Source organism: Coptis chinensis, chromosome 8, assembly GCF_015680905.1.
Source record: "Coptis chinensis isolate HL-2020 chromosome 8, ASM1568090v1, whole genome shotgun sequence".
NCBI lineage: Eukaryota > Viridiplantae > Streptophyta > Magnoliopsida > Ranunculales > Ranunculaceae > Coptis > Coptis chinensis.
The window spans coordinates 18,179,873-18,251,961 of NC_141463.1; the positions used below are offsets into that span (position 1 = coordinate 18,179,873).

General features: G+C 36.2%; 2 protein-coding genes and 1 long non-coding RNA gene across 4 annotated transcripts; 1 reads left to right on the forward strand and 2 right to left on the reverse strand.

The window, feature by feature from the left end:
• Window positions 1-9,386: 9,386 nt before the first annotated feature.
• LOC147480319 (uncharacterized) lies at window positions 9,387-15,003 on the forward strand. Its single transcript, XM_086577612.1, has 6 exons — window positions 9,387-10,147; window positions 10,249-10,542; window positions 10,629-10,733; window positions 10,829-10,903; window positions 10,984-11,234; window positions 14,597-15,003. The coding sequence occupies exons 1-5, from the start codon at window positions 10,085-10,087 to the stop codon at window positions 11,119-11,121; spliced, it is 675 nt and encodes a 224-aa protein (XP_086433738.1). The 5' UTR covers window positions 9,387-10,084; the 3' UTR covers window positions 11,122-11,234; window positions 14,597-15,003.
• On the reverse strand, window positions 12,929-22,654 carry LOC147480320 (calcium-dependent protein kinase 19-like). Its single transcript, XM_086577613.1, has 3 exons — window positions 21,983-22,654; window positions 13,862-13,999; window positions 12,929-13,327 (listed from the first exon to the last, which is right to left on the reverse strand). Exons 1-3 carry the CDS (start codon window positions 22,018-22,020, stop codon window positions 13,153-13,155), a joined length of 351 nt encoding a protein of 116 aa, XP_086433739.1. The 5' UTR covers window positions 22,021-22,654; the 3' UTR covers window positions 12,929-13,152.
• A 3,622-nt stretch (window positions 22,655-26,276) lies between these two features.
• On the reverse strand, window positions 26,277-29,982 carry LOC147480321 (uncharacterized). Of its 2 annotated transcripts, XR_015204850.1 has the most exons (3): window positions 29,820-29,982; window positions 28,822-29,706; window positions 26,277-28,693 (listed from the first exon to the last, which is right to left on the reverse strand). It is a non-coding gene; the product is annotated as an uncharacterized LOC147480321 (long non-coding RNA). The 2 variants fall into 2 exon arrangements; XR_015204849.1 differs by having other exon boundaries at window positions 26,277-29,706.
• Window positions 29,983-72,089: the final 42,107 nt, after the last annotated feature.

Below are 72,089 nucleotides of genomic sequence, written 5' to 3' on the forward strand. Positions count from 1 at the left end.
GAGATGATTAGTAGGAGGTGGAAAGGGTTGTGGTATTCGGTGAATGATTTTTATTACACTGATTTGGTGTTGAGTTTTTATAAGAAGAGGGAGATTGAAGGTCGGAAGATTTTTGTGAGAGTGAATGGGAAGAGAAAGGAATTGTGTACAAGTGTGTTGGCTAATATTCTTGGCTTTGATGCAAGACGCCTCACACTGACAGTGCAAGAATCCCAGTTCGGAGGAATCGATGCTTTGATGAGAGAGACAATATTGGAAGGGTAGTACAATACGAAGTCGTATTGCGTTCGACAATCGTCTCTAAGAACCAACCAGCTGGCTGTAGCTCAGTGGATTAGGTCGAATGTCATTTGCACTACGAAAGTCAGTGACATAAATTCGAATTGTTTGCATGTTCTCTGGGTTATACAGGAGAAGAGGTAAAATTTTTGCATCCTCGACTTTTTGTTAGCTGAGATTCGATGCGTTGGTGTTAATAATGCACCCTTCCCTACTTTAATTACAAAGATTATGATGCATTGGGGCTATGTTCCGAAGACTGATAGGATTATGTTGAAGTTGCATGCAAATCCACGGATTTCTAAAGACTGTATTTAGAGGAAGTGGAAATTGCCTGAGGATAGGGGTGTTGAGAAGGAGTCGAGTGAGGAAGATGAGGATGAGACGTCGTGTTTTGATGCCAAAGTTTGGGAAAAAGGCTACTACGGATGAAGCCCGTGCCTCCCTATTGCATCGTGGCATGCGTTCTCTGAATACCATCTGTGAGGATCTTTGGACTAGGCAAGTTACAATTCATGAGAACTTTGAGAAGATCAGCAATAGTCAATGAGATATCTGGGCTAACATGGAGACTCTCGTCCAGCGTGAGGATGATGTTGGGGAACCATGAATGCATTTATGGACCAACAACGCCGATTCCAAGTAGAAGTTCTTCGATGCTTGCCACCTGATGGGGGTTCTTCTTCTAATACCTCTGTGAGGCATGAGCGTCGTCGACGCAGGATGGATGACTCTGGCCCATCATCGTTGCATGGCTAGTTTATTTTGTATTCTTGTTGTGTTAAGACTTGTTTTCTTGAATTTCGTAGATTTTGTTTCTGAATTGTTAGTTAAGTAGTTAATATTTGAATTCTATAATTGTTATTTTATTTTAATTTAATTTGAAGTTATTTAGTTTTCGGCATATACTATGTGTTGTATCGTGAATTCCACCCTTTCAACTTGTTTAGGGGTGGAATTATCTATTTAAAATGCCTCTAATCATATCCACGTATTTTTGGTGAATTATTAGGGTCTGCTTGATAATGATTGAATTATGTGAGAATGTTGCTAAATTGGTGTCGCTAGAATTAGCAAGTGTTGTTTGGTGCAACCTCAAGGAGTCATAACTAGATGATTGCTATTTTAATTCTAGCCAAAAAGCTATTGGTTTGGTTTTGGAGCATGTCTCTTGTTTAGTTCTATTTTGGTTTTAGAAATATCTTTTTCCATCATGTTGCCTTAACTAGTTGGGAAGCTTGTGGAACTTAGAAACTACACTACGTCAAAACAGAGGATTTAGGACACGCATGACGCCTTAGAATAGGACGACTTCTAACTGTATAAAACTAAACCACTGCTAATTCCTGGCATTAGACAGCTTATATTAGTCTATTCATATTCGTCGGTCTTCCGCTGTCTGCTTCCATATTCAGCATGTTGTTGAGTTACTCCCCTCTCCTTTGAGCACCTAGAAACCATTCCCCCCCCCCCCCCCCGAAAAAAAATTGATTTCCCTCTTAAAATTTCAGGTTCCCAACAAATACCAATCTCTCACTCCGTCTTTCTCTCACTACGTCGTTTTTGCGAAAAGAAGGTAACCACTTCTTTCTTTCTTTTTTTTCCACTGAAATTGGTTTCGCACTTAAATCCCCAAATTCAACATCACAACATTCACGAAATTAAGCTACACTCTCGATATCCAGCAAACAAAAAAGAAAGGGAGAATCCATTCTTTTCTTTTCCCAGCCGTACTACGACTTGCCAACAAAGAGATCCTCATATAGGTAATTCCTTCACTTGGTAGCCACTGGCATCATGCTATGCAAAAAGGCCCAACATCGATCCTTTCGAAAAGGAGGAGGAAAAAGTCTTGAGTGAGAAAACATACCCGGGGGATTAGTGTATTTCTTCTGTTTTGCCGCTTTTCGATGGGGTTTGCGTGTTATTCACTTTTTGCTTGTTCTTCACTAACAAGTTTGGGATGTTTTGATTTAATAGGTTCTTCTCCCGTTGGAATTTTTCTTCAAGTAAAGGCTGAATTTTTTCACTACTTCTTGAAGGCAAGGTATAAAATGGTTTAACTTTATTTATTCGTTGTTTCTAAGATTTAACTTTAGAACTAGGAAGTGTTGGACTTGTCGAAAATGGCTCTGACATCCATGTTAAGTCTGGAACAATCATTGTGAAGCTTTTAAGTGGAAATGTAGGAAGTGCAACGTTGTGAAGATTTGAAACAATCTTGTCAAGCTTATGTCAGAGCTGTTTTTACTGACAAGCTTTTAAGTGGCTCTGACTTAACATTTTGGAACAATCCTGTTTCAAAAGATTTAACAAATGATTGTTCTCTACCTCTTCCCCATACGTTGTGAAGATGGGCATACCAGAATTTTAAGTGGAATAGGGAAAGGAGTTGAAACCCATGTTAAGAAACTTGAAATTGAGATTAGGGACTTTCAAAAACTGATTGTTACTCGTACACTTGGGCTTAAGAAGCTTGGCATTCCTTGCAAAAACATAGAAAATTAATATTGAAGTACATCCACAATTAATATTAAGATGATTGCATGCTTGCAATGCTAGCGTCGGGCTGTTGTTGTTTCATACATGCTCAAGTAGTATTTGGGGCTTGATGATAGCGAAATTGTGTATCTCGTAGCTTTTGCACAAAGTGAATTTGGCTTGAAAATTGTAGCTTATTGAGCATCATGAAGACGCTTACAATATTCTAGCTTTAATTAGGCTGTTCTTTCTATCACATTTTTTTGTGTGATAAGTAGTGTTTGATTGTGAAGAGGTAAATTTAGCTAACGTACTTGCGTGGTTCGTATAATTTTTGGGTTAACTAGTATTACCCCCCCACTAGATGAGCCAATTAGGATTTCCCCCCCACTAGATGGGAAATTAGGGTCTCCCCCCTAAATACACAAAAAAAAAAGTCAAAGTGGGTTGACCAAATTTTTTTTGTGTGTATTTAGGGGGGAGACCCTAATTTCCCATCTAGGGGGAATCTAATTGGCTCATCTAGTAGGGGGGTAACACTAGTTCACCCTAATTTTAATCATCTTCCTGCAATCCATATTTATCTAGTTTCTGTTCTAACTTGCAAGATTAGTTTTTATGCATGATTGACATTATTATAGTGATCATGTGTTACTATTCTGGTTTTATTTAATACAACCACAACTGAATGTCATGTACCTTGTAGGGAAAACAAAACAAAAAACGGAAAAAATAAAAGATTGGATGCTAACTCTTAATATTCTGTACGAAAAATGAACTATACATTCTAGTTTCCGTAGAAACAAATATATTTGTTCCTAAAGAAATTTGTTCTCCTACTCCGCAATAGACATGTTATCCATGATGGGAAATATTTAAGAAAAGTGTATGTCCAATGATTCGTGAAGTTGTAAACCTGCTTCTATTCTCTGTTTCTGTTTATGTTATATGTATATATGGGGTTTTGCTTGTTTTTCTTATTTGAAATTTCAAAGCTTGAAACTTTTATTTTTGTTATGGGGTTTGCTTGTTTTTCTTATTTAAGTTTTCAAAGCTTGAAACTTTTATTTTTAGTTTTCAGTTTAACAAGTTTGTGTTGTTTTGATTTAATAGGTTCTTCTTCAATTGGAATTTTCTTCAAGGAAAGGTTGAATTTTTCTCATTGCTTCTCCAAGACAGGGTATAAAATGGTTTAACTTTCTTTATCATTTGTTTGTCATTTGTTGTGTTTCTCTTGTTATTTTATGTTATTATGTCGTTGGTATTATTGTTTTTATCCGATGGTATAAGTATAAGTATAGTTATGAGTTGTATTTTTTTTTAATACCATTTTTTTTTGTCGGTCTTTAAGAACATCAAGTGCATGGTCGATTGAGTTAGCTATTTTTCATTGTTTGGATATTCAGCCTCTACTGATTTACAATATATATCTACAGATTTCAGTTTGAGTTGGACTAATTTATTTCAAACTTTATATTTTCAAATAACCTGATTTCTTGTTTGTAAATGATATGACTTCTTTGGCATTAATTGGTCTTGGCCATAGAGAATAAGGAAGTTGCTATTAATATGAAATCACCAAGTATCCTATATATATATATTGTTTGTGTTGTTACTGTAATTGTTCCAATCTTGAGCAAACCATTTAGACTTGGTAGGTGGGTTGTTGTGGTGCTAAGTGTGTTAGGAGGCAGAAAGGAATTTGAGTACCACTTTCTATGATATATACCTTTCCTAGGTTTCAAGTTGAATACTCTTTTTGAAATCATACTAATATTATATATGTTGATGTATTTATCTAGAAAATGTCTTCAATGCTTCCAAGCAAGAACTGGATGAAAGCACCGACTTCGTCTACTGAATACCTTCGAGGTGTTAAATCATTCATCCAGTTCACACAAGAGAAATTAGGAAATGAACTTGACTGGTATTGTTGTCTTTGTGCTAATTGTCGTAATTTAGGGGGGAAGTCAACAACAAAAGATATTGCTAAGCATCTTATCTGTGATGGTATAGACGAGACATATACATCATGGAGAGTCATCTTCCAGAAGTAGTAACTATGTTGAAGTTCCCACTAGTTCTTCTACTAGGGGTCCTGAAAATATGTTGCCAAGGATGAAAGAGATGGTCAATGACACATTTGGACGAAGTCATCCTATTGACTTAGATGCATGTCTTAACGAAGTTGATTATGGAGATGATGATGGAGATTCACCCAATGCCATACCGCAGGATGTTCAATACGACAAGTTGATGGAGGATGCTTTTAAAACCAATATATCCATCATGTCGGGGTGAAGATTTGAAATTATCGACGACGATTGAGTTGTTGAACATGAAGGCTAGACACAAGTGGTCTAATAGTAGCTTCACAGAGTTGTTGCAATTCCTTAAAAAGACTTTACCAGAAGAGAATACACTACCTGAGAAGACCTATGCTGCTAAAAACTTGATCAAACCTCTTCGCATGAAGTGCGAAATTATTGATGTATGCCCAAATGATTGTATTATATACTGGGGTGACAAATATAAGGATTTGATTAGTTGTCCCACTTGTGGTGAAAACAGATGGCAACCGGTGAACTCGTTAAAACCGAAGGCTAAGATTAAACCATGGAAGAAGCTAAGGTATTTTCCTTTGGCTGAGAGATTGCAAAAGATGTATAGCATACCATGGATTGCAGAGAATATGAAATGGCATGCAAATGCAGTTTCTGACCAACACTATATGCGTCATCCTGTTGATTCTTCCATGTGAAACTCAATTAATCTTAAATAGCCTGAGTTTGCTACGGAGCCACGTAATGTTAGATTAGGGATTGCAACAAATGGATTTAATCCATTTGGGAACAAAAACAACATTTATAGTTGCTGGCCTGTTATGATTACTCCATACAATCTGCCTCCATCATTGTGCATGCGGAAATAGTTTACTATGTTAACACTTCTAATTCCAGGTCCAAGTAGCCCAGGGGATAACATCGACGTCTTCTTGCAGCCTTTAATTGAAGAGCTAAAATAGTTATGGGGTGCTGGAGTTGAATCATATGACTCCCATGCTAAAGAGACATTCACTATGAAGGCAATTTGCTTGTGGGCGATACACGATTTTCCTGCGTTTCACCATCTTTCTGGACGTAAAACGGCGGGAAGGTATGCATGTCCTATTTGTAGTGAAGATACAAATTCTACTTGGCTGAAGCATGGAAAAAAGTTTTCTTATATGGGTCATCGAAAGTTCCTAGCAGACCCGAATCATCACTTTAGAGTCCAGAGGGCACAATTTAATGGAAAAGAAGAACATGGTAAGCATCCTATTCGTTTAAAGGGTTCTCAAGTAAAAATTAAAATGAGCCAAATTCAGAACAAGTTTGGCAAGGTGCCGGATATACCGGAAGGAAGGAAAAAGAAGAGAAAAAGGACTAAAGAACTAAAAAATTCAACATTTTCAAAGGATTCTATCTTCTTTATATTGCCGTATTGGGAGGTATTTTTAACATTTGTGTAGTAGTATATCATGTAACTTTATGTATACATATCCATATATTCACTTATATATTTAATTCCTACAACATCTGCCTATTTGCCACAATCTAGATGTGATGCACGTGGGAAAAAATGTTGTGGAGAATTTGTTTTCAACAATCATGGGTACAGGTAAGAGTAAGGATGGACTCGAAGCCCATCTGGACCTTAAAGCTAGGAAGATAAAGAAACACTTGTGGCGGTAATGAAGAATGACAAGTGGTCTTATCCAATAGGTGCTTTTTCTCTTTCACGTGCAGAGAGAGTTTTGCTTTTTAGAACTTTGCACCAATTGAAGGTTCCTGTTGGATATAGTGGAAATTGGAAACATAATGTGGACTTGGAGGATTTTCAGCTCAAGAACCTAAAATCCCATGACTATCACATCCTTTTACAACATTTATTACCCGTGTTATTGATGCATCTATTTAAAAAACACAAGCCATTACGTGAAGCTATTCGCCAGTTGTCTTTATTCTTTAACGTCCTATGCTCCAAAGTCATTTGTCGTGCGAACCTTTCGAACATGAGAAAACGCATTGTGGAAACTTTGTGTGTCTTGAAAAATACTTCTCGCCTTCATTTTTTGTTTCAATGATACAAATTTGCGGATGAGGCACCTTGTTGTGCACTTAGCGGAAGAGGCACAAATTTGCGGACCTGTTAGATATAGGTGGATGTATCCTTTTGAGAGGTGAGTAAAGTTCTTTATATATATCTTTCTTGTGATTAGTATGTAGTCATTTTGTATTAATTAATGGCACATGCACATGATGATGAAAACTTATAAAAGGTATGTGACCAATCAGACTTTTGTCGAGGGTTGCATCCAAGAGCAATACCTCGTGGAAGAGGCGATGATGTACTTTATGGAGTACATTCATGATGGCAACTTGGGAAGCCATAAGAATGGGAGAAGGGTGATCATGAATGAGGATATTGAAAGTGCACACCCTATGGATAAAAAGGGAAAGCAATATGTTCTTCCAAATATAGAGTATCAACAAGTTTGCAAATGGGTTTTGACGCATTCTTCGGAAAATGCCGAGTGGGAAGAGTAAGTCGTGCATTTACCATTGTTTTGGTAGTCAATACTTGAGTTATGCGTGTCAACTGTGCTGAATTTTTATTATTTTCACAGGAAGTACCAAGTATACCTCCAAAGTCAGAAATCAAGGGGTAAAAATCGTAGGGAGTCAAGCAAAAGAGTTGGAATACATTCCTTGGTTAAGACTACAACTACAAAATGAAAAAGTATCTCCTTTCAAGAGGATTGTTGATGGTCCATCTTTTACAGCGGTGTCATATATAATATATCGCTGAATGGGTATGTTTTTTATATGTCAGATTCCGAATCAACGACTACAACACAGAATAGTGGGGTTTCCATGAATGCTGTGACTAGTTTTAGGGCAAGCGCCAAGGATAGGAACCTTGTTGATGACGAAGTCACTTACTATGAAGTTGCTAAAAGAATTCTTGAACTTGATTATGTAGAATTTAAACAAACCGTGTTCTACTATGATTGGGTGCACATTGAGTATAAAACAAATGGTTGCACAGTTGATCCTGATACGAACTTGGTATTTGTAAATCTTGGGAGGTTCATGAGGAATACAAGTGAGGTTGACGAGCCCTTTATTCTCGCTGAAGCTAAACAAGTCTTTTATTGCCGGGATTTGAGTAGAGATAATTGGCATGTTATCTTGGATGCTCCAAAGAGGTTGAGTCAAGAGATAGATGCTTATGAAAACCCATTGGTCTTCGAGGCCAGAACAAGTGCTAATGATTCTTCATCAACAACTCTAATTGAGGATGTTCTAGAAGTTGTAGAAGACTGGATTTAATCTTAATGAATAATCTTTTTTTTTTTATGTTGATGAATAATCTTAATTGAGGATGTTCTTAGGAAACTTATCAATGATTTTTTTTTTTTTTTTTTTATTTTTTATTTTTATTTTTTATTTTTTATGGTTGATATTTATGGGAAAGCTTTTTTGAATTGGATATCTTTTGTTTCTGTTCATCTTTATTTCCAATTCTCAACATGGTACAGGCGAGTTAAACAGTATGGCTTGAACATCTTGGGTGTTCTCTGTCTAGTAGGTTTTTCTGTTTTTAGTTTTTTCTTTGAGTGGTGCAACATATGATACATGCTACATCTATTCCATGTTTTGTTTAATTTCGTGGCCTTAGATTTTAACCATTTTGTTAAACTTTATATTTAGGTAAAAAGAAGTCATGTCAGAAGCATATGAAGCAAGTGGATTTGAAGCAAATGAATCTGAAGCAAGTGAGACAACGACAAAACCAAAAGGTAAAGTAACATTTTTTATTTGATTATTAATTTTTTATTTAATAACATAAGTTTGGCAGCATGCGAAAAATGAATAGATCCGTGTGTCAGATACATCTCGCAAAATGTTTTGAAGTATGGAGTGTCAATGCTACATAGTTCCCAGTCCAAAGGGTGTATATATATGCCGCCAACAAGACCCACCACTGTAAAATGAATTGATTATTGTGGTGACCCTCCTTACACAAATTGTTCAGCTAAATCTAACTTCACACTTGATAGTATATATCAGAATAATCTATATAATCTTCTCGACTCCCTAGTCCATAATGCTTCTCTGTCAAACTTCAATGAGATTTCTATCGGCAATGACGATGATAAAGTCTATGGCAACTTTCTTTGTTACAGTAATGCATCTAATGGAACCTGCCAGAATTGCGTGAGCACTGCTGCTTACGATGTAAAATCACTATGTTTGATGAATGAGGAAGCAATTGTTTGGGAGGAAAACTGCCAGTTTACATCCTGACACTGACATGTTTTAGAACAGAAAATATCACACTTACATGTTTTAAAAAAGAAAATATCATAACATCACTTTCTATCAGGAAATCAACCTGTAATAAACCATTTTATGTTATCCTCCGGAACCAATCAGACTGGTCGAAGATTGGTAGTTTTGGCTGCCTGGTTGATTTCTTTGAAGCGTATTGATATCGCTAATCTCTGGTAAATGCGAAAGAAGTGGTCATTATATTTTCTTCTTGAATTCTTTTTTACTTTAGCAGTCCCAGCTTATGGTTATAATATATATATTGAGCATGTACTATGGTTTCATGCCTTCTATTTTCTTACACCCTGTGCTAAAAGTTGGTCCCAGCTTATGGTTATAGCAGTAATTTGTTCTTTGACTTGCTGCTAATCAAAATTGAAAAGCCAAATCAGAAGTATGTGTTGCTGCAGTAAGTGTAGTCCTCATGAAGCGACTCGAGTTCTTTTTCTAACAGACATCCTATGCATGCCGATACAAGATGACCCAGACATTCCATCTGCCTTGTGCTCTTTACGTTTAGATTCTGAAAGTTCATCCGTTCTTTGCTTCCTAAGATATGAACCAGAATGTTCAAGACCTTCCTTATCATGCGCGATATCTGGAACATCATTCTGCCTCTCAAGAAAATAATTTGGATCTGCAACTATTTTTTGGTCAATATTAAAATGCCTGATCAGAACATCTTTATTACAATGCCCCAATTGTAGTAATCAGATAGCTTCGTTAGACATTTTGGACTACAAGTAGCTAGAGTTTATAGCTATCTATTGTCATTTTTCTAGTAGTGAAGCTTTTCTGCGTCCTATTTGTACTTAATCGGTTGCTAATTAATCCACTTAAGTCCAAGATTCCAAGTGGAGTTTACTGATGATGGACTAGCTACTGGACAATATCGAGCAAAGTATGCCACTATAGTCAGGCAGGTGGCTAGGACACACTGCCCACCTATGTACAAGGACTGGGCAGAGGTTCCAGAGTTAACAAAAGATGCTTTGTGGAAGAATGTATTGGTAAGTGCAAGTCACTCCACCTGATTTTATTTCAGTAAACATTTTAATTTGTATTGTATCCAAATTTTTTTACTAATGATTTTGACATGTCCAATTTATAGGAAGAAATTGATCTTCCACTCATCCGAAAAGAATGCACTCTTCGTAAGCTTAATACAGCTTGGAAGCAGAAAAAATATGAACTTCGTCAGGTGTATGATAAATTTCCGACAGATGCAAAGCGAAAAAGAAATGTTCCTGTCAAGGTGAAAAAGGAAGAATGGGAGGCATTCGTTGACATGTGCTCAATAGAAGAGGATAAAACCAAGCAATTCAATGGAAAGTTAGCAAGGGAACAAATGAAGAACCCACATACAACTGGTAGAATGGGAGCAGTTCCAGTTATTGAGCAGTTGGTAAACATCTATTTAATGCCATAAAATTATCGTATGCACTCAACTATTATTAGTCTTTATCTACATATTTGTTTAATATGTTACAGAAAAAAAATAGCCCAACTGGTGAGGTTTCAAAGACAGAAGGATATGTGACCATCCATACGAGGAGAGATGAGAGTTGCATAAATTTTGAAACGAAGCAATCTCTTGTAAGAGACAACGAGACATTTATATAGTAATTGCTTATGTTTGTATGACCAAGTATTATGTACTTAAGAAATGGTGACTTTGATTTCTTTTGTAGGAGGAAATTAACAGACTTGTTAGCAATGAGCCTGACATAGTGGAAAGGGATCTAGACAATGACCCCGTTGCAATGGTGTGATGCTTCTCATCTTGTTTTGGTTTTTCAAATGGGTTTTGTTCAAAGTTCTACCTAAACTTTTGTTTGCTTAATAGGTTATTGGTCATGATGGAAGGGGACGTGCTCGTGGTCTAGGGCCGGTAGTGGTGTCACTAAGACTGTTTACCATGCTTCAGCTCCTTATAAGGAGATTGCTCAAAGAGAGAAGAGAGCGCGTGAAAACAGTGAGTTAGGTTATGAGGCGATCATGGCGAGACTTGATGAAGCAGACAAGGCTCGAAAGATACTTGAGGATGAAGTTGCAGACCTTAAACGACAATCTTCAGGGCTTGAAAATGCATCTCAGGTAATAATTTAGATAAAAGGTCTATTAATTTCTTAATGTAAGTCTTAGCAATATCTTTGAATTTATGAGAAAATCTAGGTAGACAACTTAAACTTTGAGTTGTGCCACGTGGCGGATAGTGGTGGTTGGGTTGGGTTGGTGTTGGTGTTGCTGTTAGTGTTAGGAGGGGTAGAGCGTAAGCTTGTGTCAGCTGGGCTACCACTATTAGGCATAAAACAGTAGGAGTAATGGTATACTTAGAGAGTCAATATCGATGTGTTAAGCAAATGCATATTTCAGAAGGACTACTTATTCTTAGCTTTGCTCGGGATCAGCTGCTGGACCTATATCAGTTTGAGAGAGTAGTTCTGTCAGGCGGGTTTCATTCCGTGTAGGCAGTCTTGTTTATGGCCAACGAATCCCTTGCTTGTTTGGTGGTTGCAATTGTCTTAGGTGTCAATGGTAAGTAGGAAGAGTAGTGTATGGGTGGGCTCACCAGACCTGGATAGATATCATTTTTCTAGTGTAGTTCCGACCTGCTAGCGTAGGCGGATAAGCAGCCGTAGCGCTCCAGTTCAAGTCGAGGCAGATAGGGAAAGTGAACGAGAAGGGGAGAGCTCAAAGGCGGGATCTGATCTTCGAAATGGAAATGTCAAATAGCCTTAGGCGACTTTAGGCTAAGATGGCCATTTTCCACTGTCTGATGAGGCCTTAAGGTTTAGAATCTCGTTATGCCTGCTGCTCTTTTTTAAGAGACAACGCCCTAGGACTCTCGGAGTAGTGATCCGGTTAAAGAAAAGAGGTTGGTGAACCATCCCGCATTTCTGTTCCTGACCGGGTGTAGGATGGCTTCTTGACGTTGCCTCGTACCTTCTTTGAGAATCAAGATTGTTGAGTGGCATCTGTTTCTAAATTAGCAGGGTGTAAAAGCTCTTTTGCCCCGAACTCCGTTCAGTGATTAAGGAAGGAGCACAAACCCTCAACGTCCGTAGGGGAGTCAAGAATGGAAGGGGTAACCATTGCAAGTAAGGCAAGCCTGCCTAGTGTAGTACGACTTGAACTGTAACCCCCGATTGCTGGTGGTTAGCGGACTCGTAATTGATAGTTTCTTATGAATGGAGATGGCTATGGGGCCTACCTATGACTGATTTCCCAGCCTTACAGGTCCGAAAGGCATCAGATGCCTGTGCACATATCTGCCTCTGGTGATCGGACAGATGGATTGAATGCAGCATAGGGGTCAATGGCAGCCGGTGGGGATTAATATGGAGATGGCTTCGAGCCTTCACTGAACAACGGGAATACCAATTGAGACTAGGGGAGGTGGCCTCATATCCCGTCCCTGTGAAGTACTGAAAATGGCTTTGGCAGTGCCTATGAATGTATTTCATAATGAGCTATTAGTTCAAGTGCCTATGAAGTACTATTAGTTCCATAATGAGCTCCACAGATTTTTACATATCCTACCGATTTCTAGCAGTGCAGGATAGGCCCATTCCTCAAAGGTACTAAGTGCTTCCAAGACTATTATCACCATGAGTGTGTGTGTGTGTGGGTGGGGGTGGTGTCCTGTTAAAGTTAGTCTTAGTGAAAACCAGAAGCAAAAGTAGAAATGGAAATAAAAATTACAGTAACTTGAAAAATAAACAAACTCAATGTACATATGCACAAATAATACATTTTTGCCCCAAATAATTTAAGTAAACCATTACATAGTTAAATTTGCCCTTCCATTTTTCAGATGAAAATTGTGCAAAAATGTCAAGTGAAAGTACAAACAGAAAACTGCTATACCTCATGAGTTGGGAGAACTTTTTGTACTTCCTCATAGTGAGCTCATGAAACTAATAATCCTAACAAACAAACTTGTGGTTTCAACACAAAAATGGCCACCACAGGAATTAAAAAAGCTTTCCAGGCTGCTGCATTCCACTTCTCATCATTGCACAGAAATTGGTGAGTGGACATGGTATACTGGAGAGAAATTTCTGAACTTTTGAGACAGAATACTTACATTGTCACTATCCACCTCTGCTATTATATCCATAATAGTTGCCTCGTCACCCATTCCATGATCTTTCATGGCTGTTTCTAGTTCATCTCTAGTGATAAACCTGTAAAAAAAATAACAACTCATAATGAAATGTACACTGTAAAACAAAAAAAAGTTCATCAAACTAGGAGAGCTGGAACAGTGAGTAAAAATGCTATTTATAGATAATATTCATGACTCGTCCAAGTTGCTTTTGAACAATGGTAACATACTATCTATTCTCTAACTCACTTGCGACCACAACCTGTCTCAAAGATTACCAAGTTCTACTATTCTTTTGTTTTCTGTTGGTGTTTAGAAGGGGAGGTGGGATAAATAATTTTGGCAGAAATTTCATCATGATTCCATGTATAATTTTTAACATCTTTCATGACGAAAGTAGAGAGCTGACAGAACTAAGTAGCAACAGCAATCTGTGAATCATTAAGGGCCTATGTGTGCATGTCTTTATGCATTTTATCACTGAAAAAAGGGATGTCAAAGATTGGTTCATAGATATGACGAGCATATCCAGCTACTGAAGTGACAGGCCCATGATTTGCAAATGACGGATGAGCAAGCAAGCAGTACATAAATAAACAAGTAGCACACTTACCCACTGTTATCTTTATCAAAATACTGGAATGCCGTATACAGATGCTCATCTCTTTCTAGCTGGTGTCCTAGGACGTCATAAGCAGATAGCACGGTGGCTGATGACGATGTAGTTAGTAACAGAGTTACGCAAAGAGAACTGAGAATAAACAAAATCAGTGGAGACATGGTTGTACTATTTCTATTACCACTGTATACAAGATACAACAATTACAGTTCTCTGTTAAATACGGTTAAATAGAGGATTGGGTACAAGAAGAACACATCTTCTGTATGATTCAAACCATACAGCAGAAAAACTGAATACTATACAAGTATGTGATGATAGTAAGTATGTCACACAGTCTATCACGTATTAGTATTGGTGCTGCGAGCGAGCGCAGATTAGTATTGGTGCTGTGATTTTTAATGAAATGTTGGAAGTTTGAGTACTTTGTGATCTTGGGAATTTTGATTCTCTTGGGATTGTTTTATGATTTGGTCATGTGGGTATGTTGAATTTTTTAGGATATGTGATTTTAAGGTTTGGTTTCAATTTGCAATGGTATGAATTTTTTTTGTATGCCTATTTCCTATATGTTTTGGTCATTGTGATGTTTCTAGTCAGTGAAGATTAGTTGTTGAGTTTGTATCATGTCTTAGATTGAATAAATGATATAGTAAGTAATCATCTCTATATTCATTATTCTTTGTGAATAACCTATATTAACTTCATTGTTTTTTCTTATTTACTTAGGAAATACAATAATCACCAGTTCGTGATGATTCCCGCAATATCCGGCCTCAATCTACAACTTGTCACTTGAAGAGTTTCATAACAAAGACTGTGGTTGCACTTGGAGAAGTCTGCACCTATTTAACGACACCTCCAAGTTCGTATAATGTCCGTATCGATGAGATACTTGATGATTTTGCACCGTTGTATGAAGGAGATGGAAGACTTGGAGATATCGTGCTTGGTGACGTGATTACTTGGCCAAAAAATTACGTGGTTTTTCATTGATCGATGAAGCTTTTAAATCGACAAAAACTTATCTTCTTTTGGCGTGCCTTGTAAATCCAAGTACATAGTTGTTTTTTGGTCTTTGGATAGTGTTTCTAGCTAGCTATTGAATACTTGAGCAACAAGATCGAGTTCAAATATTTTGGTATTTTGTCAGACTTCAAGTTTTATAGTATATGGTATTGCAATGTAAACATTTTGGATGGAATGATAAATATAAAGATGTTTTGGTACTTAAGTTTGATTATGGTTTCTTAATTATAGTGCAATTTGAATTTAAATTATTTGGGTAGCCAATCATATTGAAACAGCAGGTGGATCCGATAAATTAGATTTTCAAATACTCTTCTGTCATTAGCCGTCTGCAATAAGGAATTGAAACTATTCAGTTTCGTGTTTTGATCGAGCAGGACGCAGCTCTAGATAGTGCGAATCTGTTGTTTATAACCCTAAACCATGACCATTAGCCATCCACAAAACTCATTTCTCGACGGCTACTAGCTATCTTTGTATTTTAAATAATGGACAGCCACTAACCGTCGATAATCAATACCACACCATTTTTAACAACGGCTTATGAGACAGTCAGTAGCCGTCGAGATTGACTAATCTCGACAGATATAAGCCGTCCTAAATCAGCTGTTTTGACATAGTGCTAGTTCTTTATAAATCCTTAGTGCACTCTCAACTTCACATCACAAGTCTCACTTTGCATCTCTCACTTTGCCTTTGAATTTTCACTTCATAGCACTCATCATACTCGGAGCGTGCACGCCCTTTGTTTTGCCTATACTTAGAGCGTGCGCCCCCCAAAATCACTGGACTTCGAGCAAGGCAAGAGCGCGCCCGCGCCCTCCCACAGACAAAGTTGAGCGCGCCCGCGCCCTTTACCTCCGCAGCCACTTCCAGTTCTGATTTTTTGTAGGTTCTTCCTAGGTTGCTTCCAGCAGTTCTAGAGTGTGTTGTGTGGTATAAAGTCTCCTCAGATCATACCGGAGATGTCATTCGAAGATTTATTCGCGAGTGACACGTATGGATCTTGGTTACGCAATGTGATTATACAAGCAAGATGGCAGCCTCTAATGGTAAGCCTTGATGAACTATATTCTCCTACACTTACAACTTATTTTTATGAGCATTATACGTTCTTTGAAAGACCGGATAGAGAGCATGTGTTCTCCGTCACCATTGAGGATGAAACAATGGATACAACCAAGTTCTTATTGGCGTTTGCTCTTGGACTGTCCATGCCTGCTGAAATTCAAGACCCATGGGGCTATTGGGTAGATAATATGTATGTCTACACCTATGATTTTTTGCATGAGGCTTATGGGGCAGGAATTTTCCGTATTGAGGACCAAGGGCAATATAACATAGCCCTTGGTAGCTTTTCCCTTAACGTGGGCACGGTGATGTTTTTTTTATCATGCAAAATATATTAGGGGAATGACGTTTTTCTTCTGTGAATGACGCCACTTATGACGTTTTCCTTGCTTTAGCCACGGGACGTATGCTCTATGACCTTCCCCGGACCTTAGTTTATAGTTTAGCCCGAGCTCACATTATGAGGCATAAGTATCTTCTTATGCCTGTCTTAGTTTTTCGTATAATGCTATGTTTCTTTCTAGATATTTGTGCCCGTTTCACGGATTGGGTTGGGGTTGACATTGTGCGATCCACCAACTGCATTATACGCTTATTCCGTGCAATGACTTGGCTGAGGTAGAGGCTACAACCTAATTGGGTTGCCCCTTACACCTCATCCAACCAAGTGGCGCTTGACCGGTTAGCAATGGTAGATGATAAATGGCGTGAGGCCTGGCAAATTATCATGGCATGGTAGGACGCTAAGGAACCTCAATTCTTTATTGAGGAGGAGGACGAAGTGTAAATGCGGAATATGAGGTAAGTTTTTATTTTTGTTAGTGTCTGCTTATGTCCTAAGCAATTTACTTCTTGTTAACCCTATAATGGGTGGAACTCATATAGAGTTGCTTATGTTTTTATTTATCTATATTAGCATGTTTTAACTTTGTTTTGCAAGTGTTCTTTAATTTTCACGCGTTTCCATGGTATTTCCTATCCTTCTTATTTTAATACTTTGAGGACAAAGCATGTTCTTATTTGGGGGTGGCATAGAAACACGCGTAATTTAAGGCACCTATTAGGATAATACATGTATAATATGCACTTGTTTTACAGTAAAAAGGAAAAAAAATCATAAATATAAATAAAAAGTTTATGTTATACACTTAGGAATATTGGTATTGTTTCTTTCTCTATGATGATAATAGTCTAGATATTTCACATTAGCTCTTATATTAGAATAGTTTTTCGAAATTTAGGTTAATATATAGGTAATAATCATTGCATCTTTCTATAAATATATTGTATGAGTATCTATGATTGTTTGGTAGGAAGTTTCTGAAATCTAGGCTAGAGTACTTATTCTACAAATCCTGTGAGAATATAGCCTAAAGCCTTATATGAGTGAAATATTTGAGAAATGACACAAGGGAGAAGCAAATTCCGAATAGAGAAACACACGTCCACTTGCTTGATCACTATACCATATCCTAAGCGAGAATTTAGGCCCCTTTTGGATCGATATAGTCAGAAATTCAAATCTATATGAAATTATTTTAGCTAGTCGCCCCTCTGAGCATTTCTTTAGCCTTTCATAAATCGCAAATCTTTTACCCTTTTACAAAACAAAATAAAATAAAAATCAGCCTAAATCTTTGAATGAGTCTAAGAATAGAGATGAAATGAAAAATAAAGAGAAAGACATTTGAAACCAAGAATTTGTTAGTTGCTTCAAATAAGAAAAGAAAGCTTCCATCCAAAGAAAAGAAAAAAAGAAAAGAAAAAGTTAGAACTCCAAAAACAGAATCAAATAAAAAAAAAAAAAAAAAAAAAAAACTAAGGATGGAAACAAAGTGTAGAAGCAAAGTAAAGAACAATGATTTCTCTAGTTACATAATACGAAGACTCTATCATCTCAGACTTGTCCTTTTTGAATATCCATTTCCTTCATTCTTAAACCATCACCTAATCCTTGCAATACCTAATAAAGATCTATAGCTTAATTAGAAATAGGTTAGTGTGATAGTAAGTGGCAGATGTGTTTGATCGATTTCGGCTTCCTTGTGTGTCATTGACATTATAAGGTAAGTGTGCCCACTGCGCACTGAAGTGAGTGAAACTTGAGTGGAAAAATCAGAGTGGTTTTTGTCTTGACATATATATGAGGACCCACTTAAGGATGCTATTCCAAAGTTTCAGAAACGGATCTGTTATTGCATTTCATAGTATAGTTTATTATATATATGTTTATTCGTAGGCACGTATTAGCTTAGATTTCGACTTGATTATTCTGTATTCATTACTAGTGAAATGTATAGATATCTGAGAATAAAGTAGGAAACAATAATTCTATTTTTTAGTCGTTGTAGTATAAATGAAGTTTGTGAGTACTTTCTCTAGAAAACTCTTACGAGGCTATAACTCGTCCACTAGGGAATTCCTAGTGGTTTAAGGCCTTATTGCAATGGTCAATGCAATAGCACTCAGCGAAAAGAGATTAGTTAGAACTCTATTTTTGGTCACTTATATTAATTTTTCATATTTGCTTCAGGACAAACAAAATACTGTTTGGGGGTAGTTTGATAAGAGCCCAAAACTGTAGTTTTAACCCTTAATATCATTACATTTAGACCAATTTTGTGTATAATAAATATGAGTTAGTACTGTTTACGTGTGTTTATATATTTCATGGATTGGAGTCAAATATGTAAAGAAACATGTCACTTTTGCGAGATAAAGTCTATGATTAAAGGCTAAGATTCAAGGAGAAAAAGTCTTTTTAAAACCTGGTCAAAGTTGAAAAGTCAAAGTCAATGCGAGCAGAAATAGAACAGAAAAGTCAATAGAACTTCCGCAGGCCATATCTTTGGACTTAGACCTCGGAATTGGGCTTATTATATGTCAAAACGACCGGCTTGGAAAGAGATTTCTAACGGTTTAGGCTTTGACCAAATTAGAGAAGCATAAATAGACGAAAAGGCTGTTGCAGTAATTTTCAGTAGAAAACCTTTTTGGACTTATGTAATTAGGTTTTGGGCTTGATTTATGGGCCCAAAACATGGCTCAAAAGCCCATGCATGAAATTGTAAACCTAGTCTCTCTTATATAAAGAGGACTAAGGCATAACTCTCTATATATAGACTTAGATAGATATAATTAATTAGAGATAGATAGTTAGGACTTAGACTTAGTTATTAGTTTAAATTTAAGTTAAGTTATTATTCTTCAGTATTCACTTGATTAATAAAAGAAAGTTTGTTCTTTATTATGTTTCATTCTTATTTATATGTTCATGATAGTCTAATGACTTCTAGCTAAACCTCCATTAGAGGGGTTTGATGAAGCTTGATGAAGACTTGATGTGTTAGTTAGGATTATTACTTTTAAGAGTTTCACTCTGGTAGGATAGTTGATTGGCTATGAGAATGGATTGGACTTCCTCATATGCTAATTATTAGTTGGCAGAGATTGCTATGAGTAATTAGGGATCAAACACTTAATCTTATTTGATTAGGATTGCAATAACCTACACTAGCATATTAGGAGTACATCAAGTGGATTCAAATCCCCCTAATCCTTTCTCCATATTCACATTTCAATATTCTATTATCATAGTATAAGTTAATACATCTTATTTAAGTTAAATTGCCATATTAGTATAATTCAATTCATTACTCTCATTCGTTTTGTTAGTATCGATTAAACTAGCGGAAACTTACGTTTAAAGGACTAGGAGTGGAACGAATTCTCTACTCCATTTATTGCATGATTCACGAGAGTAGATAACTTTGATAGTTTAGAGTAAATTCGAATGTTTACTTCTGTTTAAGTTTAATTAGTTAAGTAGGAGTAAACCATATTTTTTACATTTATCAGGATGATATGTTGATAGTTAGATGAAGGATTTGGGTTAAGCGTCAACAAGATATCTAAAAGAAGAAATTCAACATTTGAGTAAGTCCTTTGAGATGAAAAGGATTTCCAAAAAGGTTAAGCAAAGAAATAGATACTTGGGATCACGGATCACTCGTGATAGAAAGAGTGGGAAGTTATGGCTTTCTCAAAAAGCTACATTGAGATATGCTATGGATGAAGAAGTTTTTATTTTGGTGGAAGATGAACTAGGGTTTAAGCGATCAAGACACTAAAAGTTTGTAGTCCTGTGTTTGCAAAGAACTGGATGGTTCTTGATCGAAAGCACCTAACAGCAGAGAACATCCTGAGATATACATAAGTGTTTTGCGCACTGCAAACATGGCATCCATTTGATCAATAATCCGAGTTTTCATTCTATATCCAAGCACATACATGTGCATTGTCATTAGATTAGAGAAGTTCTCGAAGGCAAGCAATTATGTATTGAGAAGATCCATACCGAAGACAAGAACGGGTCGGATATGATGACCAAAGTTTTACTGAAAGGTAAGTTTGATGCTTGTTGTGCTATAGCCGGAATGGTAGAACATTCCTCCTATTGATTTGGAAATGCATGGAGGCATCACCCCTCATGGCTCGGGAGGGGGAGATTGTTGGAGTTATCCCTCACATGAGGAAGAGGAGAAAAATAGGTACTGTTCGTGTGAAGAGGTCAGAGCGTGCGCGCCCACGCCCTTGCCATAAAAAAGAAGATAGGTTTTTTTTCCAGCCTCTCATGAAACATGTCTACTGGAGTTTTGTGTGCAAAAAAGTAATAGGGCGCGTGCACGCTCAGATTGGCCTTGCCAAGAGCGTGCCCGCGCTTATGCCTAAAATTGTCGGGTTCTGATTTTTCTACAGTAAGCACGAAATTTCACAGATGCGCTGAAATTTCAGATTACTATAAAAACAAAAGTAAGGTTTTGGAAAACCGAGTTTTGAATAGAAACCCAATTTTGAGAGCAATCAAAATTGAGTGAAAACCTTTGCAAAGAGAAAAACTTATAAGGAGAGAGGAGTGATCTAGTAAGGTGGAGAGACTTGAGAGGAGTGATTGTAATCTTCCTTCCCATACTTATAAAAGGATTTACTATTGTGGACGTATGCATCATTAACCGAACCACATTATATCTTGTGTTTTTATTATGGTAAGTTACTCTAAATTTCTATTGCTTGTTTGTGATAGTTATATTTATAGCTTAGGTTTGTAGTTATTGATTGTAGTAGAAGATTAGATTTTTATTGGAGTAGTAGATTGTCCAAGTGCAAGCTATCTTAGTGGGGATCGATTGGTATCGTTTTCTCCAACACTTGTAAATGTCAAATTTTATCCCTAGGGATTAGGGATTAGATCTAACATCACACTAAATTATGGTTAAACTCAGAAGAGGGGAAGGTGTTGGTTGATTGGGAATGGCTGCTCTTCTTAAGGGAAGAAGATGCCTACGTATCCAGTGCCTTGGGTGGAACTAGAATCAAGCCAACATAGTTTTGGGGTTGGCTTTTATAGGTGTTGGAAACATACAGTTAGTAAGACACATGTGATGGTATGGACAGGTGTGCTATTAAGATGAGCGACACGTCCTCATAAGCTGCATGTGTATAGTGGTTCCTGATGTTGCGATGTTGCTTGAGTTGGTATAGAAAGTGTGGTTAAAGAAGTAATAATAGCAATGATTTGAGTGTTGCAGTGGACAAAGATATGGTGCCAATCATAGTAATGATGAGTTTGGCAGGTGAATTGATTGTCTAGAGTCGAGTTGGACTCGAGTCGAGTCACTGGGTGTTCGTGGGGTTGTCACCTCGAGTCGTGTGTTGGCTGTAGAGTTCGTTGAATACGAGGTCTGCCATGGTTTCGTGTGCGTACCACGTGAATATTACATAGGATGTCCCTACACTTATATTCTCATCAATGGATCACCAACAGACGGGTAGCATTGTATTACAAATTACCTAATGAAACAAGTCATAATAACCAACCATTATGTATTACATGATTAGAAGTTTTATCAGATAACCAAACATGTTCAAACTTCAAAACGAAAGGACGAGGACCAAATGAGTTACTAGGATTTAAAGTTAATTAATTAACAATAAAATACGACCTGACTGTGTTACCTGAGCTTGATGAGGAAACATTTTCGTTCAATTTTCATTTACTAAGACACGATCGAGCATATCCTTCATATCGTTGGGTTGAAGTAGTAGAGCTAGTTGCATAATCAGCAGCAAAGATGCCAATTGTGGATTATGTTTCTTCTGTAGCAATTTCTCATTGACGGGGAAAAAAGGCTTCATTCATCAAACTTTGTAGTTCAAATGGTTGAGAGTTTGTTGGTTGTAATACCACTTGCTTATCTTCTTTAGATAATATAGTATTGAAATCTCCAACTGTTGCCCACGTAACGTTTAATGAATTTTCTTTGAGATCATTGCATAACGGAGCTTTTTTAGAACATGTAGGAGCATACAGAGAGTACATAGGCCGGCCATAAATTTTCAAAATGTTTTCTGGTTATATATTACTGCACGCAATGCCACAATAGAATCCCTGATAAACCGTGCAAAATCCTCCAGCGACTCTAATACTTCAATCATAATCTAAAGAGTGTAGGATTTCTTCAGCTTCAGCAACATCCTGTTTGTATGTTATCTGGGACTATTCTTATTTTTGGGTGAGAATACTCCTTTGTAGCTTTAAATTGAGTCCAAATTACTCATTCCCGTATGTTAGCTTGAATAGCTCCCAATCTTTCCGAAGTAGTTTGCTCACTGTGTCGAGGTGTTCGACATAATTTTGGCCAATTCTTCAGCCTTCATCTGTTTGTCATGTAAGGGATACATGTTAAATTTAATAACTAGATTTTTGGACCCGTTCAACGAACGGGACCAATTTTATGTTTTTTTTTTTTTACATAAAACTAGGTTCAAAACCCTGATTCCGGTCTTTATTAGCCTAAAACCCGTTGACTTTTTGAATTATGTCTAAAGCCCACCCGGTTGGTAAAAGTGCGAAATAAAAGTTTCGTTTTCGGTGAGTTTGTGAGAAAAAACCAACCGCACCTTTATTGTTTTTTCAAAATACCTTACATACCCTTTTATATGAAAGTTGTTATTTAATTTCTTTCTTCCTCAATTGGCAATGGTGATTTCTCATATCGTGATTTTGGACTGAAATTGAGACCGTCTTTTCTCTTTTCTTCTTTGTTCTCACTTTTGCTGGACTTTCTGGAACTGTCACCACTAAGGTACATTTATTTACACCTACACTTCTATTATTATGTTATCTAGGGCAAGCAAAAGATGGAAATTGACTACTGATAATTTAACTTATTCTCATCTCTGTATTTGATCATTTTTTTCATTGAATAATATAACATGCACTCTTTTGAGAAAATGGAATTGTTGTAATTTTTAGTTTCATTTCAATTTTGTGTTGTAGGATGAATTTTACTGTTCTTGGAGTTATATCCTACAAAAATTTGACTCTCGCGAGTCGTATTGGTTCGTCTTCTTCAATTATCGATGTCAAAAATGAGATTTCGACGAATTTCCCTTGCATACATGTTATCGCCTGTATTGGTAGTAAGGGTGATTCTTTTTATGGCTACATTGATGAAGGATATATGGTGATCGCGTTCAGGCAATGCTACTCACATTCTATCAAGCCAGTTCCGAATGGTTTTATGCCAAGATGCATGCCTGATTCTCCTGCGGTTTATCCGTGTAGTCCGAAGATTGGTCCTGGTAGACCCAAGAAGAAAAGAATTGAAAGCACAGGTGTGATTCGTTAGTCTATGATCAGTTTTGATGTTCTCGGCAAACCATATGTTTTTAGTTGTTTTAATTGAGATTTTTAAGTTTGGTCTTTTGACATTTATTAATGAGAAATTGATATTCATTGTATACTTTTATGGAATGTTGATACTCATTTGAGATTATTCACTAGTCAGTTTGTTTTATTTTTCATTTGTTATAATGAAATTTATAGTCTGTAAAATTATTCATGTTGTAGGCGTAATTGACAGTGCAACATTCATGTTGCAGTCTGTTGCAGTCGTAATTGAGAGTGCAACATTCATGTTGCAGTTGTAATTGATAGTGCAACATTCATGTTGCAGTCGTAATTGAGAGTGCAACATTCTTGTTGTAGTTGTAATTGATAGTGCACCATTCATGTTGCAGTCTGTTGCAGTCATAATTGAGAGTGAAACATTCATGTTGCAGTTGTAATTGAGAGTGCAACATTCATGTTGCAGTCTGTTGTAGTGGTCATTGAGAGTGCAACATTCATGTTGCAGTTATAATTGAGAGTGAAACATTCACTATGATGCCCACCAACACAACAAAACATTGTAACCCCTATTGGACAAGGATACCATTCATAACAACAATCACAATTCACAAGAATGAACCTAAGCACAAATTCTCAAGAAATGATGAAACAGAAGCCTTAGTACCACAACCTTTCATCAATTTAGGCATAAAAAAGTAACCAAACTTTACAATTATGCTAACATTTTCTTAACTGCCATCATTCCAATTCAAGATCCATAACCATCATCAATTATAACTGGTTACAGAAATTTACGCCAATAACACCAGATTGGCATTGTAATCAAACCATCTCATATCTGAACTAGGTAAAACGAATGAAGAAATCAACCAAAATAGAGAACACCATAAGCCCTAATTTCATTCACAAAAGATCTAACTCTGATTCATAGGTTCCAAATCAACTATATATTACATCGACACCATTAACATTGAAACATTCTAATACTAAATACTAAAGACAGAAACATTGAAACATTGAAACAAACCCTAAACAAACATCTTCAAGAACTAGTAAATTTGGTAACCGCCTTGGTGCCTTCAGAAACGGCATGCTTAGCCAATTTAATAAGAAGAACAAGACGAACAGTAGTCTGAATCTCCCGAGAAGTGATGGTGGGCTTCTTGTTGTACCTTGCAAGCCTTGAAGATTCCTGGGCCAGCTTCTCAAAGATATCATTAATGAAACTGATGAGGTATCAAACTGATAGCACTAATAAGAAATTTTGTATGCCTTCAAAACTGACCAAACATCAATATTTTCTTTTATTGTGGTCTTAACATTCATCCTATTTTTAATAAAGACACTAAAAAGATTTGCAAACGGTGTATCCATCATTTTTTCCTTATGCACTTCCGTTATATCAGCTCTAATCAAATCCATAATATCAATCATTGACTTTAAACTGGACCTATAATTCAACAACTCGCTTTTCACCAAATTTTCTTTACCTTTCTCCTCTATCTTTTCTTTGCCTTTCGTTTTTGGGTTTTTGCTCGTTGAGGTAGTTGCATCTTTAGTTTGTTTCGGAAGGCTCAGTTTAGATTTAGTGGCCTTCCTTTGCTGCGTAACCTGAAAGAAAACTAATGAATTAGTAGCTTGTTGCAACCAATTACGACTGCAACATGAATGTTTCAGTGTGTTTTTTTACTACAACATGGATGTTTCAGTGAAAAACATGCCTCAAAACTCAAACAAACATCACCAATTTAAACCTCAAACAACACTCATGTTGCATTTGACCCAAAATACTCATGTTAAAGTGGGATTTGACACTGCAACATCTATGTTGCATTGGGATTTGATAGTGCAACATCCATATTGCAGTGGTAAGTGACAGTGCAAATGAAAATCTAAGTATATTCGATGCAACACTCATGTTGCAGTGAATACATTCAACACACTTTAACCAATTTTTCATAAAATGAAAATCCTAATATATCAAAATTGTGAAACTATCAATGATTTTGTTTACTAAAATGGAGTATTTGCTTGTGTTAATTATCAAAACTCTTCTTCATTAATTTGATCACAAGTTTTTTTTATAGCATATGAAAATATTTGCCGCGAGATAACAAAATTATAGCTCGATTGTATATTTTTTTTGTCATGGTTTTGGTGTTGTTCTTGGAGTGTATAAAGAAACTTTAAAGAAGAAAATGAAGTATCCATATGTCATGTGTGTTCAATATGCAAAATTTGAAGTAAAAAAAAAAACACAAAAAATATGCCATCGAGCTAACCACTTAATAAGCTCGCCATGGGATTGTGCGATCTCGCGGCAGTTGTTTGCCATGGGATATGAGATCTCGCGGCAACTGCCTGCCGTAGAACTATGGACATGTGGGGTGTAAAAGGATATATAAGAAATAACCATTATTGTTTTACTTTTTGTCAAAGGGGTGCTAGTCCCATTTATCGGGGTGCCAATACCGCGCCCCTTGTTTAATAGATAGACAGTTTCCTTAAATCAGCCCTATAGAATATGTAATAGCCATCTCACCAATAGTAACCACTTAATAAGCTCAGTGTGAACCAAGAAAGTGCTACCACTAACCTATCCATATTCACCCCGTCTTGAGATAAAATTACGTCAGACGCATTGTACATAATTATGCAGATTAGACACGTTGTACATATAAAATTGTATAGAGGTTACATAAGTTTCAATATTAGCTCCTCTCTAATCACAATTACATGATATTGGCTCAATTGTTTGTTTGTTGTTGAGTTACATTGCTATCTTGAATCTCATGCTCCATAGCACTACCATCCCTAGTACATCTGCATTCTCATAAGTCATATCATAGTTCTCAAAATCCTGTACAGTTTTCATATTGAAATAGTATTGTAATTTTAAAAATCTAAGAAAATTTGCATGTAGAAATTAATAGAAAAAAAATACTTTTAATGAAGTAAAGGAGAAACAACTTGTCGTTCTCTATTTGAAAAAAGTACAATACTATTGTTTGAAGTCCAACACAATTCGGCCATAACAATACTCTCAAATTTGGTCCGCCTTACATCAGCACAAAGGTCACCATGTTGACCATGGTACCTACCATAGCAACAATCGACAAATGCTTGATATTGGAGTTCTTCCTTTAACGAATTTGAAATTTTCAACTTCCAACTCTCAATCGACCGTCAGCCTTGTATCCTATTACTTTACCTTCATCTATGATGTTATGCAAGAAAGTAGATTATTTCAACTCTCTATTTAGCTATTCAACATTTTAAACGCACCACTCATAAGTGCTATTCAAACCATTAAACTATTCAAACATTAAAAAAAAATCTCTAAGAACATTAGTACTGACTTGTGACTTGTAGGAGTGAGAGAGTTGACATGTATGAAGTTGATCCATTGACCTCCGAATATCAGTATGCAACTAAATCCAGGTTTATAAGGCTAGAAACCTTCACGAAACTAAATTGACCTCATATTTTTGGCATATCAAACTTTTAAAAGGACTAGGAAGAAGAACGACCAAAAAAATGCCAACAAACCCATTTAGCTAGTCAACATTTTGAACGCACCACTCAACAGAAACCATTAAACTATTCAAACATTTATTAAAAAAAAAATCTCTAAGAACATTAGTACTGCTGACCTATAGGAGTGAGAGAGTTAACATGTATCAAGTTGATTAGTAACCATGTTTATAAGGCTAGCAACCTTTCATGAAACAAAATTAACTTCATATTCTTCGTAAATCAAACTTTAAAAAGACTACAAAGAGGACCGTTTAATAAAAATTCAATTTCACACATGAACGAAACAACCAAATTAAAACATTGGAAAAGTAAGGAGGATTACCTGCACGTGAAATTCCACTAATAAAAGCAACCCAAAGAGCACCACCCCAAACGGTGGAGAAACTTGATATGAGAGTGATGGGAACCTTTGGATAATACCCATTGTAACCATCTTAAAGGAACATATAATTAACAATAGAGTAAAGTTGTCAGTCGTGTAACTAATTTGACTTGGTCATCTATGTTCCAAAAGGTGCAATTAATGTTCTCAAAGTGTTCAGTTAAGCAAGAATATATGCATTTAAACTAAAGTTTATCTATGTCTATAATCTGGTCTACAATAAAATCAATGTATGTCAAGAGACCTGCTTTGAGCTTTCAGAGCGAATAAGGAAATCGTCTGAGATGAACAGTGAAAAAGGATGATCAACAACCACGTTTGCCATAATGCAAGCACAATTAGGTGAGTTCAGAATTTCATAATTGAGCACATATAAGCTAAAACTTGTATATAGGGCTTCAATGCTAGGTTATTGGTGAATATTAGGTCTTGAAGTTAGCCCATGACTAAAGAGCTTCAATGTGCTCCTTGTTACTACTTTCCAAAAACAATTATTGTATATTTTATACTATTCATTAATCATAAATTACCACTTTGCCCATAGCCAAAATCCTTAGGATGCATATGAGTTTAATTACTTGTGAAACAATTTGAACCAAATGAACCCGGAGGAGTTCTCAACAAAAAATTAAGAATGACAAAATAAAACATCAACAAAAATATTGCTTGAGAACATTACCAATGTAAGAGAATAAAACCATTGAAAGCGTGAGATTTAAACCATATCAAAGATTCATACGTTCATTTCAATAAAGACATTAGACAATCCAATACACAAAATGTTAAGCAAACAACCAAAATAAAGAGAATCAAATAAAACAATCTAGTAAAATGGTTCATACACAATTATTAAATTTGAATTATAAGTCAGACAATGACCTACTTAAATCGAAAGAGCAAAAATATATATATATATAAGAATAAAAAAAAAATGTGAAGACACCACAAATTATTCATATTTTCCAAAACAAATCGATCAACTAACCACCAACACAACAAATTGTAGACAAAATTGTAAAAAATTTAGTTCAACTTTACCACATATATCCTAGATCCCAAATTTTCCTATAGCCATGCTTTTGCAGTTCAATCTAGTGCAGTTGAAATAAATAAGCTGTGAAAGAAATGCATAAAATACTCGTAAGTACAAACACATAGCCTAAGAAAATTAGAAATGCACCCTTTTGACTATATAACACAATGCACACACACTGTATGTATGATCTACTTGTGAACTATTACCTGAATATTTTCGTACAGAATAAACAAAAGCCTCATGACCTTCAAAAGTATACTGCTTGTCCCAGTAGCTACACCCATCCAAAAGTTGGCACTACGGGCATCAACTCCAAGGAAAAGAAAATTGAAACTTTCCGTGTAACCCAAATTATCAAAACTTAGAACTTTATAGTTCTATGAAAGAAAAGACTTGGAGCAAACTTAATAGCAGTGATGTTATATCGACTGAAACGTGTGTTGCCATCAGTTAGTAAGATCCTCACATTAACCCTACAAAAAAAAAGGTTTTAATAATCCAAAACATAATCATTCAGCTACATATATTGATACCATGTACTGATGATTGAGTTTCAGTTGCCATTGATCTCCTCAAAGTCATGGCTCTCCTAACTTCCTTCTTCCCAGTCAATACTGCAACAAAACCATTATCGGTGCATGTGGCTGAGTTTTAGAATTTTCACCACTAAATACTAAGCTCTTGCGGTTCCTGTAGATTATTATCAAATAGACATATGTAGAACATATTCACAACAACCGTTATAGGAAGTCAACATGGTAACTAAACTTGATGTAGCCATACCTATATTTGAAAGGCTAGCAACTGCCACAGTTCACCCAAATAATGCGCGCACTGCCGCACTTTATGGGAACTGAAATTCACCTTGACTGATTATGTAGTAATACATTCTAGAAGAAAAACTTGAATTGACTGATATCTGAACATGAAACCCCAGATTGATAGGAAAACAATTAATTACATGTCATTAGGGTAAAGAGAACCTACAAAGAACTTAGCGTTGACACTTCATGAGCAACCTCAGTCATACTCTGAGTCATTTAAGTCGTATCATTGATCATTCGTAGACGATATATTTAGAATGATCACCCCTTCAAAAAAAAAGTAAATAAAAAATGAAAAATGAAAACAATACAATTTCTTATTAATCATGGTGCCACTGAAAGACATTAGTCAATTTTTAGTAAAATGAACATGTACATACCTAAGTTTGATCAAATACTATGGATCTATGACTTTCTCATTGGGTTGAGCTCCAATTTCTAGCTATAGGAAAGTGTTCTTCATGGAATCTCTGACTTTATTTCTTACTGTAAAGAATTTGTTCCTCACTGGTCCCTCAAAGCAGTCAATGGCCTTGTCTTTTAATTTTCACGTACATGATAAGTGTTGTCATTTTTAAAATGTAAAGAAGTCACAGTGACATTGTTAACCCCAGTAAACTGAGAACTATACAATATACTGACGAAGAAAATCCTGTATGGTACACTTATTATGATTGTGCCTTTGATGGCTTAGATGTTCCATAAGGAGTCCATGAAAAGAAAGAAAGAACAAATTAAAGTAGTTGAAAAAAGGTGTTGCCAATGGGATGAACCTAAGGGGTTAAAGTTTTTGTCAAGGTCCCTACTCTCTTTTATCCCCTAATATAGCATAATTAACCATTAATTTGTTCAAGCATGTGAATAGTTTGTGTATAGAATAAATCAAGATGTCTAAATATAATACACTAAATCGGATAAATCATCATCTCTCAATTTTTTCTTTGATCTACCTTGGCCAATCTTATAATAGAAAACTTAAAGAGATTGCAACGACCCAGAAATTATATAAGTAGTCAAAAACCAAATTACCTATTTGTTTTGGAACCATAGAAAATAACCAAATCTAAAGGAACCTTCATCGGAATTGCGTCACTTGCGCTATTCCAAGTTCGTGCATTCATTGTGTTAGCACACTATTAAAAAGGAAATGAAAAACGATTTGGAAAAAAAATTGGGAACAAATAATAAAGTAAGGATAAGTTGAAGGTGTAGAAACTGATAAGTACCCAAAACTGTAGTTTAAACCCCTTAATAGTATTACATTTAGACCAATTATGTTTATAATAAATAAGAGTTAGTATTATATATATATTTTTGTGTATTTCAGGTCTTGAAGCTGTTTATATGCTTAAAGACGACATTTTGCATGGAAAATGAGTCAAGATGATTGCTAGAAGAGTTATATGTTTAAAGCCTAAGAATCAAGAAGAAAAAGCCTTTTCAAGCCCAGTGAAAGCTGGGAAATCAAAGTTAATTCGGGTAGAAAAAGGACAAAAAGCCATCAGAACTTCAAAATGAACAGCTCGAAACGAGCTTTCCAATGGACCCAACTTTGCTCTAATTAGAGCTGTAAAAGTGGACAAAAAGGGCACTGAAGTATTTTCCAGTAGCATTGGCTTTTTTAGACTTAACCTAATGGACTTTGAACTCATATTAGAGGCCCAAAGTCCCCTTTCTAGGCCTATGCCCGAAAATATGACATAATCCTCTCCCATATAAAGAGGATTAAGGCTAACCTATCAAGATATAGATGTTAGATAGAAACCCTACTTTAGAAAAAGATAGTTAGGTCTAGTTAAGTAGTTTTGTAGTGTAGCCTCCATTAAACCTTCTTTAATAAAAGCTTTAATTATATTCAATTCTTCTCTTTACTTTAATGTCTTTAAACTATTTTAATATAGAACATCCAATGACACAAGGATAAACCCTCAAATAGAAGGGGTTTATGAAGCCACGTGAGAATGATTAGTAGTTAACGTAGTGGCCATTAGTTAAAGCGTTTCAAGTTCATCGTTGGGAGAGTTAATTTAGAGATAAATCTCACAACGGTGAACTAGAGATTAGAAATCAAAGAGATTTGTGGGGGTGCTCATCTCTCGTGCTAGTGAAGCCATGATTAGAGATAACTTGGTGTTCACTAGGGATTAAAACAAGCAATTTGACAACTAAATTAATGGTCAATCGAATTGTGTGGTGGATTGCCCCTCTCTATATCTTTCTCTCATCATTTAAATCATTGTTTTAACATCTTAGTTTACTTTTTTCATAGCATAATATTACTCTCATTAGTGAATAGCTTTATTTATTCTAGATTCGTTTTTAAGTATGTGCAAACAAGAGTGGATTGAACACGATTACTCCCTATATCATATGAAATTAGAGAGTAGTATAATATATTGATAAGCATGATTAGTACTGTTTAAAACACTGTTCACATGCATAATCAATTAATTTCTTATCAGAAACCAAACCACACACACACACACACACACATATATATATAACTACGAAGGGTTTCAATGTTTCATTTTTGATACATTATGTAGGCCGGATTTTGTTCTAGGCTTCAAACAATAAGGAAAATGATAAGCAATAAAGAATTATGCAAGACATTTATGCTTTAAGAGAGGAAGGTCTTGAGTCCACACTACAACAGTTGCTAATGTAGTGTGGACTTACATACATATGGTATTCATAATAGTCACCAAGATATTCAAGTCACAAAATGCATAGGTAATTAAAACCACCATTGTGGAAGCGAAAAGTAGCGTACCTTTAGTGTACAAATGTTGATGGCATTACAATTCAGATTGAAGATTATACATACCTGAAATAAATGGAAGTCAACTACAAACAATTAACAAATGAATTCAAAGCAGGCAGAGTTTGCGAAAAAACTTGTGTATAATAAAAACCTCGGCTAATAGTTCTTAGTCCAGCTCTAGTAATCCTAAAGATAGCCAGGAGTGTGACAAAGATAAATCATTCAAGTGGAGTCTAAATTGGGACCTCTACACTATGCATCCTATAAATAAATAACGCAAGGAAATATAAATAAATATAACAACTACATTTTTTGAACATATTAGTAAAGAAATGTGTACATATAATGAATAAAGATAAAAATGATCATAAAACAACAACGTACATCACCAAAGCAATCCAACGCCAAATGAAAATGAAAATAAGGATTTTAAGACCAAAATTCTTATTTTAAAGTTAACCAGCCACATGAACTCCTTCCAAATTAATATCTGAACTTCTTTCAACAGCACCATGCATCTCCCTCTTGTTTTGTTTGAGTAATCCAACAAACTCCAAAAAGAAAACATATAAGAACATCAGCACAATAGGAACTCCAAACACCCATTTCCATCCAAAACGATTTGGAATATAATCTATGACAATCATTGAAATTAAAATTGAAAGTCCAATTGATGCATAGTACCAACTTAAGTAACTTTGCAAGATTTATAGCTTAAATTAATTGCTAACCTTTGAAGCAAAAGTGCCTTGAGGCCATTTGAACAACCCATCCACCATTTGTCATGTTTGATAACATTCGTCTTCCATGGCCTGCATTAGAATTCATACATCAAAATACAACAAACCAACAATTTCAAACTTTACACACATAGCTTAAACCACCCTCATATCACTTCAAGCTTCAAAGTATTTGAAGCCTAAAATTAGAACTAACGACCCCTGATTACCTTATCAACATATTATTCGCACAAACCCAATCAATATCAAAGACTTGAATTTCTATAGGCACATACCAATCATGTGTTTCACTATTTCAAGGTCAAAAGAGCAATTACATACCAATGAAAATAAATCCTAAAATCAAAATCTACCCAACATTTAGGAGATTATAATTAGGGAGTTGCTTCTTATATTGCATTGCCAACATTTTCATTTCCTTAATCGCTTTGCGTTCTTCAACATATATTCTATCGAGTGTCTCCTCCAATCATATCCCTTCCTACCTTGGGAAAACTTAAATAGAGAACTAACTATGCAACAAATCAATGAATTACAATCTTTTACTTTTGATCCCATCCAATGAACATATGAGCTAATATGTTCAATACAAATTAGCCAATAGGAAAAATCCTAATGTGAGAACTAACCTAAGTACTGTGCTCAAGATGTATGTCAAGATAACTAATAATCTCGATCATTCAAACACAAACTCTAGCCAGTGAAAGATTCTATTGGAATTGGATCCACAACGTCCCTCAAATTGCTCATCTTCATTCCTGATACTGTGATACAGTTGGAATCCAAACTTTGCAAATTACAGACTCTAAGTGTCAACATGAATAGAATTTAGAAAGTTATCATAGTTCAAAGTTTTAGGGTAATGTGCATATCAATTCTAGAATACATTATTCATGGTGTAACATCCCAAAACAAAGAGAGCAATACATGGGATATGATGCGTTTAGAGCTATGTTCAACACACTTCAGCAATGCCACTTAAAAATCTCTTACATATATAAATCGTAGTACTGGCCTACTAGGACCGATGTGTTATAAAGTGAGATCAGATTTGGCTCAATAACAACCAAAATCTACAATGGACACAAACAACACTTAGCGCCACAAAATTCTAAATACCTATTCTAGTTAGCAACTAAATAAGATCTATAACTATATTGTATAATAAGACGTCTCTTTCTCACGTGAGGCTTCTTAGTCAATATAATTTTGCAAAGTTAACATTCAAAATCTGCTTGGTCTATGCTGATTACTATATCAAAAACATCATTTTGTGTTTTATTGACACCCTCAAAGCAAGAGCAGATTGATTATACAATAATGAATCTGAAATTTGACCAATATATATGGATTAATTATGGCAAAACAATAAAACTAACCTATGAAGCAGAAATAGATGCATGGCAATGGTCTCTCTCTATAAAGATATATACCCGAACAACAAATCTGCATAATGGAGAAAAAGAAAAAATTGACCAAACAATGATAACAAATGGAGCACCTTTCTGGTTGTATTATTTTGTAAAACCAAACTAACTTCAACTTTAGAATGCCTATGGAACTCGATCTCACATGCATTATTGGTGGTGTGCACTAAACATGATAGTATAATATAAGGTGTAATGTAATGTAACATTCTCAACAACTTCATAATCATATACAAAAAGAAGGAGAAAAAAATTTCATGCATTACTTCCATAAAACTAATGATGGAAGAACAAAGCAAAGAAAAAATTAGCTACCTTGAGATTATGTGTAGCGAAACATCAATTTCCTTAAATTAGTTTGCATTGTTGAATAGACATGCAGTTTCCTTAAATCAACCTTATAGGATATGTAAAAGTCATATAAGCAATAGCAATAACCACTAAATAAGCTCAGTGTAAACCAATAAAGTGCTTTCACTGATCTACCCATATTCGCCTCGTCTTGAACTCAGCCAAATGCTAGGGGTAACAAAACTCCACATCAATAGTCAATAGAGAAAATGCTGGAGAAGAAGTAACAAAAAAAAAAAAAAAAAAATCAAACCCGGGGTTTATTATTTTGAAAGTATACTGAACCAAATATATGTCTACAACTGCAAGTTATGCAACAAATTTAAGCACTCAAGTTCTAATCAAATCTAAGTCTCAAATTAAATACTAAATACAATGAAATGGAAATGGAAATTGCACCCACAGTACATGGGAGAAATCTATAAGTCAAACAAAAAAAAAAAATACAATGATCATACACTCTGCACAACCACTTGAAACGAAAAAAAAATCCAAAATAAAAATAATAAAAGGCACCACGTAGCACGATCATGCTTGAAATAGATTCAATAAAAGAATTCATATTCATATAAAAAGTAAAATGAAAACGGTCAATAAAGGATATATTTGATTTGATTTCTAATCTACCTTATAGTCTGGATGTAAACACAAAACATGGAACCTGACATTCAATTATAAAGGGACCAATAGACATAAATCTTAAGCATGAAGGAAATAACATAAGAGAATATAATCATATTATGAATTGAAGATCAATATATGTATCAGAAAACAAAAGGTACTTAAGTAATAACAATATCTAATTAGTTGTCTACTTAACTTTTCTTCACCTGTATAGGCCAAAGCAGAAAACTTTACGATCCTTGAGTAATATAATAATAACTCATACTAATACCATGTTTAAGGATGGAGATTTATGCTTTTGAAGGAGGGCCGGGGAGCAAGGTCGCAAGGGATACTCTGTTAAACAAATTAACTATGAAAACGATTTTGTACGGGTTAATATTAGTTTCTCCATTCAAGAGATCTATTATTATTAGTATTTACTTTTCTATTGCTTCCAACTAAGTGCCAAAAATCATCATAACTTCACACTATAAGGTACTCCTAGTAAGTCTTACTGGATAGAAGAACATACATTCTTACTCATTTGCAAGTAATTGCTTGCAAACTTAAGTTTGGACGGTCGAGGATATCATGGTTAAATTGTTCTTAAAAGTGCGAGCTATATGATTTGATAAACATATAGACTAAATTAGGGTAGTAAAATTCATACCCTGATATTGTTGTGCTCCCATAGCTTATGAACACCATAATCCACTGCCTGCACAAACCAACCAATGACCAAAATAAACAAATTATTTAATTAATTAATCACTTATAGTTCACACCATTATTTACATACCACACTCCAAATTATGTCACTGATTTTTTAAAAAAATATGGATATAATATATCAAGTGAAGAAATGAATCGAATAAAGAGCGTACTTGTTCACTGAAGAAAGCGCCAGCAAGGACGAAAGTGAACGGGAGTACGGCGCATGAGAAATATGTATAGTACTTCAAGCATTCCTATTCTTGCTCCTCAACCGCTTGTTCGTGCTGTTGATGCCATTTTCTCTCTTTCCCTCTCTTTAAATTGCATTGGTTCTCTTGTTTTTTCTCTTTTCTCTTTTTCTTCTATGAAGAAAGGCTGTTGTGGTTTCAAGGTGAGAAGAATTTGTTTAGGGCCAGCAAGATGTTTCGTGCGTTGGAGTTTCTTAACATTATATATTACATTTTGCAAAAGAGAGACAAATATTTACCAATACAAATCTCTCTCTTTCTCTCATGTGAAAATATTTTGACTGCGTAGTCTATATATTACCAATAATATTTACCTTCACCTTTGGCACTTCATTTAAATATATAATTTGTATTTTATCATCTAAGTTGACCCTTAATCAATACCAGCATACAAGTATGCTTTTTGATCCATTTTTTTATTTGTGCAGGTTAGATAACAGATAGCAGTGAATATTCTTAATGGAAGTTCTTAAAGATTTTGAACAAAAATATTCCATGTGAGCAATCAAAACTATTCTAGCATTACTGATACCTTGGCTTACGACATGATGTTGGTTCTATTTCTAGGCTTTCAAACTATTAAAACTATTAAATATTTGTACATTGTCAGCCTTTGATTTGAAGATTTTTTTTTTGATAGGCTACTTTGTTTTTGATCTTTATAGTATATATATCTACTTTTAGGATAATGTTTTTTCACAATATTTCTAGCTTTTGAAATTGTACTCACTATCCACAAGGAAACTAAGGCCATCAATAGATCTCCGAGACTTAACTAATAACTCATCTTTTTCTAGGTTTTATTGATATCATATTTCTTCGTTAAGAACAAATTCCAGGTCATTTAATACCAACATCACAAGGAGGGGGTTGTGAATATAAGCAAAGAAGTGCATACTACATCTGTACCACTACCCAACTGGCCAGTTAGAAGAGATTGTCCAATTTGTAGGTTCCAATTTGCATTTTGTTAAGTGATGTAGTATGACCCTCATCCCATTAGTATATATGTAAAGGATTTTTCATATGAATATTAGATTCATAAGCAATTTTTTTATTGTACTCTGGTATGTGGCTCCTGAACCTCCCAAGTACATGATTTATATATTGTAGCATGATATATGGGAGGATGTTATTCCATTGTAGATACTATCCTTTGGTGGATGGATGCTTCACTCCTTCAATCAGATAAATTTGTTCATCAAAAGATAGTCAAGGTTTTCATTGTATAATTCCAGATCCATCTTTCAATGTGCTCACTCACATATATAAAACAATTTCATTGGATACTATTTTTTTTTGCTTATAACAAAATATCCAATTGCTAATGGAACCATGCTATGAATAACTTATATACTTTTCTACAAGTTACCAGAGTCACCGATGACTTTAGATGAACTAAGTTGTAGATATAAAGTATTGTAGCACGTGATGGGATGATGAGTAAGATGGCGAGTGGGGCGCACCAACTATTGCTCACCTTAAATATTAGTAGTTTTCCATGTCTTTCTTTCTATGGTATGGTAAGCCTTAGGCTTTAGTAGTCATCGATCGCTTCCTATTTTGAAATTGTTTTCAGGCTCTTACTAAGGAAATTGTTACATCATGAAGAGTTGTGAACCATCTTCATGAGAATAAGGCACACATGAATTCCATCTCAATGCACTTAAGAGAAAGCATTGGTATGTTTCTTTAAGTAGTAATCTGACATTCATTTAAGCATGTGTCCATCTTAGCTAGGCCATGAACAAGTTTACAACATTATTACTGCTCATGATGTATAACTAATATGGTATCTGGATAGGAATCAAAGTTTTACCTAATGTGTGCATATGTTCATCGGTAATCTACTTTAGGATAAATAAAATGATACTCTTAGCTTTAGTTGTGCTGCTGCTTTATTAATTGATTTAAGGGCTATGAGCAGGTGCTTTGTTAGGTACAGAGTTGGACCTTTGTGTAAACTTAGTCGATAGTCATATCTCTCAAAAGAATTTTTGAAAAGGACTTAGTGCTAACAAACATATGTATAGTAAAAATTTATGACTAATCGATAAAAATGAAAATGTCATCTTTGATGAAGTCAGCCTGGGTTAATGTACAAACTAACCGGCATTTAGATTTTCATCAACTATCAAGATATTTGATGATTAATGTTGCAAGCTGGACAATTAACTTATGTCCTCTCTTTAGCTCTTCACATCTACAGGCAGGACAATTAACTTGACCCTTTTAATTTGTTTAGTTTGACATGAACTTATGTTTATTGTTCTTTAAGTACCAATGGCCTATAATGGCCATAAGGGTGTAAATTACAAATTTCACAAGTAGAATAACTAATTGATTTGCTTAATTATCAAAAACTATTAATTGCCACATATAGTCGTCACCTCCTTTACCTTTAAGGAGGCCTACACCCCACAGAAATTGTCTACCTGAGACTGTCCCTTGGACCCGTAGGTCCTAACACAAGGTTAATTAGAATTCTAGCTCTTCCCCTGCCAGCTGGAAGAGAGCCTTCTTCACCTTCCCACCTAAGCTGCTCATGAAAAGCCCAAAGTCAATCCCAGGGAAGATCCAAAGCTTCTGTTCCATCACTTTTGTGTCGTTCTGATGTTAAGTAAGTAGTAAGCAGTATAAAGACTCAATGACGATTCTATATCTTATTATTCTTATTGGTTTCAATTCGACGAAGTCACAGAAGAGATGAATAAGGATATAACAAAAATATGGATCTAGGTGTAGCACAGACAATCGTAAAAGAGTTTGGGATAACGTAAATAACTTCTTAGCTTTTATAAGACAGTCTTGATTTGGCTGTAATTGAAAGTAAAGGTTTGTTTTTGAAGTAGAGATGTAGATATTGAAGGTACTAGCAATGTCATATGTGACGAGTGGATGCCTAGAACTATTGTTACGTTGAGAACTTTAGGCATGTCAAGTGGAGTTCTAGAACTATTGCTTCGCCACGGTTTATGATCTACTTCTATTTTCTGCATGCTACAGTTCTACACAGATAGTGGTGAGACTTTAAATACCTTCAGGGGAAAACCTAATGACGTCCCATGGCTATTAACTTATTAAGGTACTTGGTACGTGCATATATTCAGACGATAGTAAGTGATCAATTGAGTTTGGTATAACCAAGAGTTTTGAACTCTAGTTTGAAATTCTATTATCTTATTCAACTGGATAATCTTAGTTCAAGTGTCTTGGTCACTATATTTATGTTGGTTCGTTTCTATTTTTTTTTTCATTAGAAGTATAATCTTTGCATCCTAAGCAAGGGTTGAAGCTTTATCTTACATTGCAGGTGGATGGGGTTATTTTGACAATGGCTATTCAAGAAGTTAATTAATTGGTTATGGATAGCAAGAACGACATCAGTTAGCAAAGAATGCACGCCATTCTAGTAAGTGAGTTTTTTGTTTTACTATATTGTATGTTATTCAAGGATTTTGTAGGATGAATTTGTTTGTTATTAAATATATATAGAATAAGGAGGAATTGTCTTAAACAGATCCAGACTTGAAACAGGTTGGTCTGAAAAATAAATCCTAATTACAATGTCTTACCTTATTGAATTTAAGTTTCTTATGTTATGTTTTTTCTTGCTGTTTATTTATTTAACTATAATGATATATCATAATAATATTGGCATAGTAGTTATTGAAGTGATTATCGCGATATAGGCGACAATGAGTGTTGTTTGTGCACCATTTTTTTTTGAAATATTAAAGTATTGAGATAAATAATAGTTATCTCAGTAGGAACTATTTCACTGGAATGAATCACCTGTTATCGGCTGCTCAGTAGATATTATTTCTATCCCGATTCACTTTTGAACACTCATCTTCCATACCAATGCCAGACAAACTGTTGTCTTTCGAAAATCACACAGTTTTGCCTAGGCATTCCACTTTTACCTAAGACTCTACTAGGGAAAAATGTAAACAAAATGTTTCAGGGTACAGGGTACAGTTGAGGCTTCTGACAATCCATTCAACTTACTAACTAACTGCTAGTCTTCTTTTTCAATAGTTGCTGAAATGCCTTAAAAGGTAAGCGTATATAGGGTTCTATTAGTGCAAGTAATGATTGTAAATGTAGTTATTTGAGTAATTGCTTGCTACATAGGATTGCTTTGTCCATTAGTTTAAAAGAGGATAAAAGGCATCAGATGAGTTACTTCACACTCTCATAAAGAGCTTATTTTATATGAGAATGAGCTTATTTTACATGTTTTGATTGATGTCTTAAAGCTAAAGCTGCTTATTATATCCCAAATATTTAACAATGTAGAGTTATGTTAATTGATTAGAACTTAGGTTTGCAAAAGGCCTAACTACCAAATTTGAGACTCAGTAGTGTTTTGATCTAAGATTTCAATTCTTCCATGTTTCGGCAGTATTATATTGTTCTATGGAGCTAAGGTCCCAAATATGGAAGAAACAAGTGTTTCCATGACTCTACTACCTGGTCAATTCTGTTCCACTTAATCCTTCTTTCATAGTCACATATCTTTCTTTTTTTTTAGGTTAAGCTAGGGTTTGGCAGGCCCTCACCTGTTGTTTTACTTATGAAATTCTTACATAAACTCTCCCTTGAGCGTCCTCTTCAACAATATTGTTGAGGGTCTCATCAAGGGGTGGTATAAAGGAAGAAAAATTTACATCAAAGGCCTGGCTAATAAAAGCTAAAAAGTCTGCTACCCGGTTAGTTTCTATGGCTGCATGACGAAAAGAGATGAACTCGAAAAGAGGACACAAATGTTGGATAGCCAAAACTATGTCCATGCAGTACCAAGGAGGCCTTTCTTGCTTGTTAATCGCGTTAACTGCTCTTAAAGAGTCTGAGTCAACTTCTACTTTCAAAAGCCCCTCATATAGACATCTTTTTAACCCAACTTCAATTGCCAAAAGTTCTTGGAAAAGAACCGATAGCATTCCTCCACTTCCTGTGTAAGTTGCAACAACCTGACCAAATCTATCTCTGATCGCTCCACCATGCCCAGTTCCACAACTGCTCAAGCTACCATCTGCATTAAGTTTAACTCGATTCTCTAAGGGAGGATCCCAAGAACATCTGTTAAGACCTTTGGGCTTGAACTGCATGTTAAGTCCAAGTTTGTCATTCAAGTCTCTTGACACAGGCGCGTCTTTTAGGGTAGGCTTAAGAACTACTAGATAGTTTTTGAGGTCCCTTACTAGTTTGTTAAAGAGGACAAAAGTAGTTTTGGAAGAACCTTGAAACCTACAACCATTTCTCTCTTTCCATAACGCATCTACTACAGCACATATGTAGACTTTATAGACTTCCCCAAGTTCATGTCCTTTACAAAGCCTGAAGATAGAGGACCATTCTCGATTAGCAGATCTCGAATCAGTCACGATGCCAAGAAGCTATTTGATTTTGGAAATGACCTGCTGGGAGTAAGGACACTCGAAGAACATATGCTTAGAGTGTTCTCTACTGTTATTGCAGAGACAACAAACTGAATAAGTTAACACTTTCTTCTGCACCAGACGATCTTGGGTAGGTATGTTGTTGGAGAAAAGTTGCCAACATGTGAAGGAATGCCTTGGAAATACCCACTTCCCCCACACAAAACTAGACCATCGCACTTCATTCCTTTCTGGACTAAGAGCAGTATAGGCACTACAAGAGGTGTAGATTCCACTCTGGTGGGGAGTCCACACAATTTTGTCCTGAGGGAGATGCCTTTGGATGCATGTGGAAAGTATTTCTTTCTTCAGAGCTGAGTTTGGAATTTGTAGCACTAGGTTGTTCCATTGCCTATCATCTAACAAGCAGCTAACCTTGGCATTCAGAGGGAGTTGCCATGCTAACACAGCTTCAGCATTAAACAAGAGAGGTGAAGAACCACACCAAATATCATGCCAAAGAAGGGTGTTGTCACTATCAGCAATTGTATACTTGATAAGCTTTATAGCATTCTTTCTAGCGTTTAGAATATTTCGCCAAGTCTAAGAGAAATCCTTCGGGGTATTCATAGTCCAGAAGAATTGTTGTTTTTTGTGTTGCCGCCAAGTCCAATCTACCCATACAATGTCTTCCTTGACAGCCACCTTGTAGACCAAACCACAGTAGGCTCCTCGATTCCATCTATGCAGACTTGAGAACCCAAGACCTCCCCCCTTTTTTTATTTACTCATAGTACACCAACTCTCATGATGAAAAGCTTTCTGTGAACCATTAGAAGACCATAAGAACCGAGCACAGATTTTCTCCACTTGTTCCATAACCGTTTTAGGCAAAACGAACGTTCTCGCCCAGAAAATGTGGAAAGATAAGAGTACTGCCTTGATCAACATAGCTTTACCGGCGTGAGAGAGTTGTTGGGCTTTCCAATTAGTGACCTTTTGAGTAACTCTTTCAATTAATGGTTGACATTCTCTTATACCCAACCTCCCTGAGATGAGAGGGAGTCCCAAGTACCTAACCGATGGTTTTACCAACTCGACTCCTAAAAGAGAAGCTAGAGATAAAGCATCATGATGATTTAGAGCGCCGGTAAGAATGGTAGTTTTATGACTACTAATACTAAGGTCTGTGGCCCTCCCAAATTCTGCTAGACATTCTTTAACTGCCAGGATAGAGTTACTATCCCCTTTACAAAAGATAAGAACATCGTCAGTGAAGGCCAAATGTGAGAGTCTCACTCTTCTGCACCTCTGATGAAATTGGATTCTCTTCTCATTGATGCTCCTTAGAAGAATACAACTGAGGATTTCCATGACCAAAACAAATAAATATGGAGACATAAAATCTCCTTGTCTCAAGCCTCGGGCACCAGGAAAGAAACCTTCTACAGAACCGTTGATCATAACTGAATAGGAAGGGGAGGATACACACATTTGGATCCAATTACATATAGCAGGGGGGAACTTGAAAGTATTCAGCATGATTCGAACAATGTCCTAGCTAACCATATAATAAGCTTTCCTTATATCCACTTTAATAGAACACCTTGGAGTACCATGTTTTCACTCATATCCTTGCAAAAGCTCATGAGATAGTAAGATGTTGCCCTGAATGGACCTGCCAGGGTTGAAAGCTGATTGATTAGAGTAAACCAAATCATTAATCACCAATTTCAATCTATTAGTGATAAATTTAGACATGCACTTGTATATGGTGTTGCATAAGGCAATAGGTATAAAATCTTCTACCCTAGTAGGATTATTAACTTTTGGCACAAGGCAGAGAAAGGTTGCATTGACCCCTCTAGGAGTTTACAACATCTAAAGGCATTTTTGAAAGCAAAAATAAAGTCTTGACCAACAATAGCCTAGCATTTCTTAAAGAAAATCGAAGTGTATCCATCTGGACTAAGAGGTTTATTATCCTCCATACCAAAGAGAGCTAGTTTGATTTCTTCATCCATCACTTCAGAGTCCAAAGAAATAGCATCGCTGACAGTGGTTTTGACAGATAAGTTTTAAAAGAAAGCAGAACAAGAGATCTCTGCCCCTTTTGTACCAAGAATCCCTTTGAAGAACTCAACAATCATATTGGAAACCTCTTGCCCTTTGAGTGTGTCACCTTGTGCATTTTGAAGACTCCAAATACCACTTCTAGCTCTATTTTCCTTTAACAGATTAAAGAAAAAGGCAGTGCATTTGTCGCTTTCCATCATCCATTCACTATCCTCTTTAGTCTGAATTTCAGAGGCTTCCGCTCTAGCAAGCATTTGGTACTTGTTTATAGCAGCTTTTTCATTTTGTCCCAGATGTGGATTGAAAAGGTTGTCCTGCAATTGCTTTTGGATGTCATATAGCTCCTCTCTAGCTTTTATAACTCTGCCATGAAGATCAAAGAAATTCTTCCTGGCCCAAGGCTTTAATCTTTCCTTCAAAAGCTTTAGTTTCTGCATGAGAATATACATGGGATTTTCTTCCACACCTCTTCAAGAATAATATGAAACTCTGGTTACTCCACCTAGTAGTTTTTGAATCTAAATGGTGACGTATTTATGCTCTGTACATTCCACTCAATAAGAATAGCCATGCGGCAGGAATTCCACTTTAGAGGAAGGAAATCATGCCAGCCATGAACTATTAACCAAGCACCTGTCAATCTTGGTCATAATCCTTCCATGCCCATCCACCTTATTGCTCCAGGTAAAGAAGAACTCATTAAAAGCTAATTCAGCAAGACCACATGCTACCAGACAATTAGTAAAATCACTAGCTTCTCTCGGGTGCATTGGTAGGCATGTAAGATAGTCACATATCTTTTCGGCTAAGGAATGAGAAATCTTTATCCTGTTAGTTTGTGGTAGGCATGTAAGATTGAGGTGAATTATAATCCCTTTGGTATATTTAATGCAAAGTGATTGCATTTTTGGATTTTAGGTATAATGAAGGCATTACATGAATCTGCAGAAGATTCTTGACATTCTTTACTAATGGTAAGTGAGTGTGTGTGCATAGTTTCTCAAAACAAAATAAGTAGAAAGAAGTTGACACTGAAAACACCATTGGGTGGTGATGGGTGAGTGAAACTGAACTCATGTGGATAGTGCTTTTTCCTATAGTCTATCCACAAGTAGGTTCACCTCCATTTATGAGGTTTAATATTTTTTCTTTCATTTATTTTGTTTCTCTTTTTTTTTAAATATATATATATTCTTAAACAAATTTCATTCCAAGTTTTGAGGCTTTACAAATGAATAAAGAATCCAAAGTATGCAGAAATACGTCATAGATAACGTCTTTGGGCACTAAAATGATTTTTGATTTCCATGTTATGCATCTATGATCTATGATCATTATCAATTTACCCTCATCTATCACCAAACTACTTTTATTGATGCAAGGTCGAACCTCTTTTGTCTATTTGCTTAATACTGTTGAATTTTTTTCTAAGCTTTACAGAAATTGAGTTTTTGTTCTTCTTTTTGGGATATACTCCATAAGTAGGATGGTTGTGCATCAAGCGATTATGGAAAATTGGGTAGTAGCAAGGAAATGGTACATTGTTAAGTATGGAAGTGCCTAACAATCAACATTAAATATCAGAGCATGAGTAAATTAAAAACAAGCCTGTCATGATTGTTGTGGTTTTTACTAAACTTTTGTGAATTTTTCCTACAGATTGATTGTCATAAGATGGAGAAGTGAATAGCGGAGACACTAATAAACAAGAATGAGGAGATATGGTATAGAACATTAGAACACAATGAAGGGTGAAGAATTACATTACTTATGGCTCTACTTTGCTCTAGGTTTTAATTTTAATTTTGTTGTGTTTTATTTTAATTTTTTCTCTGTGATTATAGATTCATAAAGAAGTAATTACCGTACGTGGAAATCAAACTTTACAACTATTTGCTTCTATAATATACATAAAGTTTTATCTGCTTATTGTTGATTGAGACACGATTACGACTGTCACCAGAAAAGAATCAATATAATTATTATTATTGATAGTTTGGAGAAAAGATATTTTTGATAGTTAAGTTTAGCTCAATTGGTTGTCTACCCCTCTCCTTATGGGAGAGATTGCAAGTTCGAATCCCACCAAGTGTTGGTTGGGATTTATTTCTTGTGTAATTATGTGATGGGCCTTTGGCCAAGTGAACCTTTGGGTTAGAGACAAGGTGTTGCTACGATGGGTGGACTGAAGAGCGAAAGCAAGTTTTCATGGACAAGGTGGAGGCGGTTGGGTCTACTCAAAATGGCACATCGGCGAGAGCCTTCGGGCTAGGTTCTCTTCGGGGTTGATGAGCCTTCGGGCTAGGGTCCTTCAATGTAACCGGTGTGGGTCTGCCTAACCCTCTAAATATATTTTAAAAAAAAAAGTTATATCTAACATTCACACTAAAAGAACTTAATTCTCTACAGTTATTTGACAAACCTTAGACTGCAATAGACTGCTTTATTGAATTGGTATGTTTTTTATTACTTTATTGTGTTGCAGGTTGTCAAAGCTACTTGAGCCATTCAATCTTAAGAATCACGCAAAGTTGTTGATAAAGTGAAATGAATTGCAAGGTGATGACAATAATACTGACTAAATTTGTAAAGAGCTTATAGTTGAGCTCATTTTGCAATTTCATATGATGTTTTCTTGCCAAATATATTGCAGAATGTTGTTCTCGCTTGATGGTTAGTATGTTTCTTTGTGTTTTCCACATGTTAATTTATATTTGGTGATCCATTGTGAATGAAAAATGTAATGTGTTGCTCAATGTTTGCTAAAAAGAGGTATAATTAATTGCTTTCTTTATCGAGTTTTCTTTCCATATCTTTGTTTAATTGATTTTGATGCATAAGCTCTACTAGCTACATGTAAGATTTCAATAAAATTTTGTTTAATTTTGTACTTAATTTTATTTGATGATATGAGTATTCTAAGGTTAAATACTAAAAAATGAGTATTCTAAAGTTGGTTCTCTTTTGTAGTTTTTTGGAATAAGAGGGGAAAAAAACTTAGATTGAACCCTTAGATTAAAACCAATTATGGCTTCTCATATATGAAAATCTCATTTTAATATGTCGTTTACAAGTATAAGTAGAAGTAAAGAGGTATAATTAATTGTTTTCTTTAGTAGGTCCAAATGTTGCAGTTATTGGGGTTAGAAGCAACAAGTGCTATAAGAAAATGCCAGTGGAACTCCTTCGTGCCAGTCTTCCCCACACTGATGACCAACAGCGCAAGTTTTTATTTTTTAATTTATTTTGCTCAGCGCTCTATGTTTGTAACTTTGTTTAATAGCCATACCAAACTATTGGCACATACTGGGAACTTTGATCAATTAATTTACTGTATGAGTTTCAATATAGTTTGGAAGTAAGATTTTTGATACATAATAATAAAATGAAAAAAATTATACAATAAAAATGGTCCCCATTCATTGAACGGGTCCAAAAATCTCGCACCCTTTAATTTATCGACTTCGTATAGCTTAATGTGAAAATGTTAAGATCATTCACTTCACTTAAAGATCAACATAATGCTTTTTGAAGGGTTTCTACATCTATTTTCTATTTACAATTCACGATCTATCTATATATATTACCTTGAACATATACTTTTATAAAAAAAAATTACAATAAGTTCATTCACTATGTAGTAGTACATTCCTTCACTTATTATTATTATTTTTTTTTTAAAAAACACTTATAGAAGATAAACTTGAGACCATCCAAAAGAAAAATGAGATATCCATTTGAAATCAAAGAAAGTTTCTTCAAAGAACCTGACCTGTAAGTGACCCTTCAATGAGCTATTGTTAGATCATTAGATCATTCACATTCATTAACTTAGAAACTGATTTTGTTGTTGCTCCTATCACAAAATAATTATGAGATTAAGCCAAATTAAATTTCACTTATTATAGTATAATCATATTGAAGAAAAACAAATCCGACGTTAGAGTAAAAATTGATATAATCCACATATTTTAGTGGAATCTATGATTAAAGTTGTTTCAATAATCAAAATATACACATTTAAAAAAAAAAAAAAAAAAAAAAAAGTAAGGCGCAATTCAAAAAAATAGGACGCGGACGCGACTTAGACGCTGAAAATTAAATAATACATTTAATTTATTTTTTTAATAATTAAACATTATAAACTAATATTTAATCAAACTTCAAAAGCATTTCATAAGTTTTAAATCTTAAGTCTTAACAAAAAAACAAACAATTCATCTTATTATTTTGTGCAATATTACATATTAACCAACTTTATTTGTTCCTTATCGCTTCTGTTGTTAATAACCTCTGTTTTTATTTATAAAATATATAAAATGAGGTACATCTTCTACTTTCTTCAAACCGTCTGAAATAATAATAAAAAAAAATTGCATCCACTTGACCCATTGACCGTAATATCCATTCAATCAAAACAAATCTCAAACTGCCGGTTTCTATACCAAGCTGTGTTCTTTCCCCACCACAATTATTTCAAAAAGGATAAGGGACCATATTAGGTCTCCCTCATCTTGTACCACTCAAGAACAATATCACCAGTATGAGTCTCCACCAGTATAGACTTATTATCATCTTGGTTGGGGACTTGGGTCGGCAATTCAACAAATTTCTTCAATCGATCAAATCCCGTCAATTCAATCGAACAAATTCCATCGATTGCCCAAATACTTCTAATCCGCTCCCCTCCCCCCCCCTAACTAATCAGGTTCCCTCTCTCTCTATACACTACTGATAATAGCCCAAAATTGTAGTTTTAACCCTTTAATAGTATTTTTATTTAGCCAATTATGTTATTAATAATATAGGATTATCACTAATTACGTGCTTTTGAGTATTTCAGGTTTCGGAGTTGAATAAATATAAATTCGTTACTAATTAGGCGCTAAAAGGAGCTAAAGTGATTGTTATGAAAGTGCTATGAAGAAAGCCCAAGTTTCATGGAGAAAAAGCTTTTAAAAAGCCCAAGTCTAAGCTGTTAAGTAAAAGTCAAACTGGATTAGAAAGCTGAAGAAAAGTCAACAAAATTTCAAAATGCCATATCTTTGGACTCAGGCCTCGGAATTAGGCCCATTTTATATCAAAATGATTGACTCAGAAAGCTTTTTCTAATGGTCCAGGCCTTGACTCAATCAGAGTAGTATAAGTTGGTCAAATCACGTGCTACAGTAACATGACCAGAATTGAGATGTCTTGGATTTACCCAACTGGGTTATGGACTTGATTTACCCTGGACTTGATTTAGGGTAAATCAAGTCCATAACCCAGACTAAAATCTCATGCACGAAATTGTAACTTAACCATCTCCTATATAAATAGGGTTAAGGCTAAAACAAAGATTGACTACTCCCTCATTAGTTTAGAATAAATTAGGGTTCTCTCTCTCTCTCTCTCTCTCTCTCTCTCTCTCTCTCTCTCTCTCTCTCTCTCTCTCTCTCTCTCTCTCTTTCCTTTTTAGTTTTAGTTTAAATTTAGTTTATAGCCTCTATTAAACCTTTGAATAAAAAACTTTAGTTATCATATCCAATTCTCCTCTTACTCCAAGTTTTTTTATTATGCTTTCCCTTTATTGTTTAAGTAATTTCAGTCCAATGAATCAAGGTTAAAACTCCTAGTAGAGGGAGTTTTAATGAAGCTTGTGTGAGGATTGTTTATGATTTTGTTGCTTATTTGTGTTTATGCGTTTAAAGTTTGAAGCTTTCATATTTTTAGAGATAGAAATTGTTAGTTTTGAACTAGAATTTAATAATTCTATACAAGAGATTGATAGAAGTACTATTCTCTCATGCTAATTAATTATTAACTAGAGAAAGTAATAGTTGATTAGGGATCTTACAAAGTAGGAATCTTTATTTCATTGCATTACAGAATTTGATAGAGATGATGACTTATTAATACATGGACTAAATAAATTATGAATAAACTTGCATATGTGGATTTATTACTTTCTCTATATTATTTTTTTCCATCAAAACCTTATTTATTTTAGTTTAGTTTATTTAGTTTATGTTTTAATTAATAACATAATCATAATTAGTTTATTATCAATATAATTATTACTCTCACCACTTTTCTCTTGATTTAATTAGTTGAATCCTATTGAGCCTTGGTAGTTTAAGAGTGGAACGAATCCATACTCTTATCTATATTGCTTCATTATTATTTGAGAGAGTAAGAAAATATAATTGATAACATAAAAATGGTAATATTACGTATTAGTGTTGTTAACATTAATATTAGTGTTTAACTGTTTTTATGTATTATCAACTACTTAGTTCACCTATCTATCTCTCCTTACTTTCTCAGTTCAGTTGGAGTTATCCCTCACATGAGGAGAGAAAATAAATTTGAATGACGATCGGATGAAAAGCGACTTCGCTCGAGTTCGATGAACTAGGGGCGACCAGCTTCATTGAAGAGGCGACCAGCTTCGATCTCCGATTACATTGAAGCCCACAAAAGAAAGGCGCTTCAGCGCTCGAGTCTAATTTTTCGTGGGCTTTGCTTCTGATTGCCTTGAAATTTGGTTTTGGAGATAAAACCAAAATCAAGGTTTTGGAAAACCTAACCTAACAAGTTAGAAGGATTGGAATCGGACTAAAACAAAGAGAGAACCTTTACGAGATACAACCACAGCAAAGAGATAAAGAATGATCTAGTAAGGTGAGGATTTGAAAGGAGAGATTGTAATCTTTCTTCCCACTTTATTAAGAACGGCTCTTGTGGAAGTAGGCATCATTGGCGAACCACGGTAAATCTTTGTGTTGTGGTTTTGCTTTTCTTTGCTTTACATTATTATCACATTGTTAATAGTTGTTTTTTAGCTGAGTTAGGCATGTTAGTATAGGTTGTAGTTGATATTTAGATTTTGTCCCGAGTTGAATTGTGTTCAAATACAAGTTATCGTGTAGTGGGGAATCGATTGGTATTGATATAATCCCCAACAAGTGGTATCGAGCCTTGGTTAGAATAGCCTAGGGTGTTATCGAATCTTAGTCGGGAAGGTGTTTGTGAAATTCACGAGAGAAGATTTGAGGTTAAATAACTTGTAGAGATGGACCATTCCGTGAACACTTTCGTATGATGAGTCACGAATAGGAAGAACTACACATCATCGGAAAGCGAGATGGAAGACTTGCTATCTTTGCAAGGACTTGGCACTTCCATTGAGAATGAGGGAGTAAAACCGAAAAAAATGAAATTTGAGTGGAAAAGCTTGACAGAAAAGACGATTGGATACATTCGGCGATTGGCGGCGGTTAATCTTTCACCATGTGGCCCCGAGACTACAGCCTTCATCTATGGAAAGAAACTTCGAAGACCTTTATGAGAGGAAGTTTAGTCGTTAAGAAGTTTGGAACCACGAAGTACCAAGAAGGTTCTTGAATGTCCGAGCATCTTAATGAAGTCTGAGAATATCATCAATCGGATGCATTTGATGAAGATCAATTTGGGAGGCGAAGTTGAGGCTTTGTTTCTATTAGGCTCTCTACCCGAAAAGTTGGGAGACATTAGCGGTTTCTCTACATGGAGCGACCAAGGATGGAATTGTTACCATGGAGATGGCTACCACGTCTTTGTTGAATGAGGGAGACTAGAAGGAGTGCAAGCGACTCTTCTCACTCGAGAGATCCTTTTCCGCGAGAAACGGGGAGAGGTCAAAACAGAAAACCATCTCGTCTAGAGGTGATGACAAAAGTAAATCTAGGGGTGAAGCTAGAACTCCTAAGGCGGAGAGGCAATGTTACTATTGTGCCACAAAAGGCCACTTCGAGATATGAGTCAGAGAACGAAGAGGGATGAGAAGAATAAGCGTGTACATGAAGACATGGTGCGGAGGAAAAAAACACAGAGAGATACTACCGCACTAGTCGGCGACCTGAGTGGGAATTGTGTCGGTTGTGGTGTGTCTTTGTCTTAGTACCTCATGTCGGGGATCTGAGTGGGTGATAGATCTGAGGAGCATCCTATCCGTCACACGCCGCCTGAGGGATTCTTCACTACCTACGGTATGGTGAATATGGTGAAATGAGGATGGAGTAACGATGGAGTCTCAAGATTATAGGCATTGGAGATGTTCATGTAGAAACCAATGTCGGCTACACCTTGACACTCCGGGATGTAAGACATGTCCACGACATTTAAGCTAATTTGGTGGGAAATTAGATGGCGATGGCTTTGTAAACTCGTTTGGTAGCGGGGTATGGAAACCGAAGCGAGAGGTTCCATTGTAGCGCCGAGGAGGAAAGAAAACTTGCTCTCTTTACAAAACCGCGAGGCTAGTTTGTGTAAAAGCGAAGCGAAATCTTGTGAAAAGAAAAATATCGAAGCTGTGGCACAAAGAGCGTATCACATGGGCATAAAAGGGATGGAAGTTCTTGTTAAGCAAAAGGCCATGCCGGACATTAAAGGTACACATTTAAATACATGTACTCACTGTTTGGTAGGAAAGCAACCGCGGGGTGTCTTTCCAAAGATTCCGTCTCCGCGAAAGGACAACGTCGCTTGAGCTAGTGCACCTGAGACTTATGTGGTCTATGAGAGTGAAGTCCCACCAGCCGTACTTCTTCTTGACATTCATTGATGATCGTCAAAGAAAGATATGGGCCTATAGTCTGAAGACCAGGATGAAGTACTTGGCGTGTTTGAAATTCCACAACATGGTGGAAAGAGGCTGGGAAGTTGTTGAAGTGTATTATTTCGGATAATGGGGGTGAGTACATTGGGCCATTTGAAGAGTATTGCCCGAGTCATGGGATTAAATCATGAAGCGGGACCGTTCCCAAGACACATATGACAGAATGGAATAGCGAGAGAGAATGAACCGTACCATTGTAGAGGATGAGATGCATGCTATCTCACTCTAAATTACCTAAAGCTCTTGGGTAGAAGCAATCGTCTCTGGCGTGCATGTGATCAACTGTCACCCGGCAAAACCTCGAATAGTGATTATCGGAGAGAGTATGGTCGGCGAGATGTTGATTATGGATACTTGAGGGTATTTGGGTCGCGGGGCATTTGTGCGTATTCGAAGGATGAGAGATCAAAGCTTGATGACAAAGCCAAGCGGTGCATTTTTAAGGTTATGGAGATGAAAAGTTTGGTTACAAACTCTGATCCGATTAACAAGAAGGTAATCGAAATCGAGATGTTGTGTTCTTAGAAGACCAAACCATAGCGGACTTTGAGGAGGGTGAAAGCTTCTGAGGGCTTTCACCAATGATCTTGTTGATTGAGAACGAAGTTCCTACGTGGAGCGTCGCGAGAAGGCATTGAGAATCTTTGAGAACCATGAGTTTGAAGCTCGTGATGAGAATCTATTGCTCATGATGGGATAGAACCTATTGGTATAGAAGATCACGGATGAGATGCATGAACCACCACGAGCAAGCAGCGAAGTGCATCCTCACGAGGCACCCGGCCGGATGGGGCAAGGAGGTCGTGAGAGGGAGACTAGCTTCAACCAGGTATCCACCACATGCGTGCGTGCTACTATCGGATGGTGGAGAACCTATGTACTATCAAGAGGCACTTGAAGGTGCAGGACAAAGAAAAGTGGTTGAAGGCCATGCATGGCGAAATGGATTCTTTGCATAAGAATCACACTTATGAGTTAGTTGAAAACCCAAGAAAAAGTTCTCAAGAATAAGTGGATATACAAAGTCAAGCATGAGGAGAACAATCCTCACCCAAGGCATAAAGCTTCGCCTTGTTGTGAAGGGATTGATCAAAGAAAAGGGATTGACTTTGATGAGATTTTCTCTCTGTAGTAAAGATGACTTCTATCCGGGTGGTATTGGGTATGGCGCAAGTATGAACCTAGAGGTTGAGCAGACTAGATGTTAAAGACAACTTTTCTTCATGGAGACCTTGAAGAAGATGTCTACATGGACCAACCCGAGGGGGTTTGAGGTCAAAGGCAAGGGAGCACCTAGTATGCAAGGCGATAAAGAGCTTGTATGGGTTGAAACAAGCACCGAGACGATTGGTACATAAAGTTTGACTCCTTTATGGCGAAACAAGGATACAAGAAGTCTACTTCCGATCATTGTGTGTTTGTTCGGAGATTTCGGATGGGGATTTCATAGTCTTTATTAGTTGTGGATGATATGTTGATAGTTGGCCCAAACATCAACAAGATATCAAAGCTTGAAAAAGACTTGAGTAAGTCCTTTGAGATGAAGGATTTGGGTCAAGCAAAGCAGATACTTGGGATCACGGATCACTTTCGTGACGAAAAGAGTGGGAAGTTGTGGCTTTCTCCGAAAAGCTACATTGAAAGGTGTTGAAGAGGTTCAACATGGATCAAAGCGAAAAGCGGTCGGTTAATCCGCTTGGTGGCGATTCCATATGACCAAAGAGATGTGTCCTAAGGGTGAGCATGAGCAGAGTTAGATGGAAAAAGATTCCTTATGCATCCGCATGGGCGGTTGATGTATGCCATGGTGTGTACTAGACCGGATATTGCTTTTCGCCGTTGGGGTTGTAAAGCGATTTACATCAAATCCGGGTAAAGAACATTGGGAAGGTGTTAAGTGGATATTGAGATATCTCAAGGCACTTCAAATCATGTTTGTGCTTTGGTGGAAGTAAGCCACTTACTTGAAGGCTACAGATCAAACATGGCGGTGATGTTGACTCGATGAAGTCCACCTCCGGTTATCACAGTTTACTTTTGCGGGGGCGGTTTCTTGGCAATCTAAGTTGCAAAAGTGTGTTGCCCTCTCCATTCTGAAGCCGAGTATATTGCAGCCACTTGAGTGTTGCAAAGAGTTGCTATGGATGAAGAGGTTCTTCGACGAACTAGGGCTAAAAGCGAAAAACAGTTTGTAGTTACATGTGGCGGTTAGAGCGCCATCCACTTGAGCAAGAATCCGAGTTTTCATTCTAGATCAAGCACATACACGTCGTTATCATTGGATTAGAAAGTACTTTCGAGGACAAGCATTTGTGTATCGAGAAGATCCATACCGACAAAAGAAACGGGTCGGATATGATGACCAAAGTCTTACCAAAGGTAAGTTTGATGTTTGTTGTCTTATTGCGGAATGGCGACCATTAATCCTCCTGTTGATTTGGAAATTGCATGGAGGAAGCCCCTCCACTTTGAGGGGAGATTGTTGGAGTTATCCCTCACATGAGGAGAGAAAATAAATTTGGAATGAAAGGCGAATTCGGCATTACCTGAATGTCGAGGTCGCCCAGCGCTTTCGAGATGAAGTAGCGACTTCGGCTAGAGTTCCGATAAACTAGGGCGACCAGCCATTGAAGGGCGACCAGCTTCGATCTCGGTACATTGGCCAGCTCAAAGAGGAAAGCGCCGCCGCGCTCGAGTCTAATTTTAAATGGGCTTTCTTCTGATACCCGAAAATTTGGTTTTGGAGATAAAACCAAAATCAAGGTTTTTGGAAAACCTAACCTAACAAGTCGGAAGGATTGGAATCGGACTAAAACAAAGAGAGAACCTTCTGAGAGATACAACCCTCAAAGAGATAAAGTGATCTAGTAAGGTGAGAACAAGGAGATTGTAATCTTTCTTCCCACTTTATTAAGAAGCTGGCTCTTGTGGAAGTAGGCATCATTGGCGAACCACGGTAAATCTTTGTGTTGTGGTTTGCTTTTACTTTTTTTACATTATTATCATTGTTAATAGTTGTTTTTAGCGAGTTGGGCATGTTAGTATAGGTTGTAGTTGATATTTAGATTTTGTCCGGAGTTGAATTGTGTTCAAATACAAGTTATCTGTGTAGTGGGGGAATCGATTGGTATTGATATAATCCCCAACAAGTTCATCTCTCCTTCTATGAAAAAATTGATCCGCGTCTTGACTTTTGGTTGGCTGCGTCCTTAGTGCGTCCTGACCTGCGTCCAATTCAATTGATCGCGTCTTGACCAAGTTGACCGCGTCCGACGCGTGTCCGACACAGACACAACTCTTAGACAAGTGCGTTCGTGCATTAGAGATTTTATTTGAAGGCTAAAGCTAGTATGCGAATACAAATTATTAATTGAAAAAAAAAATGGAATAAACAAAATGAGCTTTCATTTTGTGTAGAAGAGTGCTTCAATTTCTCTTTTCACATCTCTGTTACTCAATAAGTCAATATATTCTCAAGCTCAGTACTGTTAGTCGTTGAGTTAATTATTCTTTTTGTGTTTTTGTTTAAATTCCCCCACAAAGACGTGATGCCAAAAAGTTTTCTGATATGAGGCTACTTATAAATAGTATTTCTTCCATTAAAAAATATAAATAGAAAATGTGTCGCATTTTATGGCTGTAGCCTTTCTTTATTCTCCATCCATGCTATCTTTCTCATGAGATGCAAATCTGCTTAAGAGTATTTAGAGGTTGGGGATGAGAAGATAACACTTATGTTGTGAAAGAGTTAAGCCCCTATCTTTACCTTTTTGAAAAAAGAGTTAAGTCCCATTATATTATCTCTTGAGTTAAACAAATCTAATAGCATATATATGGTATTTTACATAGGTATGGAAAAGTACTTTGTCTCATTATATTAAACAATACTTAATTGGTTGGACTAGCAAAGGGACCAATACTCTGAAGATAGAAATATGCATTACATGCGTACTTTGCAATGGTTAGTACATGTGTTGGACTTCTGTTAGGGATTATATTACAAACTAGGTTAAAATTGATGTTCATGTCCACATGACGACATCAAATAAAGATGAAATTCCTTAGTGAAGTACAATACGTGCATGGAGGCAAATACTTAGTCATAATATGCATTAGATTTGTAGGAATGAGAGCACAATGGCAGTACATGAATATCCAAAACCTTGAGATGAAAAATTGGACACTAGCCCAGTTGTCCATAGGCTTGCATGTATGGTATGGTGTTGTCACACCTAACGTTAGTCTATAGGTTAATTGGTTGGGTGTAAATTAAGTTTGAACCGTTATATCAAAGACTCACTTTATTAGATTCACGGGTTGATGCAAAATCAGTGTGATAATAAATTTTCAATGAAGTTAGTGGTAATTGAATGGTGTAATTGTTATTTAAGCTGCGGTTGTAAACCAATTAGATAGGGCATGATTTTTCATTTCCCATTTGATGTTTAGTGGTCTTTGTTAAAGAGGTTGATGATGCATTGACTAATAGGAATAACGTGGTTTATGTTAAGGGCCTTATTTGGTTGTGAATTAAACTGATCGAGTATATATTCAATGGGAATGGAGTGTACTTTTTTTTCACTAAACTTCATCCTCAAAATTAGAAACCAAATGGCGACTCTCAATGGGACCAATGCAATACAAGCTGTCTTTCAACTTCGCCTCCCAAAGAAAGGTTTGGTATGGGAGAAGACTGCTTGGTATTCTAAATACTTTTGCATCCTTAGGTTTATTTTTCTTTTCTTTTTAAAATTAGCAATACCATATTCAAATTCATTGAAAATCTTTTTACGTAGGATGGAGATGAACTGATTACCAACAAATTCATTTAATTAGGTTCTCATTCTTTTTCCCTTATCAATTCTAATTTCTTACTAAATATTTTTGTGCACTCCTATATGCTACTCTTTTTGTAACATCCAATTTGAAAAAAAATCTTTGTGCTATGATTGATTTTTCTTTACCTTCATTGAATCCATGAATCTCCATAGAACATATTTTTTTTACTTGGAGTTTATCAATCTCTTAAATTCATTATTAAGTGTTTATATAGTATTCTTATAGTAATTAATTAGGTTTCTCTAAATCGATTTAAACCACCCATACTTAAGTTTTGTTTCTACTCTTTGGACTTTCTTTTTTAGATCTTAGCTTTTAAACATGCACTACTAAAAAAGGGTTTTTTATGACAACTTTTAGTTATCATGAAATACATATCATGACACTTTCTGATTGAAAAACTAGCCGTCATTATTGGGGGTGTCATAAAAAGTCAACCAAAACCGTCATTAAAATTATGACGGTTCATAGAAGAAAGGTGTCTTAAAAGTTCCTCCCATTATGACATATATTAGTCTTTAAAATGTCATAGTAGGTAAATTTTATTATGACACCTCATATGTAACCGTCATATATTATAGTTAGAAACGTCAAGAAATTCACAATATAATTTTTTTTTGGTAGGCAAGCGGGATTTTTAACGAGGTCCCCTACCCCTTTTCATTAATGAAAATAATAGTAACAAAGCTGAGCTCTTTACAATCTCACATACTCTATGCCAATGGCATCCTTATATACAATCTTCCTAACATCCTCTGAGAATGAACTAGGGATTATATCAACATTCCTCACATTGGGTACATTATTAGCTAACACATCAGCCAATTTATTTGCTTCCCTGTACACATGAATTATATTAAATTGCTCTAATTGTCTCACCATCTCCTTAATGATCCGGATCAGCTTCCTTTCTTGCCATGGGTACTACTCTTCAGTGTTCATGAATGAGATGACATTCATGGAATCTGTTCTTGCTTCAATCCGCTGAATGCCCTGATAATTTGTCATTTCCAACCATTGTAGTTCAATCATAGCAATGCTGCCATATTGCCATATTCTGACTTGCCTTTTCATGCCACAATCACTTCTCCCTTGTAATTTTGAATAATAGTAGCCCAACCTCCCAACTCTCCTTGCAATGTCCCGTCTGTATTTAAGACATGTTGAGGTGCTTATGTTTTCTCCAATCTGCATTTCTTTGTTACTGTTTCCCTTTCTTCAATACCCACATTCCAGGTGCTGCTAAGGAATTGTAACTCCCTCCCTGGCTCCATAACTACTTTTAATGACTGCAATTTTATTCTCGCATCATTAAAAATCAAGTTCGTTACTGTTCTGCTGTATTATGCTTGCTCTCAAAGATTCTGCAGTTTCACTCCCTCCAAATCCAGTAGATCATGCCATTCCATACTAGTTTCATTGCGTCTTGTTTAAATCGCTTCCCTTTAGTCATTTGTATAACCCATTCCATCTCATCCTTCCATGTGGCTACCCTTCCTCTACTGTAGCCAGTTCAGTGTAGCAGTGTTGCCCAAATGAATTGGCTATAACTGCAATCGAAGAATAGATGCTCTTCATTCTCCACTTCTCACTAACATAATATACAAATATCTAATTGTACCTTCCCCCATTCTCGCATCTTGCTTAGTGTTTTAAGAGCTCCTTGTATAGTCATCCAATTGATAAATGAAATGTCTCGGTATCCGGTTAGAGTACCATATACAAGCTGATGCCAATTTGTTTTCAATTTCTTGTTTCTAACATGATGGAAAGTGTCTTTCATGTTATAATTCCCTCGAACTAAAACAGACCAAATAACTTTGTCTTCTCCCCCTGTTATATCTACTACTTCCTCCATTTTCAACACTATGTCAGGTAGGTGTCTTCTAATGCGCTACGGTACTTGCCACTCCATTCTCTATGAATTTTGATACTTTTGCATTTATATTACATGTGGAGTCATATAAGAGAGCCTGAGGAAGCAACCCTTTAAGAATCCTAGCTGGATGCCAAGGGTCTAGCCATAACCTTGTGTTTTGCCCGTCTCCGATTTGATGCATCACAATTAGTTTCCCTTCCGTTTTGTTTTTTAGTATTCCCCTCCAATTGCAAGAGCAATCCATTGGTATAGTAATAAGATTAGCGAGGAAAAAAAAATTGGTATAGTAATATTCCAGAAGTCCTTCCTTTTTATAAGATTCTTTTTGACCCATTGTACCCATAAGGTTTTCTTGTTGCTGACCACATTCCAGAGATGCCTTAGATTTTCTACTACATTCATTGCTGCAATGTCTTGCACTCCCAATCCCCTTCTTCATAAGGGTGGAAGACCCTTCTTCATGAGGGTGGCAGACCCTCTCCCATGATATCAATGCACAATATTTTCAAACACTTCACGTCATAACCATCAAGAAATGCCCATTGACTACTGTGGAACCGTCATTTTATGGGAGAAAAATATGTCAACAAATAGTTTACACTATGACAGTTCTTCTAAAACCGTCATCTAAGTTTTTTTTTTTTTATTTTTTTTTAAATTTATATTATTTATATTATTATTATATTTTTTCTGCCAAAAATATTGCATATTAACCTGCTACATAATAACCTATAATTCAGTTCCTATCCTGTAAACTTATTTTACCAATAACATAACTATAAAATTCTCAAAAATAAAACTAGAACATCCATAGGAACTTCAACCCATATATTTTCAAATAACCATTCGAAAATACTTATTCCTTACATCAATTTATTCAACAAGAAAAAATAGCAAACTAGTTATTATCCTTTATCCAACATCATTGAAAAATGCTATATACATTTATTTGATAGAACATTCAACCAAACTAAAAATTATTCTGATCAACTCCATCATCAACAAATTAAGTATTATCCATCGATCGATCGAACCTTGTCAAACCTAAGAAACAAAGTAAAGAAACACTATTAGTAAATTTGCTACCAAAAACTCAAGCCACTAACCTCTGGTAGCATCACCCAAAGGTTTTACCGACTTTGCTAGTCGACACCTGCTTTTAAAATGTGTAGGCAAGTCTGTTTTTAAAGAGATCAGTAACTCAATAGTGTGTAGCGGGGTTCGAACCCCAGACCTTTGGTATCATCACCCAAAGGTTTGACCAACTAAGCTAGAAGGCACTTACTACTACATATATAGTACATAAATAAATGAAAATACCTACAATGCAAATGGATTGTGGTTCAAGCTATACACTACTACATTTATTATATAGTACATGGTTGTCAGAGAGCTGAAAACAAAAAAAAGACCAACAAATGCAAGGGTCATAGCACAAATCTTGACTAAAGCCATCCCATACCTTAAAGCAAACAAAAAAAAAACAAAATATTATTTTCGTAATACATACACATACCTTTGGCTTGACATATACACCTTCCAAACAAGCGATATTGCTTACAATGCAAACAAGTGTTCTAGCTTGCTTTCTGTAAAGCATATTGCTTACTTATGAAGCAACCAAGAAATAACACAAAATAAAACTGCCACTAGGTATCATTTTAGTTGAACACCGGAGATAAAATATATATATATGTGTGTGTGTGTGTGTGTGTGTGTGAAATAAGGGAAATTTACAAATGGTGCATATTGATACTTGGTGAGTAAACGCCCCGACATGAATTATAGGTTATTGCGAGTCCTTTGGTGCTAGAAGAATTATCTTACCAATTGCAAAAACAATCTATCAAACAGCAGGATACACACCTGGCAGTCTAAACAAAAATTGGTATTAGCTAGGCACAAAGTAATTATGAGAAGCCATAAGAGAATGAGACTAAAGGTTTAACAAGAAGTCAAAAACAACTATGTATCTATGAGCAGAACCAGGCATGTCATAACAAAAGTAATGGTCGGCTAGAAAGTTTTAACATAACTTTATATTCATAAATGATAAAAGCAACAGATTATTAGCCAACCAAAACCAGCACATGGAACTCAAACTTTCATATGCACAGAATCCAACAATGGGAGATCAAGATCCCTTGATACATAGGTATGGCATTCAAATTTTCAGTAGGACTGGAAAATAACTATCACCTCTCTTTTCTTAATATTGAAAATAGATTCATAGTTTGATTTTTTTTATTAGTGAAGTACAAGACACATGGAAAAGTGTGAAAAACATTTAAATATGGGACAACTTAAACAATACTAGTGTGGAAAGGGAATAAGGAAACAATGCATACATATATAAAATCTTGTGGGACTGCTAGCTGTCGACTCAGAGAACCATAATTGAATCCTACGTTACCCTTACTGCGTAGTTCAGAATACAACCAAGTTGAATACCTAATGATGCATACATAAAACAAACATATGAAGTTTAGAAATCATTAGAATGGTTTGAAGTACGTACAATACAACAATTGATTGGGGTTTCTGGCAACGTGACCTCGAAATAAAGAAGCTGCAAAGATAAACGAAGGAATTTGTCAAAGCAAGAAAAAACTAGAAAATCTTCTCGCCAACATATTTTGACTACTAAAAGAAGCCACTAGAAAGTGCATCTTAGAGCATTAACAATGCAAGTCACTTTCTTTCACCTCCACGTAGGACTATTTCCCCTCTTTGCTACCTTTGTGGTGAAAAATAAGAAAAGGTTGCCTAATGCAGAGGTGACTTTAAACCTCGGATGGAATGTTTAATTCCGTCTGAATGTAAAAATTGAAAAAACGGCCAGACGGAATGGAACATCCCGTCTTAAAGAAAAAAAACTGAAAAAATATAAAAAAACAACACACGAGACGGAATAAAAGGTTCCGTCCGATAGCTCACAACTCAGTGACAATCTCGGCAGCAACTGTTATCCTCGTTGTGACTTAATTACAAGTCATCGTCATTGTCACCCTTGCATTGGGCAAGTGTTTTCTGGTCCACAAAGGTGAAAACTCTCAATTTCCCCTTATAGTGACTTGCATTGGGAATGCTCTTAAGAGCAACACTAAAAAGGCTTGGAATTCAAGCTACCTATCAGCAAATTATCCCTATCCCTTGCACATTAGTCTAGAGGACTCAAGATGATGTTGTACCCAATACCGATGTCTCCATTACAATAGACTCAATTGGATTTGGTGGTCATATTAGAGATCACAATGGAACAATAAAACTGTAAAAGCACTTTATAGAGGTCATATAGATTCTAAGTCAATCCTCACTCAAGAGCTTAAAGCTATAGAGGTGGGAATCCAAGGATGCATGGAGCATAACTTCAATTCTATGAGGGTAGCATCTGGTAATAGGCATCATACCATAAAGTATATTTTTGTTTCTTTCATGTTCAATTTCTTTAATCGATCCTAGATTCAACTCATTATTGTGTCAAAAATAAAAGAAACTTAGATTTTCATAATGAAAAGTTTTTTTTTTTTTTTTTTTAAAAAAAATAATACACTTATACAGTTATGCATGCACACAAGATAATTTTAGCAATGAAGCAACACGTAGTACTTCAACTATGATTCCAGTTATGATAAACTACCGAATAAATAAATCAAGGCATTACATACTTCCAGCTAAATGTTTAGAAGTATGGACTATGCTATAACCAAAGAATGTCGTTAAAATAACTTGCATTTGTCAAACTCTAGCTTGTTGACTAATGTACATGAACCCAAATAAAATGATGAATTCAAATTCTAAATTGAAAAGCAACAAAAACTTCAACCCTTTGTAATAATTGAACCAAAGCAACAAAAACTTCAACCCTTTGTGTCAATTAGGTGTTCTAGAACCTAGAATGATAACTATTACCAAGTAAACACAAGATGCAACATAAAAAGAGAACGTACTCTACTTTGCAGCTCCAAAGCAACAAAGACCAACAAGCCTTCTTCGAAATACCTTGGCATGAGAAAGTTTCCCTTTAGTGTTCCCTTGAGCTAGCTCATCATCCACCATTCAAAATAACAATAATGCAAAACACCTGATTCTCTACGTCTCAAAAAAATTAAAGTTCTTTTTCATTTGAAATTACCGACTAAAATCCTAAAACAATCCTATCCATCAATTATAAAACTCGGTTGGATAATTCATAATACAAATTCAACAACAAAAGAAAGAATCGACGGGAAAAAAAAATTTACTTGTCTGCAAAATGAATGTTTTCCTCGAGACGGTTGAGAGGGAACATAACCCAATATGAATTCAAGAGGACTTTTTAGGTCTTGAAAGTGCAAGACAAACCAGATTCAAAAGAAAAACTACTTTAGACCAATACGTTGAACAAAAAGATTAAAATTGAAAAAAGTACTCACTTGTTTGCAATAAGTCCAAACCCTAACTAATGAGAAAAAGGGATATTATTAGTTAGGGTTTGGAGAATGGCGGATGATGTAAAACGGTTTGGAGAATGGCGGATGGGGGGTTGCTAGCATTGATAAGATGAAGAATAATATGTGAAGATGGATGGGAGATGAAATTGTAAGGGCGGTGTACCAAGAACGAGTTGAGATGAAATCGGTTTGAACTTTGAGGAGGATAAGGGAGAGGTTGGGTGTTTGAAATTTCAAATTTTCCTTGGTTTCCTTATGATATATTCATCATTTTGCAAGAGTTGCCTATTTTTCAACTTTTGACGCTTCAGTTAGCCAAGTGATAGTAGTGATTACTCTTGACGGTTCACTTATTGTTGTTGGTGTGTATGGTTTTTTTTTTGTTAATGTCTTGACGGTTCAATTGAGGTCAACAACTTGTGCTAAAATTGTGAAAGGTGTTGACCCGTTTATTATTCTTTTAACTTGACTATTTTAGGAAATCCGTCGTAAAATCATCATATTTTCTTGATGTTTGTGTTATACACGACATAATGTTACAACAGCTGTCATAAAACCATCATATTTTCTTGATGCTTGTGTTATATATATACGACATAATATTACAACAGTCATCATAAAACCATCATATTTTTTTGTCGCTTGTGTTATACACGATATAATGTTACAACAGCCGTCATAAAAATTTTACCAAAATACCTATCTTGACGGTTTTCAATAAAGCCGTCAAGATAGATGAAAACCATGCATCATAATATGTCATTATTTTAGTAGTGTGAGATGTAGCCGAGTCGCTGCGTCTGCATCCGCGTCCGTGTCCATGCATCATAGAATAAAATGAACAAACCTCCAAAAATTATGCATTTTTTTTTCAAGTTACTCATAGTCAATCAATGCATCATCAACCACTGCACTCAATCGACAAAAATGAAATAGGCAATTTAACTCTAATTCAATAAAAAAATATATAATAATAATTAATAACTAAAGAAAATAGGGGTTTTTTTGAGATAACCCCCTATTTTGGAAATCATTACTGATTGGTATGTCTGTTTTGTGAGAAACGTTGGTTATTATTTTCCATATTGGCAATTTTACCCCTTAAAAAATAGTTGTTGTATTTTTTTGTTTTTTTTTCATTTTCCTACCTTATTTAAGACCATACTTGGACTCGACAAAAACTTGTCTTCTCCAACACGATTCTTCCCCAAACAAAGTTTTTGCTCTCATGGGTGGTGGTTCTGGCTCTGAAAAGGTTTGGTCCTTCTAATTCATCTTTGTTCCATGCCTTCATCTATTTCGTTTCATTGGCATAGATCAGCATGTTTAATGGTCAAAGACTTATGTAAAAATGGGGATTATACAAAGCATATGTTGAAGTATATGGGGTTTATACAAAACATGCAAATGTTTTAATCACTTTAAGTTTTCTGTTGTTTTATCAGGTACCAACTACAATGTCATCAACTAACAAAAGACCAACTGGAATGTCATCAACCAACAAAAGAGGATCATGCTTTTTGTGTGGGGATGTTGATCATTGGAAGTTTGAATGTCGTTAGCTTAACTTTTCTTGTGTTAAGGGATGTGGAGATACTATGATGGTTCACTGGAGTTCCCAAGAATGTAGTTTTGGATAGAAATTTCTTAGATGTAAGGGAGCACCAAGATGCAATGGTTTCAAATGGTTGGATTTGGAAGTTGATGTGAAAGAAAAAGGAAAGGTTGTTGCTGTGAATGAGGAAGTTGATGTGAAAGAAAAAGATCAACCAAATGAGAATGAGAGGAAAGGGAAAGGTAAACTTAAGTTGTGTATTGATGGTCCTGTTCAGATGCACATTGAAGGTAATGTGCCTGATGTAACTGAGCTTGTAAGGAACCTGACAATGTGATTTATGAAATTTGGAGTGGTTGTTATGTTCTACCTGTTGTATTCAAGTCTACAAATGTGATTTTTGACAATGTGATTTAATAGCAATTCACAAATGTGCAACATAACATAGTATATGAAACCAAATGAATTAACAAAACAACAAAGAGCACATGACATAACAAATTAAACATAGCACTTCAAGTTAAGTATATATAACAACATAACACTTCAAGTGGTGACTATACCAGATAGTGCACTAACAAAATGACATATGCCCCAAAGTCATTATCGAATTGAAGCTTGACATAACAAAATCTAATTTAAGTCCATAACATAACATAACATAACAAAATAACTACACTCAAGACTCTGCAACAGAAGAAGCCTGGGAGGATGGTGTACACCTCCTTGATATGTTTCTTGGAGGTGGCATTGCAGGTATATTAAACACTGGCCTCACACTTTCTTGAGTTTGAATTGGTGTAAACTGGCTAGGCTGTGGGGGACCCTGTGAATTTTCAAATAGTAGCTCTTCCATTCTAGACATATGCTCATATTCAACATTGGTTCTACCCCTGCCCCTGTCCCTACCCCTACCAGCTCCTCTTCCTCTCACAGTCCTATCTTCAACATTTGTACCCCTTCCTCTACCTTTTCCTACTCTTCTTCCTCTCCCTCTTACAGGTCCTTGGCTCCCATCCACCTTTGCATGAACTTGGATTACTTCCACACTTTCAATTCCTTGGCTTACATTTACAGTTGAAGGTACTTGGCTCCCATCCACATTTGAAGGTACTTGCCTTCCCTCCTCAGCCGTTCTTCCCCTTCCCTTACCCCTTCCCTTACCTCTACTTCCTCTTCCCCTTACAGGCAGTTCATTTTCAGGAACTTGATTCCCATCAACAACATTGACTAGTCTAATTAGAAAAGGGTTTAGTAGTGGCCTTGTTCTAGGTCTCCTAGGCTTTCCTCTTCTTCTATGAGAGCCTCTGGCAACAGCAGTTGCATTGGCATGTGCATTTTCTTCTGCATTGGCATTGCCTCCCACTGCACCTCCTTGACAACCTCTGGCATTATGCCCATAAGCTTGGCACCTTGAACATTGTTTCATCTGCACCTCTTCTTATGTTCACTCTTGCCTTTCCAAGCTGCCTTTTTCTTATTGGTGGATAAATAAACTCAACTTCAGTTGCCTGTTATAAAAAAAAATTATAATATTAGGGCTAAGTCTGAATATTCACATATTATAGCCTATTGAAAATTAGGGATAAGTGACTCACTGCTGGCCACTCATCTTCATGCAAGGTGTGATGTGATCACCACAACCTCTTTTATAAGCTACTCAAAAGAAGTAAGGGTTGCAATACCTATAGCAACAATGTAACCATTATTAACATGTACCATCATTAACAGAAGACAAGACAATATGTATTATAACAACTTACTCATGTCATTCAAATCTTCTAGGCTTGATGACTGCTACAGCATGAAGACAAGAAATCCCAGTGAGTTTCCATTCACCACAATCACATGTGTGCAAGTTTAAATCCACATTCCACCATTTACCATATATATGAGTCACTAAATACTTGCCCTGGATTTCAGAACCATTTTTTTTTTATTGGCAAGCCTGTTTTAAATGAGATCAGTAACTCTTTGATGCTGGCGGGGTTCGACCCCAGACCTCTAGTATCATCACCCAAAGGTTTTACCAATTTCAGAACCACTGACACAGCCTAGGGTTTCCTTGTTTGCATGCTTTGTATAAACCCCCCATACTTCAACATATGCTTTGTATAAACCCCCCATTTTTTACATAGGACTTTGACCATTAAACATGCTGATCTATGCTAGTGAAACGAAATAGATGAAGGCATGAAAGGAAGATGAATTAGAAGGACCAAACCTTTTCAAAGCTAAAACCACCACCCATGAGAACAAAAACTTTGGTTTGGGGAAGAATCGTGTTGGAGGAGACAAGATTTTGTCGAGTCCAACTTTGGTCCAAGTATGGTCTTAAATAAGATAGGAAAATGAAAAAAAAAACAAAAAAATACAATGGCTATTTTTAAGGGGTAAAATTGCCAATATGAAAAATAGCAACTGACGTTACTCACAAAACAGATGGAGTGGGGAGCAATTAGTAATGATTTCCAAAATGGGGGGTTATCTCAAAAGGGGGGTCTACTTTTGGGTGTTATCTCAAAAAAGCCCAAGAAAATAATACAGTTAAGAAGCACATTGAGAAAGCACCTGTGATGGAGAAAGGTTGATGAAGACTCGTATATATGGAGGATTGGCATGAAGAAAATAGCTAAAAAAGGCTAAAAAAAAAAAATAATTTGGCTTATATATCCAGTTTTTATGTCATTGAAGCGAAGGAACATGAAGGAGTAGAAAATAGTGACCTACTTGAATTAAAAATTTATCTTTGTGTCTTGATGATCGACAATAGAAGCAAAATGCAGCAGTGCCATTGCAATCCAAATAATACATGTTGCATTCAATTATTGCAGCATCCGGATATGACATACAGAAAAGAAGTATGTTGATAATAATGATTCTAGCCATGGAGAAGCCAACATTGAGTACGCCTAGATGAACCAAAGAAACAAACAGAAATGCATGAATTGAGACAATGTGGACTAACAGTACAAACTAAGAAAAAAATTGTATAAGTAGGCCAACAACACTTACCATTATCAAAGACCAAGTGTGTGGTTAAGCCAAGTTCTTGAAGCAATGCTGATGATCAATTGACACTGGTTGAATTTTTTGATGAAGAATTCACAGATAGACATGAGAGAAAGAGAGAGATAGACATTCGTATAGCTCAAATTTTTAACTTTTCTCAAATTTAAAAATCAAAGTGATGATCAAGTTGTTAGTTAGCTGTACTAAAAGCGTTGAAGATTGTTAAGAGTGAACATATCCAACCTATTCCGAGCAGTGGCGGAGCCAGGAAATTGGGTGATGGTGAGCCACAACTAGTCACTATATAAAAACTAAAATAAGATAACACCCAATTTGTCGAATTTTTGTTTTCCCTTGCATATTTTTTAAAAGTAAAAAAGAAAAAAAAAAAAAAAAACACAATTCGAATCCCATCACAAAAGATATGTAAATTTTGGAATTACAAAAGACTAGATTGCTTAATAGATCGATTTAGGAGAAAAAATAAATTACACGGATATTTAGCTTTAGAAAATTAGGAACTTAAGAAGAAAGTGCCTACAAATATATGCTTCTTACAAATATATATGCTTATGGAAACTACTTTAAAATTCCACAAATGAAAAAAAACAATGAATTCTTTAGAACTATAAGGAAAATAGTCCAAAAGGCATTGGGAAAAAAAATAAACACATAGGCGCAATAAAAAATATTATACAATGTTTAGACATTTTTTTTTTTTGGCTAAAGGGTAATTAATATTAATAACAAAAAATGGTGTTACAGACTTACAAAGTGTTTACAAATTTTGGATTGGGAATATAATTCTCATGTTTACGCTTTCTCAAAAATCTATAGTGGGTAAGCAAAATTTGGATTTTCAAACTAGCTTGTTGCGCCAACATGGTTTATGATCCCACCATTGTTTTAAACTGTACATGTTTAGACACCAGTACATTTTTTTTGTGGTCACTTTAACATTTATTTTAATTGTTTTCGTTTTCGTTTTCATTTAATCCCGAAATTCCAATCAATGCTTTAAGTAGATTCAAAAGTAAATTTACTACAATTTTATACAACAAATTAAAATTGTAATGGACTCAAGTAATCGATGGATTGAATTCATTAGGTACAAAATTGAATTATAACTAATAAAATTTATTATAAAAAAACTAAAAAAACAGAGATTGGGGAATTAAGGTTTAGAAAACATACCAATAAACATACATATGAATTATTGGGACTGCGATTTGAGAATGTTATTACTCTTTTTTTCTCTTTCATCTTTTTTGTTTTTCCAAACAAGGAAAAACACTTGCCAAAAGTGTTGTTTCTCAAAATACATAAAATTAGAAATGGAGAGCTTTCTTATGTTAGTTAGGGGAAGGGGGTTTTTATTTTTGGTCAGTTACAGTGAGGGTTTAGTAACAAAATCATTTTCATATATATAGTAGTCATTTTTTTGGAAGAAATTGAGGGTGAGCCAGGGCGTACCCTGGGCCCCCCTGGCTTCGCCACTGATTCCGAGGTGCAATGCCAACCTATTCACCAAGAATGCAATAAGTCTCTTGATATAAGATTTGTTCCCACCAATAACCTACAAAGCACAGGATCCTCAGCTCTAATGAATCAAGAACTTTAATGGGCATATTTGAAACATTTTGAGCTATTTGAGCTTTATATGTCATTGCATCCTCTTGGAACCTAAATGAGAAAGTTTTCACATGCAATCATAATTGGTGAAATATAATGCTACATGAAATAGCTCCGAGAGCAAAAAAAAAAAAAAAAGAAAGAAATCGACGACAAAACTGAAATTCAAAACCATTTCATCTGAAAACTAATAAAATTCCTTTATAATTTCAGCCCAAGGTTTGTGTATGAACCCAGTTCATACCCTCACACCTTACACGTCTCTACTCCTAGATTTCGTCTTGACGACGATAAATACTCGTGGTTTTCATGGATCAGCTGAACCCATTGGGTTGCCTACGTACCTCCTTTAGGGAGGATCAAGCTGTGCCGTAGTTCTCCTTTCCCCTCCTCCACTTCCTCTCTCCTTTTCTCCTCTTTTATATATCTTCTAACCACCTCTCCCTCTCTCTCTAACCACTAACCGCTCCCTTATCCCATGATCTTCTTTCTAGTCCCACGACCACTAATTGTCCAACTATCTCTTGATATATCGCGACTTTGCTATCATACTCCCGTATGCACCTTCACTATTTTGCCACCCTTTGGGTCACTGAACCACACACTGGTCCCTATGCCCCTCCAGATTTAGAATCCCTCCAGATTCCACGCCCCTTACATGATTCGCGGACTGGATCATGTGCTCCCTCTTTCTCCTACCTTACGCTGTCTCGGTCCCGAAGACATGTCATCTTCATGGTCATGAATGAGGCTGATACAGAAATCGAGGAGTAGAGAAGTGTAAGGTGTGAGGGTATGAACTGGGTTCATAATTGTATGAACCCCCTTTTATACACACTAATCCAACATGTCTCCGATATGAATTGATCAGCTGAACCCTTTTGGGTTGCCTACGTACCCCCGAGCCATTCTCGGAGGATCAAGCTATGCCGTAGTTCTCCTTCTCCTTTCTCTCTCCCCTTCTCTTTATAACTCCTTTTCTGTTTTGTAACTTCCCCTTTTTTCTGGTTCGTTGATCTCCCTTTTAATCCTGTGTCCACTACCTCTCCATGTGTCGCTCTCTCCTGTGGCAGTTAGGGTTCCGCGGACCTGATATACTGCAGTATGATCTTTCTTTACTATTTTGCATCCAGCCCACTTGCCACATATAACCTCTCATGTCACGAATATTACCACTACAAATGCCCCCTCTCGGTATGTGTCGATGAAGACGGTGGACCCGAGAAGACTTTGACCTCTCCTGTACTCGTACTTGAATTCCAAACCTGCGCAGTACCATAGGACTTGATCTCATCCATCCGCGGTCTCTGGCAGTTGGGGGAAGCTCAGTTTGCCCCCAGGTTGATTCCACAAAGACTCATCCTACTACCATTCTGCGAAGGGTCTCTTCCCCTTGGCACTCACTCTTCACAATCCCTCATCATGCCCATGAAGAGTCTCAACCCAGCTATCAACTCTCCTTCATAGAACCTACTACTAAGCCCACGGAGGTTTATTCCCTTTCGCTCTCCCTCTTCAAACTCAACATATCGCCCGTGAAGCTAGGGTCTCATCCCCTTCTCCTTGGCGCTCTGTAAAACTCCACATCATGTTCGCGAAGGGCTCATCCCTTCCATTTCTCTTTTGTATAACTCAACAATATATCCGCAAATGATCACCTTTCGCTCTCATTCGTAACACTCAACCTCTCCGTAAGGGTCTTATCCCATTCTCCTCAGCACTCTGTAAAACTCCACATCATGTTCACGAAGGGCTCCATCCCCCCCCCCCCCCGCTCTCTGTGGTCACTTGTGAAGCTTGAGGGGGCAGCTCGGTTGCCCCCAGTTTGATTCAGACGGATAGTCCGCTGGGCCCATCCCCCCACGTTCTTCGGCCCGAGGCAACTCATTTTGCCCCAAGCTTGATTTGGACACTGCGGTCCACGAAGGGATCATCCCCCCCGCTCTCTGGCTTATAGGCAGCTCATTTTGCCCCAAGCTTGATTTGGACACTGCGGTCCACGAAGGGCTCATCCCCCCCGCTCTCTGGCTTAAAGGCATCTCATTTTGCCCCAAGCTTGATTCGGACACGGCGGTCCACGAAAGGCTCATCCCCCCGCTCTATCTTTGGTCAGCTGTGAAGCCTGATGGGGGCATCTCAGTTTGCCCCCAAGTTTGATTCGGACATCTAGTCTGCGAAGGGCTTATCCCCCCCACTGTCTTTGGTCAGCTGTGAAGCCTTATGGGGGCAATTCAGTTTACCCCTAAGTCTGATTCGGACATCTAGTCCGCGAAGGGCTCATCCCCCCCACTGTCTTTGGTCAGCTGTGAAGCCTGATAGGGGCAGCTCAGTTTGCCCCCAAGTTATTTTCGT

What these genes read in the sequence shown, in the direction of transcription:
- LOC147480319 (XM_086577612.1), top strand. Translation starts at nt 10,085, where the DNA reads ATGTACAAGGACTGGGCAGAGGTTCCAGAGTTAACAAAAGATGCTTTG. An exon ending in TTCCAGTTATTGAGCAGTTG is followed by an intron (nt 10,543 to 10,628) that starts GTAAACATCTAT and finishes AATATGTTACAG; the next exon opens with AAAAAAAATAGCCCAACTGG. An exon ending in ACAATGACCCCGTTGCAATG is followed by an intron (nt 10,904 to 10,983) that starts GTGTGATGCTTC and finishes TTTGCTTAATAG; the next exon opens with GTTATTGGTCATGATGGAAG.
- LOC147480320 (XM_086577613.1), bottom strand. Translation starts at nt 22,020, where the DNA reads ATGAAAATTGAACGAAAATGTTTCCTCATCAAGCTCAG. An exon ending in TGTTTCCTCATCAAGCTCAG is followed by an intron (nt 14,000 to 21,982) that starts GTAACACAGTCA and finishes GTTTATTCTCAG; the next exon opens with TTCTCTTTGCGTAACTCTGT. An exon ending in TTTGATAAAGATAACAGTGG is followed by an intron (nt 13,328 to 13,861) that starts GTAAGTGTGCTA and finishes TTTTTTTTACAG; the next exon opens with GTTTATCACTAGAGATGAAC.